General features: G+C 53.4%; 1 protein-coding gene and 1 long non-coding RNA gene across 2 annotated transcripts; one reads left to right on the forward strand and one right to left on the reverse strand.

Annotated features, from left to right (window-relative positions):
* The first annotated feature begins 4,010 nt into the window (after positions 1-4,010).
* Positions 4,011-4,923, forward strand: LOC126037237 (uncharacterized). Its single transcript, XR_007505555.1, has 4 exons — positions 4,011-4,143; positions 4,286-4,358; positions 4,444-4,564; positions 4,882-4,923. It is a non-coding gene; the product is annotated as an uncharacterized LOC126037237 (long non-coding RNA).
* Positions 4,924-22,770: 17,847 nt separating this feature from the next.
* Positions 22,771-55,828, reverse strand: LOC126037240 (U3 small nucleolar RNA-interacting protein 2-like). Its single transcript, XM_049797507.1, has 7 exons — positions 55,808-55,828; positions 23,939-24,060; positions 23,688-23,750; positions 23,462-23,607; positions 23,284-23,363; positions 23,091-23,164; positions 22,771-22,993 (listed from the first exon to the last, which is right to left on the reverse strand). The coding sequence occupies exons 1-7, from the start codon at positions 55,826-55,828 to the stop codon at positions 22,870-22,872; spliced, it is 630 nt and encodes a 209-aa protein (XP_049653464.1). The 3' UTR covers positions 22,771-22,869.
* Positions 55,829-70,034: the final 14,206 nt, after the last annotated feature.

Consider the following 70,034-nt stretch of genomic DNA (forward strand, 5'->3'; position numbering starts at 1 on the left):
CAGAACAAATGGCATCTCTTTGCAGGTGCTGACATAGACGTGGCTTGTGTTGCTCCTAGACATGTAGAAAGATCGGATTTCTTTCAGTCGTTCTTTGAAAAACTGAAACGTCAGGAGGAAATAAAAAACCTAAGAGTAAGCAAGCTCTCTCCTTGATAGATTGTGCAACTCCGACAATAAGAATATTCCTGTTAAAGACTCCTATTGGTAGTGATTGTCTTACAAACCAAAATTAAAAAGGGCCTTGTTTCTGAGCCCCTTCTAAAATACTGTCTACGCAGCATGAAAGTGTGGAAGTCAAGCTTTTGGTTCCCTTCCCCAGTGACTGTATGTCCGATCCGAATCTCTGTGGTTCACTTCTCCCCTACCCATGGTTTGGGAATGAGTGGGCTATAGTATCAAAAAGCAAGGTTGTGCCTAGGAGCCTTGCTTTCATCCTAGCTGTAGTAAGGGGCTTGTCAAGAAAGTAACTGCATGCAGGTAGAGGAAGGGGCAGCCTGAGAGCTAAGGGAGTTGAATGTGATGTGGAAAGGTTTCTGTCAGTACCTTTGCCATGGTGTTCCTTGGGTGTACTTTAGGACCTCTAATTCATTCTTCTCTGGTCCTGTTCTTCTCTGGCTACTCAGCCCGAGACTTTGTAGAAGAGATGCACAGTCAGCTTTGCATAAAGTCAGTAGGAGCTGTGCTGTGAATGTACAAAACTGCCTTGTAAAATGACCCTCCGGTGCATATGCTGTGTACTTTGCATATAGAACCGAACTCCTGAGAAGTGTTTCTCTCAGGCTGGTCTTCCTTGTGCAGACATTTTGAAAGACTTCACGTGCATAGCTAATGAGCCTTTGTTTAGGTGACCGAAGACAGGGTCAGTGGGCTGTGGCACAGTTCTGACGAGTGGTCTACAAAATTGAAAACTGTCCCATAAGGTAGCTGATAGCATCTCAGGCATGGTAGAAAATAAAAATACAGGAGGCTAGTGCGCGCTGTCAAACGCGGACAGAATGTTCTCGATTTCTCTGGATGTTAACCAGGAGTAAGATAGCTACAGAAATCTCTTGCTTTTCTTCCTCACCACCAAGGTAAGTACATTACAACCTCTGATACTGATGGCTCATTGTGCACTGTTTGTTCATTACAATACGTGATCAGCCTCCGGATCTCTTGGCTAAATAACTTGTTAAAGCTAGTATTATACCGTCTTAGTGCTATACCGCTTGCAGCTTATGAACAATTCTTCTGGTTTGGAAGCAACTCAGTCTTTATACTGAGTAGTTAGCAGTGTAAATTCTGCATTTGATCGTAGTTCAGGAGAAACATTAAAGTAGCAAACCATGTTTTCTTACACAGTTATCCTCTCCTTTCCAGGCAGTTGAAGACGCATATGTACCAGTTGTCAAGTTTGAGTTTGATGGCGTTGAGGTAAGCATTTTTTGGTTTTTTTTAAGTGAGTAAATTTTTTCTTGCTTTGGAATAGGATAACTTTTCCAGGGAGCTGTGACTGTGCTATTTTGGACCGCAAAGTATCCCAGGAGAAGACATTGCAGTAGAATGGGAGCTTATAGGAAAATAAGCCCCTAGGGAGCCTAGCAGGCATGGGAGCATCAGGGACATCTTTTTCTAGGCCTGTGCTGTAGACCAGGGTAGCCTGCTTGAATAGCATTTATCCCTAGGATCATGCAGAGTGGGAGCAGAGGCGGTGTCCTTGCTCAGTCTTCTTAGCTCTGCCAAGCTAGGTATCTACAGAGGGATGTGTACAGTGTAGTTCACTGTACGAATCGTGTGAGCAGACTAAATGTTTTGCTGCACATCCAAAATGAAGTGGTCATGGGACAAACAATCTGGAAAATGGAAAATGAAAGTACTCATTTGACTCCCGCCTGGGTCTGTCAGCTGCAGGAATCCAGCTATCTTGAATACATCCTATACAATGAATCAAGACCTGCCTGCTGTAGTCCCTAAGCAAGTTACTGCTTGGTATCACTATCACAAAGAGATTTATTCAGTGACCTTTTTGTGGCCTTCATCTGGTACAGACTTTCACAGGATAATCTTCTTGCCTCAGACTGTACTAAAAAGCAGATACTTCAGGATCAAAAGGGCTTACTGCATAAAGGAAATGCTCTCTCCTTTGCTGAAGTATAGTTGAGGTGACTGAACTGAAGTCTTAATTCTGTGAATAATTTTAAGTTCCCTTTTAATTGAAACTCTAAGTCTAGAGTAATCTTTTCCAACTTAAAATGCCCTCTTCCTTTCCCTAGCTTAAAAAGAAAGGGGTGATGCAGTGAAGGCTTTGTAAATAAAATTGGGAACTTCTAGAAATTGTATTGAATCTTCTGGCAAGTAAATCTCTTGGGAGATGTATCTGTAGTCACATAATTCTAAATACAGATGTTAACCACTCTTTTTAGACTTGAGTAACTGTCCCCCACCAGTGTGCTGTTTGCAAACTGCGGGGCATTCTAACGGTTGGCACTTTTTTCCTCTTAAGATTGATCTCGTGTTTGCAAGACTGTCTGTGCCAATTGTTGCTGATAATCTTGATCTCAGAGACAACTCGTGTCTCAGAAGCCTGGATATAAGATGTATACGGAGCTTAAATGGTAAGCATATTTGCACATCTTTAACAAGAAAATGTTACTAAAGTTGGTATGGAATGCATGTTACACACCCCAAGTTTCTGTACAGGATGCAGAAACTGATCCCCTGTATACTTGAGATCTGAGGAGGTGGCGAGTGGGCTTAAATTCAGCTGTTTCAAGTTGTGGGTTTAGATAGACCTGTGTTTCATGTTTCTTTGATTGGGGGGGGTGTGGTGTTCCAGTTTGCCACAGAAACTGCTTCAGGTGAATATGTAGAGCACTTGATAGAGAAGATTGTGTGGTAGTTCATTAAAAAAAAAGGATATTTAAAATACCTGAAGCCGAAGTTGCTCACTGTTTAACGCTGACTGGTTTAATTGTTCCTGGCTGTCGAAAGAAACCTAGCTTTCGGAATCCTGTCGAAGGGCCTTATTGACAATTGTTGGCTGTAGTCTAAAGTATGAAAAAGCTGTTGAGGGTACCAGTTACCTGAGGTGATACGGAATGTGTAACCTCTAATTTGTTATGTTATGTGCCTGTAAGGTTATGTGTAACCTCTGATTTTTAAGGTAATACAAAGCAAGTAATGCAAACTTGTTTTCATAGACTTGCAGGAGAAACTGTAAGCTATTGATCCAGTACAGCACAGAACTGACTCGTACCTGTTACCAGGAAGTGCTGTACTTCAACTGTTTTTTCTTACAGGCTGCAGAGTTACTGACGAAATCCTGCACCTAGTGCCAAATAAAGAGAACTTCCGGCTCACGCTCCGTGCAATTAAACTGTGGGCAAAACGTGAGTAATGTGATTGTTTGTGATCTTTAAACTTTCCAGAGGCACCTCGTGCTGAAAAAACAATGGCATTAGAAGTCCTTCATCTTTGGATAGCTGTTTAAATATCAGGTTTTAGTTCAAAACCTGTGTTTTAGTTTAGATTCAGGGACTGTCTGTGGGGTAGATTCTGTGGTTTTTTTTAATAGGGGTGGAGTGGGGAGATGAGGGGAGTGCCTACAAGACAAGGTGCTGCATTGCTTACCAGGAACCTGACTAGAAAGGATAAAAAATGCCCAGTGAAGTATAAAAGCTTGATAGATAAGGAATAAGAAAATACCGTTTGCGCATGTGACTAGAGCAAGTGCTAGAAGAATGGCAGAACCTTCTTCTCAAGGGAAGTTGGAGCGAAGCAGTAGCTGTAGCAGTGCAGGCAAATTTCAGAGTAGCGGTATTTTGGGAAGTGGTGTGGTAACGATTCTTTTTCGCATCGCTGTAAGGACCAACAGTTTTGGCCTCGTTGCACTGCAAAAATAACTGACTTGGAGGCTGAAGGGTGCTAGGTATTCTATAGATTGTGAAGGTGGTGCTGTAAATTTGAAGGACTGTGCTTGGGCATGGGAAGACTACAGGGCAACGACAATGTCTGCATTGTAGGACGTGGCATTTACTCCAACGTGCTGGGATTTCTTGGTGGGGTTTCCTGTGCTGTGCTAGTAGCGAGAACGTGTCAACTCTATCCAAACGCTTTGGCTTCTACTCTGGTGAACAAGTTCTTCTTGGTTTTTTCAGAATGGTAAGAGCTATTGATGACTATTTTGATTTGCGTAAAGCAGTAACACTTTCTGAGGTGGTTCTTTATATAAGATTTAGACCAACACCATTCAGTCCTACCCTGAATTACATGGCAGAGTCAGTTCCTGGCTTTTCTTGTTTAGGGAGTGGCCAAGACCTGTATTGCTGAAACAACAGGAAGAGAGCAATCTTAATTTACCAGTATGGGACCCCAGGGTATGTAGACATGGAATTTGGAAGCCTTGAACCTTTCTTCTAAGCTAAGCTGCTGGTGCTGAGCACAATTGTTTTAACATCACAGGTGAACCCATCAGACCGATACCACGTAATGCCTATCATCACCCCAGCCTATCCGCAGCAGAACTCTACATACAACGTATCTACATCAACGCGAGCGGTAATGGTGGAGGAGTTCAGACATGGTAAAGTTCTTTCCATGCTTATTAACTGCTTAAAAGGTGTCATTCTTGCAATATGAAACCACATTACCTGACTTGGTTATATTCCGTGCGGTGTTGTGCCCTTTTAGGCAGAAGAGTTCTCTGGGAAGTCTACCTGTTGCAGGCAACAAGGGAGCAGTTTTACAATGAACTGTTGTAGTAGGCGTGTATTGTGTCAAGGGAATTCCTGCTTTTTGATCTGTCAACTACTGTTCAAAACCTTTCTCTTGTAAAGTTTCTATCACGCTCTGCTAGTCTTAAAAACAAAATGGTAGTAAGGTTTTCAACCTTAATTGTAGGTCTTGCAGTTACGAATGAGATTCTCCAAGGAAAATCAGACTGGTCAAAGCTCTTTGAACCACTGGACTTTTTTCAGAAATACAAGTATGTATGAAATCTGTTACCTGAACTTGAAATGATTGCCATACTGGTTAGCATAGTGACTTTTAGCTTGCAGTCAAAATACAAGATGGCATTGATATGTTTGTTTTTCAGAAGCTGGAGGTAGTCATAGGAATTTTGGTAAGGATAAGTATAGGGAAGATAGAAAAACTGTTTGTGTTTTGCCACTGACACTGTTTTTATTAACAAAAGAATCAGCTCTAATACTTAGAATGCAGCAGAACACGATTCTGAAGGATGTAATCAGTTTTTCTTCAGTTAATACTGTGCTGCCTGCAGGATATAATGTGTCTTGTCTGGAAGTCATTTTCTATACATTTAAGGCAGTTTTGGTTTCATTTGAAGGAATATCAAGTCCTGAGCTAGAATGTTACTTTTTCTTTTCTTCTAGACATTATATTGTGCTGACTGCTAGTGCCTCTACTAAAGAGCATCACTTAGAGTGGTAAGTCTTGCTTTGAGTGTGGGTTCAATACATCATTGACGCTCAATTCAGTGTTGCGCTTCATTTGGTTAATACAGTTCACAAAACTAAAGTATTTGACTGTGCAGCTCGGCATGGAATACAGTAGGGAGGTAAGTAGACAGTTCCTCAGCAAAACTAAAAGCTTTCTTGTGAAGGGCAGTTAGCGTAAGTTATCTTGCTGTTTAAGAAGTTAAGCTAAAGACCTAAGTCATGATGAGAAGGAACAAAGAGGGTTAGCGTGCGTATGCTCTGTGCCATCTGGAGAAGCAGACTCCTTAGGAGTCTAAGGAGACTACTTACCCAAGGCTACTTCAGTTAGGAAGATGTTCCTTGTTGCAGAGACTGAAGTAAATGGGGATTACTTGATGTCATCAGATGTGTAGTGGACACTGGAGAGCTTGATCTTTTACTGACTTATAGAGCAGTGGTCTCCAAACTTTTGTGCACTCCTGTGAGCAAAACAAAAAAAAAAAAAAGTAATTTTTGAACACATAGTTGCGGTCTATGTCTACTTCTTTACAAGTTACGTACACATTACTGAAGTTCTAATCTTTTCTTCCCGGACCCAGTGGATTGTCTTGTGCACCCCCTGGGGTACATCCCCCTCCGACACTTTGAAGACGACTGTTGTAGAGCCTTAGAAGGCTTGGTTTCATAGCTTTTTTACTGGATGCAATATTTAATTTAGGACTAGATTGCACTCAATGCTAAGTTGCTCTGGTAATGTAGTCCGCCTGTTCCAGAGCCTACTTTTCTCCAGTGAAGTGAAACAAGGCTGTTTAATCGGGGTGAAACCTGACCGTCTGCACAGAGTACCTGAATGCTGATAAATAGTGTTTACTAAGTTTTAATCTAGTAGTGTGCTCAGGCATCTTGTGTTTAGTGCTGGAAATGATCATCTCGGCATGCTTGGTAGTGGATAGGTAAATTGCAGGAGTGCTGATCTACTTTGTGAAAGGTAATGTGAGAACCACTTCAACTGTGGTTAGAGAAAATGACTGCTGCTGACGTGGTATTTGTCACTGTCTCAAGGGAGACATGCCAGTAATAACTTGTTGAACCTGTGTGAATGGGGTGACTAACTGTGAGTCTTGAAATAAGGGGAAACGGTGAGGAATTAAGGTACTGTAATGTGTGTGGTGTTCTTTTTCTGAAGAAACGAGTGCTTTGCCTGCCTTGCTCAAGTAAGCAAGGAAAATAGCTGTGTGTACCAGACCCCTGTTCTGAGGGCACCTTGGTTATACTTCAGGGTTCGGCTTGCGGTCTAAGGCAAATGATTGAATTCTTGAGCTACCTCTGAAAGACACCTTATTTCCTGTTTAAAAACAGCTCTAGTAGGTAATACCTCTTACCTGAACTTGTTAATTTGTTCACTTAAAAATCGTGTCAGCTACAGCTTGATGTCAGTCGCAGTTAGGTATACAACAAGGAGTTCTGGGCAGAGGGCTTAGAGCCAAATAGTTTTTAATGTGAGATGTTTTAAGTGGAGAAGGCTTATTGTATCTCACAATAAAGATGAGGAAAGTTCTGGCTGCAGTAAAAGCTGACGTTTTTGCAGTGACAGAAATGGCAGCAAACGGGGCTTAGTTTTGCATCTGGGAAAATGAAAAGCAGAAGACAAACTTGCTTCCGTTTGCTATAAGAACAAGTTTAGTTCACCAACTCTTGAATGGATTTGGGAATAGATGGCACATCTCTGTTGTTCATCAGCATAAGATACTTGTGAAGAACGTACAGAGTTCTGACTGCTTTCAAGGGTAGCAGTGTTTTAGGTAGAAGGGTAAAATGCCAGTACTTCATTTAAAAGAATAGCCTTTGTGGTCATGATACATTTCTTGGGTAAGTCTCTGATGAGACCGTGTTGACTGGATCGTTTGTTTATTAAAGGAACGATATTTTTCAGTTTGGCTGGAAGAGGGTAAACTCTTTTCACAGATCAGTCTGCAAGAAGAATAGCATCTTTACTCAGGTGTAATGGAAGAGTTGTGCTTGAGCCTTTTCTAAACGGTTGTTCTCCTTGATCTTTGGGGTTAAAAGGAGCTTTGCTGCACTTCAAAATGCAGCCAGAGGTGCTGGGAATCTGCTTCTTGTTGACATTTTCATCATAGGTTATATGTTGAAGTGTTGTGTCTGACCTGTTAAGAGTACAAGTTAAACTTACTTACTGCCTCTGTCTTTGGAAACTTTGAAGCTCCAATGTCCCTGAAAACATCTCCAACTCCAGTGTGTGTGATATAAATATCTAGTATCTGCTGAGATGAATGAGTCTTACTACTTACTGACTGGTTAGCATTTTTGGTATTAGCATTGTATTATAAGAAGGCAGATAACTACTGTGCTGGATACAGTCAAAAACGAGTAAATGTCTCTTGTTCTTATCAGGATTGGCCTTGTGGAATCTAAAATTCGTGTGCTGGTTGGAAACTTGGAGAGGAATGAATTTATATCTATTGCACATGTAAAGCCACAGTCTTTCCCTGGCAGCCGAGAACTTTGTAAACAGTGAGTTTCATTACTTTTCTGAACTAGAGTTTGGCCGATGTATTGTACCTCGTTTATATTCCTTCACCTCAGCTTACCTGTGAGAGATGTTCAGTTACGTACCTACTGTTTTGTAGGTACGAGGTCTGGCAGGCAAGGTTCTGAGCATGTAGAATCTTTTTAAAGAAGGGAGAACTTGAGGGAGGAGTTCTCGGAGAACTTGAGTATGGGCTGACTCCAATCTTTAGCTGCTGCGTACAGCTAAACTGTTTTGCTTAATCCCTTCTTGAGAGTAGATACTAGCGCCCAAATAACTGGCATCTGTGCATAAATGATAGATTTGTGACTCTGTCTTTTTAGGAGTGGATATGTGTCAATGTGGTTTCTTGGAATCATGTTTAGGAAAGTGGAGAATGCAGAACGTGTTAACGTTGATTTAACGTGCGTTATACAGTCATTCAAGGATACAGGTAAGCCTCTATTTTGCTCTAGTCTCGTAGGGTTTCAATTTTTAATTCTAGTGCAAGTTGCTTCACAAAGTGAATTGTGCTTCCTTCTGGTATTAGCTATTAGCTATTTCTGTAGAGCGTGACACATAGAAGATTAGCCTTAGAAACATACTATTTTGACACTTTGGCAATGTAAGTCCACCTTGAAACAGAAGTGTGTACTACAGCCCTATGTACCATATCCCATATGTGAAATAACAGTTCTGCAGATCATAGTGAACGATCAGAAAGGAACTGCGATTCCTGAAGTGGACAGTCAGGTGTGAAGCCAGGAGAGAGATGCCCGTTTACTGGGTGTAGCTACACTTGTCAAAAGCAGTTGTCAGTTACTGAACTTTGGAAGTGGGAATTAACTGTATCAGGCTCTAAAAGAAGTTGTGAATGCCTGCTGACAGTATTGTTTCCAAAATAACAGTTTCTGTACGATACCATCCCAGAACTTTGAAAGGCAGTGAGTGGTCACATTGTAATGACATGCAGTCTTGCACGTCAAGCTCCTTGTTCATCTTCCTTTATTCCTTTTGACAGATGCAGAAATAAAGTCATATCGCAAGCGTTGTTAGATAATGCTAGAATAAAGGGGCTTGGGGGTGAGCAGTCATTTGAAAGTACAGGTCTTTGGTTCCAAAGTCTGTTTACTTCTTCCCAAGCTGACTGCTCTTGTGCCTTTCAGAAGTGCATGTGTGCTGTGAGGCTTATGCCTTGCTATCATAACGACAAACTAAGGAAATCGGGTTACTCTTCGGGAGTGACGAGTGTGTTTGGACAAAAAGTTCTAAGCAGTGGACTCCTTTAAACTCTTCATCAGTGCAAACAAACATTTCTCCATGGTACCAGCATGAGCTGTGTGTTGTGTTGCTCAGACAACATGAGTAAATGCAGTAAAAGCGGACCTTCTTTTTAGCTCATGCTTTGGGATATGAGACAAGCACAGAAAAAAGGCATCAAAACGCTTGTCTGAGTTTCAGGCCAGGTGGGGTGACTTCCTCAGACTTGCACTGTTACCCGAACCGATGCTTGTCTTGTACGTTACATCCAGTGGCACTGTGTTTGAATGTTGTGGCAAATGTAAATCATGTCAACAACTTTGACAAATACCCAATGCAAACATTCCCACTAAGCTACAACACTAAATTTCCTGTTAGTTTACAGCCAGGCTAACCACCTCAATGTGCTAAAGGAAGGTGTGAAGATTGAGGCAGCTCATGTGAAGAGAAAGCACCTCCACCATTTTTTGCCTGCAGAAACCTTACAGAAAAGAAAGAAGGTATAATAAAAATTGGGCTCTTCTGGCAATGTTTTTTTTTTCCTTTAATAATTACTTGAAGACTTCATTATTTTGATGTTGTTGTTTCAGCAAAGCGTGCCAGGTACTAGTCAAAATGCTGGTGGGCTTCAGCGCAAAAGGACTTCTTCAGATGGAAGCTGTTTGGACAGTTCCAGAGACACGGGCTCCAGAACACCGGATAATTCCTCTTCATCACATAAGATTGCTAAAGCGGACACCTCTCCAGCCGAGAGAGAAAGGTTAGCACCATAACCTTAAAGCTGTGAAGAAGCTGCTTTTTAACTGACTCGCGATGGGAATGAGGTCTGGGATTTCTTGTTTGAATCTGTGTTGTTCATAAGCACGTGGAGGGCTCTAATGGCTTCAGGAACAAAGCTGTCATCTCCTTTGGGCACGTGGGGGGAGGCAGGTTAAAGAAATCCTTGAAAAAATGAATTTAATATCCATGAAGACATGTCGGAAGAAAGGAGAAGTGGATACCGGAGGAATTATTTGGTCTTGAATGTAGATCTCCTTGGGTTAGTGTGTAACTTGAAGCCGGAGTGTTTTCCATGTAGGTAATTTTGTTCTTTCTAACAAAAAGTATGGTTAATGCCAAGCAGTATGATGTTCTAACGAAGTGCTGATCTTGATCACAGCAACACTAGAGCTGCTGCTGCCTTGGTGCAGCAGTATGAGAACTCGGGCAGTAAAAGTGTGTGTCACTTCCTGGGAGGTCTGCTTGTTCATAAGCTACTTCAGCCCAGGAGGAATATGTAATCTTGAGAGTAATAGCCCAAGAGTACCAAATGTGTAATGCCTGCTGTGTTCAGACCATTTGGTACTGGAGGAGTGGCATTAAAACTAAAATAAAATGGGATGCCCGTATGGGTAGAGCAGATCCATTCATGGAAAGCAGTACAGAGTGCTGGAGGTACTAAGCTGGAAGACAGTGCAAGTACATAGAGACTGACTAAAGAAAACGCTGAAGTTTAAATTTGCGGTCTGAAGTTCAGCGGTCAAAATGAAGATCTCGTGCTAGATTGCCTGGGAGTTTGTTGTTTGGTAGAGCTGTGACAATGAGCTAAGAAGACAGACATTTGTCTTGCATGGGCTTTCTGGAAAGGAAATGTATAGTATTTTACAAACGAGCTTTTTATAACTCTAGCATCTGACTCTTACAGAAATGCTGCGCACCAGAAATCTAACGGTGCTAACAAGAGAGAGAAGCTACCTCGTGTAGCTGAGCCATCAGTGTCTAAGGGACTCTCCATTCCTGTTACTGATTCAAGTATGTATTGACGTGGTGGGTGGAATGCAGTCTTTAATTTCATGGCTGAGCTCTAGAAGCACGGTGTCTCTTACAGAAGTGGAGGCTACAGTTGCAATAAGAACATTGGGACCTCCAGTTGGTAGCACCATTCCAGGACGTAACACAGTTTCTCAACCAGGAGGGCGTTTTGTCCAAGGACAGCATGAATTAAGTGGGACTGGAATTACAGATCCTAAGAACAGTGCACCTAAACGACCTTATTCAGTGACCACTGAAGGACCTCATTCACCTCCATCAGAAGAACGCCCCAAAACACTAGCAGACGGAGAAAAGGTAAGGAAGGGGGACTAGGCCAGGGAGGGTTTGAAGTAGAATTAATTCTTGATGTACAATGCACGACATAACTGAGAAGAAATGCATATATACATCCCCAATGGATTCAGGAATCTAAATTTAAGCATAACGCTAGTTTTACTAGGATGTAGGTGTGAGAAATTGTCTTGAACGTACTGTATAGCTATTAAACAATTTTTTTTTCCCCGAGATCTGGCACTAGTGACTGGTTTTGGTCTGGTGGCAGGCTCTCTAAATACTACTGTACTTGTATATTACTGCACTGACCCATTGCTCAATGAACTGGAAGCAGTTCTTCATTCAGAAAAAACCCAAATCTCAAAAGGAAGAGGACATGAATGTTATAAATGTAGACGTATGAGCTAATCTTGTTCTGGCAGATGATTTTCGAATGCCTCTTGATAGTTTTGCTGCTTTAGAAATCAGCAGCCTACTCAACAGGTTGTCCACTGCTGAAACGACCGTGTGGAGTTGCTTGTTAAATCTGGGTTTTGTGGGAGCTTTTGATTAATGCTTGATTTGTTTTCTTGCTATACATAACTCTCCTTAAACAGCTGTTTGTGTGGCTTGACCTCTGATTTGAGGCAAAGCACAACTAGAAAAAACTCCATTTTGACACTTGTAAAGAATCAGCTTGCAGAACTGTTACCTACTATTGAATACTTCAGGTACAGATTTCAAGGTTTGGGTAGTACGACTTCTTGCGAGGCTTGAGATTCCTGTGCGGTAAGGGGAGTGTTGTCTAAATGTTGTTTTAAGAATGGCCACTAACACAGTTAATGTGTTGACTGGAAGCTGTACTCAAATATGAAGGTAACTTCAGTATAGCAATTATTTTGAGTCTGTGTATTCTGTTCTTCTAGTTAACTGGCCAGGATTCAGCATTCAAAGGTGGCGGCAGTCCAGAAGATGTCAGCAGCAGATCTACAGACAATGTAATTAGGAAGGGGTTTTACTCAGTGGGCTAACTGAAAAGCTGAATGGACTCTGCTAGTGCCTAGACTACCTCACATCAGTACTCTACGCGTTTATTGATGTAAACAAAAATATGCTTTTTAGTTTAACTTCTTTCAGCCTTCATTTCCCAAATATGTTCTTGTAAGAGTTATCCCTATTAGTCTTTTTAAAAGTCTTGACTGTCACTAGCTGAAACAGCTTTGGAAAAAGCCACAAAAACCAAGCTGCCCTGTGACTTGGATTCAGAATGTAGGTAAACAGGTTAACTAGTTACTGCAACCACGTTGTGGTGTCAAGTGTGTCTGAACGTGCTTGTATTCATTTGTGCTTTCCTAGTGCATGTGCATATATTGTTCTTCTCCTAAACTATTTTCCCGGTTGGCACATACACTCCTGGGCATCTATCAGATTGGTGCTCAGCTTCCTCAGCTAGCAGCTGTCCCCTGCCTAACACGGCCACGCGCTACACAAGTATTGCCTCCCATGGAGGCCCATAAATAATTGTGGTATTGAAGACAACGCAGCAGAGGATGCTACCAAGGTATGGAGATGATAGACGTGTCCCATGCCGTTGTATCTGATTTTTGTCTTGAGACTGCTCCAGCATGAGACTTGAGGGCTTTTTTTGTTGTCGCTGGGTAGGAAAGCTAAACTCAGAACACACAGCTGAAGATGTACTTAAACATTGCAATAGCCAAGGCTGTTGTGGCACTGCTACCCACCTGCAAGGGAGAGTCTTGAAAGGAATTGGCATGCAGAGAGTGTTTTCAGATAAACCCTGAAAGCTGTTCTACGTGGTTACGTGAAAACTTGTAGTAGTCTGAAGTTCCGGTTCTGTAAACTGGTAACACTGCTTACCCAGTTAAGTGCATGAGGGTTTTTTGAGGGGTGGGGAGAAATTCTGATCCCATGAAACAAATGTTGTGCTATCTCTCTATTGTAACTTCTTTATAACTTGGTGTTTTTGTAAATGAAGTTGTATGTTTTTCCAGAGAATTTTCGTATGTACTGTAAAATACTGTCTTCCAAAAAGATTTTTTTTTAATTATTATTAATTTTTTTTAATGCACGTGGGATCTGCTTAAAAACCCCAAACAAGTAAACCAAATGTAAGGTGGGCAGGGCAGTGCCAGAAAAAGTATGTTCTACAAAATGATGATGTCATGGTAGAGTAGATTTGAGGAGACTAGGAACACTGCTTTCCTGCTTCTAGTATTTCCAGGTTTTGAATTAACACCCTCTGAATAGTGCAGCTTGCAAACTGCGCTGACAGCTGAAGTCCCATTTTGCTGTGCGGACAACAGATACCCCTGACTTCTTTTAAAATTAGTTGCTTGGCTTAAACCGCAATTCTGAGCTCTGATCATTTTAAGCATCCACCTCAAACCCTAGTGACAAGACCGAAGGGGCATGTAGCTACCTTGCACGGTCTTCATTCTCCAGCATTCCCCCTACTGCTGGTATTCCAAACTTGTGGAGAAAGCATGACCATGACCGTATACTTACCTTTTTTCCTTATTACCTCTGGTTTCCAGCTTGCTTCAAGTGCAATTCATCTCTTAGAAAATGTGCCTTAGTGGGTTTGAGAGGTCTTACTCCTCCTTCTCCCCTCGAAAAAACCCCCAAAACTTAAGAGTGCAAGGCTTACGTTTACTCACAGGTTAAAATTAAGAGAGAGAACCTATGTTACTTAAGTGGCTTTTAGCAGAGCTACACCCTGAGTTTATAAAATGGTTACCTTGGTTTTGTGACCTGGGTTAAAACCATGGTCTTTCAATACTGTCAAGTCTGTGTACTAGTTACAGTAGGTATACAACTTCAGCACTTGTGTAAATAAAACTCCATCGTTAATTTGAAGGAATTAAAGCTGAAGTAGGTGATAAGATAAACGGCAAAGCAACTATGAAAAGTGTTTTGTAATGGTCTACAAGCCTGTAATATTACCATGCTTTTAAACAAATTCTTCCACTTGACCTGTTAAAGGCTGTTGTGCCCTTAACCTCTAGTCAGCACATGCATTTCTGCAGCTGGTCTCAAACTAACCTAGCTAATTGATATCAAAGTATATGCCTGTACATGGATTTATTTTTTTTAACTCTTGCTTTGCAGAATTACCTTCTAATTGTGCTTTGTTGTTGTTGTTGTTGTTTTTCCCCCCCTCACTCTTAGGGTGTTAAGAAGAAGTTTAGGAAGAAGTCAGGTTACTAGTTTCCTGGACTTGATCCAGCATGGGTCAGATTACACGCTTTATTTTAATGTACCCTGACTCAGCGCTTGGCCGCGTGCAGAGAGATGTTGCTGTTCTGGAGTTTCCCTGGCTATTGCAGAGGTTGGATGCTGCCCCAGCACTATGCAGATTAGATTACAGCTGTTTTAAATAAAGTTCAAACTGCACCAGTTCAGCTGAAGTGTTTTCCTTTGTTTATGGAGCAAGTCTTCTGTCAAAGTGATTGAAAGGCAAGTTCCTCATGCATAAAGACTCCTCTCCCTACAATACTCAGAAGGAAACAACCCAAGCTAGAGACAGTATTGCCAAGCGTGGTTCCTGTCCTTTAGGGTGAATCCCTCCAGCAGGCTTTTCTATGCTCTGGGAAACATCTGCGGTTATAACTTTGCAGCTGCTGTTGGCTCTAGCAGTCCTGTCTGAATCTGGTCCAGCGCAGGTCACCAAGAGTCAGTGCTAGAAGCAGCGCTTCTTAGCTGTTAGCAATTGCATCATCACATCGCTTCCTGGCATAGTGTCTTATCACTGATCATCTGGGGACAGAGGTTTTTATTCATTTGCCAGATGGAGCTGGTAGTAGGGCAAGTTCTTTCTGGAATACCTGAAGGAGAGAAAAGCTGCATGTGGCCTTCTTTCTCATTTTTGTTTTTACTGAAAAGCAAAGCAATCGGTGCTAGCTTTGCAAGATCCTCAGGGTTATCGACAAACCCCAGGTAAGTAAATGCCTAAACTAAAACAAACCCCAGTAACAAATGCATTGTTTTCTCTTGCTTCTGCCACAATACATCCCCCTAAGACACTAAACCCAATACTGAATGTATTTAATTGTGATTGTGCTGAACACAAGATGACCAGAGCCAGAAAATACCTTGGACTTGAAGGTGAGGGAGGCTCCTTGATGCCAGACTTCCTGCAAACTTTGCTGTTTTCTGTCTGCTTTCTTAGCTGGTTGCTGTGTGTGTGGCTTGGAGGTCCAGCTGGAGGGGGTGAGGGATGCATGATCAGTCTCCTTAAAGAGGAGCAGCTCTGCGTTGAAATTGTGTACGGTTAGTAACTTTGAGCAAGACGTTCCATTGCAGGAATTAACGTCTCCTGTGGTTTTACTTGTTAGGTCTAAGCAAAGAAGTGGTTCATGTGAAGTCGCCTCCGCTTCTGCTACTGCAGTGGGTTGGTGTAACTTCTTGCTACTGCTTCTGCAACTGCAGAAACTAGAGAGAGCAAGTAGTAGAGGGGTTGGGGGGTCCAGCCGCAGCCCCCTGCTTCCTGGCCAGCTCTGCTGTTGCTCTGCCTTTCGTCGAGTGCTGCGGGGCCAGGTTGGACTAAGCAGAGTCCAGTGGGGTGTTTTCCGAGACGGAGGCGAGGGGTGGGCTGTTGAGCACTGCCTGCTGCCTCCTAGCATGCTGGTCGGCATGGACTGCCTCCCCTTCCCTGTGCCTGAGGGTTTCTTCAGCCACCATCTACCCCTGGGGTGCCCAGCTCCGAGCGTGGCCCGAGTATGACTACCTGTGGTTGGTAGTCGGTTTGTTTTGTGTTTTCAGGTTTTCTTCCTTGGAATCATGTTGTCCACAAAGAAATGTCATTATCCATCCCATTTCTAATTCAGTATCTACCGATCTAGTGTGACCCAGAGCCTGTGTGAAGGAGGAGCCGCCCCAAAGGATCCTGCAGCGACCTGTTTGTCCACAATCCTTTCTCCGAGTCCACTTCTGGAACTGCAGGGGCAGTGCTTGTGTGCAGAGTCCCGGAACAGCAGCACTGCCAGGGAGCCCCAGCGCCTGCTGTGTCCAGAGCTGCTCTTTCCACCGCCATACTCTCCTCCTGAGCCCTTCTGGTGTTGTAAGGCCGGAGTGCTCCAGCAGCTTGGCCACAGTTCTCCCGTGTGGCCATCCTGTGACAGCAGGCAGGGAAAGGCACTGGGCACTGCTGGGACAGAGCTCGCCATGCTCCAGAGCAGCATTTGCGTCATGGAAGGAGACCCCCTCAGGGCAGTGCCTTAAGGCTTAGGTCTTCTTCCAAAGTTTCTCTCAAGAACATGCAGGCTCTGGCCATGTCCACCAAAAATTACCCTGTCCAGTATTTTTAAGCTGCTTTTTAAGCTCCAGACTAGCTGAACGAGAAGACATCCACTGTACATTTAATTGAGAAAGATGTACGCAAGACGCACCAGCTGGGGACTGATGCTGCCAGCAGGTTCAGCACCCCAGGGGAAGAGGAGGGCAGCCACCCTCTCTGGCTGGAAGCCTGTCGGGGCTTCAGCGTTTCAGCTTTGGTGGCCCCAGGCTGCTGCGGAGCCGTAGTCCAGTCTCTGGGGCTGCAGGGACCCATGCCAGGGGCTGTGTGGAGGGAGCTGGGCAGGGGCAGGGCTGCAGGAGGTGATTGCAGGGCTCTGACCCCAAGCAGAGTGGCTGCAGCACTCGCGTTTGACCCCCAAACCTTGCCTCATCAGTGCCTTTACGGTAGCTGGGGATCCTCATACTTACACATGAGGAGTTGCAGGCGTGATCTGTACCAGCAGTGGCTTAGGAACCCGGACCGGGGCTAAGCCCCAGCAAGAGCCTTTGCACAGAGCTGTTGCTCTGCAGCTCCCCGGCTTGCCTCCCAAAACTCCTCATCCAGCAAAACCTCCCACACTTATGCGGAGCTTTGATTCTCGGGGCTCCGCTGTTCCTCTTGCTGATGCTAATGCCCTTGGTGGCATCAGTTCCCATAATCACGGATTGCTATGTAAAATATTTATTGCAGGACTGATCCTTCTGAGATTATTATCCTGGATGAAATGTCACAAACGACCGTATGGAAGGCTCTCACTTTGAAGACAGAAACCCTTTGAATCCAGGGAGGAAAAAGGTAAAGGATTGCATGTGAACGTGACCGTGCTCCTCTGCAAGCGACGGCGCACGCCTACGCTTTTCCCACGCTTTGGCCGGCAAAGCTGAGCAAACGGCCTGTCCCTGGGAACAGGCAGTGAGGACCGTGGCATGCAAACCAGCTCCTCTCTGCTGGGGTGGTCCCCCAAACAGGGCAACATCAGCAGCAGCTGGCAGGTCTTCCACTGATGATGCTCTCCCTCTTTTTCTCTTCCCTTCGCCTTTCCCCACTCCCGCTTTTCACGTTTAGGAATCTTGACTTTGAAGGAGAGGAGTGAGAGCGTGACTCGGGGATGTGCCAACGCAGACAGAGGGAGAAGGCGCTTTGTTTCAGTTGGAGGATTCCCATTAAAGCCATGCAGATGTTTTCAGTTATCCTTGGTGTGCTTCAGGCATTCAGTATCTCTAGACCAGCAAGCTGAGGGGAACGTCACAGTCAAGGGGAGTTTGGTGGTGTTCAGTCTGTGTGCGTACGTGCGTGTGGGGGTGTGGGTTTGTAGTGGTAGAGGGACTGCTACTGCTTTATCATTCAGTGCTCTTCTTTTAATACCTAATTCCTCCTCTTTTTTTTCCCCTCTTTTTTTCAAATTTAAACTGGGAATGTCCAAAATAAATTTTCTGTTATAGTTGATGCATTCTCCACTTTCTTCTTGATCACGACCGGGTTTTTGGTCTGGTTTGGGGTCCTGGCTTTAATTCGCTCCTACGTCTCTTACTGATACGAGAGGGATGCCCTCTGTGGCAGGGCAGCATAGAGAGCGTCCGAGCAGTTGGCCTAAGGTGAAAGAAAAGCATTTGCTCCCTGCGCTCCAGTTTTACCTCTCTTGGTTGGTTTGGTTTTGGGTTTGTTTTTTTTGCTTTGGCTCTGCCATCAGCCTGGGAGCTGCAAAATGCAGAACTGCCACCTTTTTGTCCCCTGGCTGTAAACTGCATCTAAGGGAGCACTTCAGGTATTTGATTTTGAATACACTATATGGTCACAGGAGCGGCCAGATGAGACCTGGGGCTCTGTGTCCCTGGGCTGCTCCCTCTGTTGTTCCTCCACTTTCCTTCTGTATTGGATCTGGCTGAGTTGGAGTTCCTTTACCCCACAGCAGCCCTCGTAGTGCTGTGCTCTGTACTGGTAGCTAGAAAGCTGTTGATAACACAGCAGTGTTTTGGCCATGGCAGACAGCCAGAGCACACCCAGACACCCAGGCGTCTTCCACATGGAGGCCACTTCCCACCCCGGCTGGCCAACGCAACGCGCTGCCTACCTTCTTCAAGGACGGCAGCAGTTTGATGCTGACGAAGCCCATCTTGTTCTTCTGGACATGTTTCAGGATGAAAGCATCCTTGGCCAGGTTCTCGTCAGAGAGGTGGAATTCCACCTGGGACACAACCCTCCTGGCCAGCTACTGGTCAGGGACGGGGTAGCTGCAGTCCAAGAGATCAGCCCCCAGAACATCGCTCGCATCGCAGAAGCTCCCGGCAAAGCAGCAGGGACACGGGTGTGACTTGGTGGCCTTTGGGATGTGCAGCACTGCCCGGTCCCAGCCACAGCGGTCGGTGCAGATGGCAGAGTCTTGAGGAGCGGGGTGGCTCAGCTGCGCTCTGAAATGAAACGGAGTTTTATGCTTTTAGAAGCGCGCTTGCCTTCACGCCCCCAGCATCGGTCCCTGCCACAAGTTACGCGGCAGATGGCCTTGCACAATCTTGCAGCCAGAGGTGCCTCACGAACAGAGCGCAATCTCTTTGATTACCAGGATACAGGCCAGGAGAGATCTTTGGCCTCCGGTTCACGGCAGTTGTCCCGACTCCCCCAGGCCACACACTGTTCACACAGCGGGAGCGAGAGGCCTGTGTCCTTGGTACCCTTGGGGTGTCCTTGCTAGCGCCGAATCCTCCAAGCACGAGGAGGGGATGTACTAACCCCATCCCTGGGATCCCGTAGAGCGCAAACAGCCCCAGCGCCCCGACACCGGACGTTGGGCAGAATCCAGTCCTTTTCTGGGAGCACGCGGCGGCGGGTACCGTCTCCTCCAGGGAAAGGGCCGCCCCCTCCCAGGGGGATCCAGAGCTGCTGCTTTTCCCAGCAGGAGACTGAAAGACCTGACAGCACTACTGGAGCGAGGGCTGGGGTAAAGCGTGCCACCGAGCGACACCGCGTGACCTTCCTTCGCGCCCTCGAGGTCCTTTTTCCTATTTCTGCCTCGCTCCGGTCAACGCAGCGAACAGAAGCGTGGGCAACGGTCACAAACGCATTTGCCATCTGGCGCAAGGAGGCTGCGGCTGCAGCTTGGTCCCCGCTTGGCTCGGCTGAATCAACTTGTTCTTCTTCCCCCACCGGAAAAATACTGTTGAAAGCAAAGAGCATTTGCACCCGCAGACCCCGAGAGCCGCCTGTAGGCCCTGGGGGCACCCCAGCCTCCCTTAACCCTTTCCCTCCCCAGGAGGAGCTGGGGAGGCTCTTGGGGGTGGGGCGGAACACAGGGAGCCCCCGCATTCCTTCCGGGGAGACGGCAAAGAGTCCTTGGCAGCCAACAGCCAGAAGGGACCATGGCGCGGCCACCAACGCAGCTCCCACTGCCTGGGCCCTGGGGCCCCCCGGCGCCCCAGCTTTTCCAGCCATTCGTGCTCTGCAAAACCTTCTACCCTCGAGGCAGGGACTGACCCCAACCCCTGCAGCCCAGGGACGCTCTTGGGGGGCAAGAGCAGAGGTGACCGCCGGCCATCGCTCCTGTCTCATTCTCTCCGGCTCGGCCAACCCGTGCCGCCTGCTCGCACGGGAGCAGCCCTTCCCTGCAGCCCGGGCCCCCCAGGCACCACCAGCAGGTATGGCACCCCAGTCTGCTCTGGCACCTTCGCCATCCCCATCACACCCGTTCCCCCGGCACTTTTCGCATGGGGGTTCAGCAAGCCCCGGTGAGCATCCTTGCCCTCGCCTGGGCGGCGCGTGCCCAGTAAAGCCCATCTGCAGAGAATTCCCCAAATATTTGGGGCCACCTCTCCCCTTTCACCTCCTAGATGCGAGTCTCCTCCCCGATTTGCAACCCCATCCCACCGGCACAGCGGCTCAGCCCGTGGGGATTGCCCCGGCCACAAGCTCCCCACGCCCCTGGCCCAGAGCTGGGGGATGTCGGCCATCGGGGCCAGCTCGGCGGGTGCCCCTGGACAGTCCCCCCAGCCCAGCACAGCTCCCCCTCACCCACACAGGTCTGCAGAGGGCTCCATGTGGCTGCCTATTCGACCCCCGGGTCTTCCGCATCCAGTGGACAACCACCGACCTGCCTCCACCGGCCACCGCCACGCTCGGCCAAGGTTCCGCTTCTCTGCCGGGTGCTGCCCTGTGGGGTCCCGGGGGCTGCGGGGCCCCCCAGGGCCAACCACGATACCTCACACCCTACAAAAATCAGAGGAGTGGGGTGGCCCCAGACCCTCTGGAGCTGCCAGTGTCCATCCCTGGCTACCAGCACAGCGAGGGGCAGCTGGCACAGATCAACATCCCCAGCACAGCCACCCCTGTGGGGGCACCCCCGGGCGGCGATGTCCACACCAGCCCCTGCGCTGCCACCAACAACCAAGCCCTTGGGGACACTGCAGGCGACCTTGCAGTGTCCGAGGAGATGCTCCTGGAAGAGGCCCTAAGGCTCTTCGGTTGCTCCCTGGATGGAGTGGGGGTCAGCCAGGATGCTCCCAGCAGGAGCTCCGTGCCCGAGGACGCTGGTGGCACCGGCGCAGACACCCCCGACCGCGACTTCAGCTCGCTCTCGCTGCCTGAGGAGATGCTCACCCCCGACTACTGCATCCCAGAGCTCAGCGACGCCATGCTGAGCCTCAAAATAGTCAACAGCGGCGGGATTGAGCCCCAGGAGCCGTGGCAGGATGCGGGGATGGACCTGCCACCATCCCCACCTGCCACGGCAGGCAAGCTGAGGAAGAGGCAGGCGCAGAGCTCCTTGCCAATGCCACCCAGCAAGCGCAGGGCTCTGGCAGCCAACGTGAGGGTGTGTGTGTGGGGGGGGGATTAGACAGGGGTGAGAGGGATGGAGATGGGGGGAGTGGGGGGGGTGGGAGAGGAGGGGTGGGGTATATGGCAGGGGGGGTAGGCGGGGGGGGCTAGGGAGGGGTCAGACCAGCTTTGATGGGACATTTTCTCTTGTCTTTTCAATTAAAAGCTGTTTCTCCAGAACCGCTCGGTGCCTATGTGGGAGGGGGAGGGAGCACAGGGGGCACCAAGAAACAGCCCCCAAGAGGTGCAAAAGCCCCACTGAGCCCCAAATCCGAGCCAGCAAGCCACGAGGGGAACCGAGCCACCCCCATGGCCCAGTCACCACCAGCGGGGCAGGCGATGGTGGGGGGGGACGGGAACGGGAACAACTCCCCTGTCCCCTTCCCCAGGGGCAGCAGCCCTTTGGTGGGGAAGCCAGGACAGACAGGTCCCTGCAGGACTCACGGACACGGCCCCACGCAGAAAGCAGCACAGAGCCCCTGCGACAACGACAGACCTTGGGGGCCGGGGGGGACACGGGCACACACGACAACAAGGGCTGCAAGGCCTTTGTCTTGAACACCACCAGCGTCCCCTCCAGCGGGGACAGGTCTCGGTGCACAGCCCTTCAAAGCCTCAAGACCATCACGGCCTTCCTCGGGTCCCACTGACCTCAGCCCCCAAGAGCCCAGCTTTGCCTCACTGACACAGCAAAATAACCCCAAATCACCCTAAGAATGGCGAGGGAGGGAGCTGCAGGCCAGGCAGGGGCCCTCCTCCCCTTCTCTGGCTGCACCTTGGGCAGCCGCAAGACCAGGAAGGGAGAAGAAAAAATCAGAAGGAAAAAAAAAAAAAAAAATCACTGCACTGGCCAGAAAGTGCCTGAAAAATTCATCCCTCTTCATTGCCCATTTCCCATGCGAGCTCCATAACCTGGGAGCAACGCAGCCAATAGAACCTTCGAGAAGCAGACTCACAGCCTGCTGCAGCTGGCCCTGCTCGAGCAGCTGAGGTGGGCTGGATGATCTCTAGAGGTCTCTTTCAGCATCCATTCTGTGCTGCTGTGACTCTGTCTCTATCATGGTTTAAGCTATAAAAATGAGAGCTATAAAAATGGAACGCTGTGTTAAGAGCACAAGGCTCTGCTAGCAACGACCTTGCCGTGGCTCCTTGCTGTGCTGAGCCCAACCGAGTTTTTAAGAGTAGATTTTTAGTGTGAGCAAAAGTGTGATTATTTTATTTTGTAATTTCTGTAAATAAAGTGGGTTTTGTTTGTTGTTTTTTTTTAAATAAGACTCTTCCAGAGCTCAGGTCAGACTGAACCTGAGGGAAAGGGGCAGACCCTCGCAGAGGGCAGAGCCACATCATGATAGGGGGGCCAGCAGGATCAGGGGGCCATGCGACACCCCCTGCTCACGTCCTGCCGGCTCCAGGAAGATGGTTGCACAAAGGACTCGGGGCGCAGCTCCAGGGACAGGGGTTTGGTGACCTGGCTCCAGCGCCTCTGGGGCCAGGGGCTAGGAGCTGTCGGGGGCTTCAGGGCTGTCGGGGGCTTCGGGACTGGGGGCTGCAGCCCTCCGCTTCAGAGGGACGATGCAGACGCTGTTCTTGGCCTCTTTGACTCTCCACCACCGGCCAAGCCTGCAGATGAGAGAGATGGGGGCTACCCTCCGCCGAGCCCTTGGAGGAGCAGGGGGGGGCTGTGCCCCTGGGCAGCACCAGGGAGGGGGGACAGTACCGGTGCTCCTGTCCAAGGCCAGCCACCAGGAAGTCACCGGCTGCAGAGAACTTGAGGCTGTTCACAAAACCCACCTGGAGGGGACAGGGCAGGGTGAGGGGCTCTGGCAGCCTCCTCCTGCCGCCCAGGGAGGGGAGCCCCTGCCCAGAGATGCCCCAAGCCCAGCTCCAATCCCCCACCTCCCCATCCATACCAACGGGATGTCCCAGAGGGGCTCCAGCTTCCGAAATCCCTCACCGCACTTCCAGAGCTTCACGCTGGCGCTCTGGGAGCCTGGGGCAGAGAGAGAAGACTGCCATGCACTCCCACCCAGGTAAGGGAGCAGGACGCCCCCCTCTCCACACCCCCACTCCAAAGCAGCTGCCACACACCTGTAGCCAGGAGGTCCCTGTTGCGCAGGGCGGCCACTGCTGAGATCCAGTATGGCTGCTGCAGGCCCTGGGCATCCTGCATGCCATGTGCCTGCCGGGCCAGTGCCAGCGGCTTCTTTTTCGTTAGCCCCCACAGGGCTAGGGACCTGCCAGGGAGGGAAGGGGCGAGGGGGCCGAGGGGGGCACCGCCTGCGCACCCCAGGCACCACCCCGGCCCTGTGCTCACCCGTCATCGGCGCCTGACACCATGTGCTCCTCACTGATGAGCTGGATACAATCGATGGAGCCCCTGTGAAGAGAAGGGGCAACTGCCATCAGTTATGAGCATGCTTTGGGATCCTATTTAGGAGACAAGGGCTCACCGGGGCATCAGCATCCCCACAGTGCCGGCAGGCTCCTAGTGATGCTTGGCACCTGCACGCCGCTGCCCCAGCCTGACCCCCCTGCCTGCAGCCCCCTCTCCCGCCCCAGACCTACTGGTGCCCGTAAAACACAAGCTGCGACTCCTCCGGGATCTTCCAGAGCCGCACGGTACCGTCCCGGCCCCCTGCCGTCACACAGCACTCCCGGCTCAGGCTGTCCAGCCCCGTGATGACATCCTGGTGCCCGAACCTGGAGAAGGAGATGGCAAAGTGCTGTGGCAAGCAGGGCCCTCTGCTACCACAACTCCCCCGGGCCTGCTGGCTCTTGTGACTTCTGACATCCCCAGGCAGGAGTGGCTGCGCAGCTTGCGGTGCGGGCAGGAGGCAGAGCTGCCCTTCCTGCTGGGGACGTGGAGGGGAGGATGCTGCTGGAGTCAGAGCATTGGTGGCTTTGTAGCTCCCGAGCTCGGCCACGTCAGCCCAAAGCAGCACAGGATCCTTGGACGGTGGGAGGCAGAAAAAGAGATTCGCCGCGGCGTGGCCCCGCAGAGGGGAGGGAAGGCTTCAGTTTCAACTTTGGCTTCAGCTTTGGCGTGGCCTTCTCCTTCCCTCTGTTTCAACAGCCCAGCAGAGCAGCTGGTGCTTTGTGGCAAAGATGAAGCGCGTGGACAGGCGTTGTCCTAGAGCACTGGAAAGAGTGGCTGTCCTGCCACTCTCCGGAGGCTGCCGGGTCCTCCTCCAGCTGAGGTGTCTCCTTTCCTGTTAGACCTCAGGAAGAGGAGATACCCCAGCCTGCAGAGCATCCTAGGGCTGGGGCTCCAGCGTTGTCTCTGCCTGAGCAGAGTCCTCGCTGGGGACTGAGCGTGACCTCATCCGTGCCCTCGTCATCTGTAAACTCAGCCGTGGTAGGTTAAACCTCGACTTCAGCCTTCCTCGTCCCAGGATGAGGAGTGTCTGAGTTGCCAGGGAGGAGACCAAGGGGCTGGTGTCTTTGCTTGGGCCTTGAAGGACTGTGGGGACAAAGCAGCAGAGGTGAGGTGACAGCCCCATGTCCCTTCCAGGCAGGGCACATTGCACCTCATGATTCCCAGGGCCAGGAGGGAACCAGGGGGCAGATGGCTCAGCTGGAAGCTGCTGGTTAGGAATACGCCCCTCCCGAAACACCCCTCTTCCCACAGATGTGCTGGGAGCAGAGCCCCCCTTGCCCAGGCTGGGGGGGGGAGCTCCATGCCAAGGTCCTTCCTCCTCCCCGCTGCCCTCACTCACTCTCTCTGATGTACTTGTGCTCGTTCTCATGCTCATCCACATCCCGTCCAAGGAGTCCTGGGGGGACACAGCATGTCAGGGACCCACTGGCCATCAGGGACCCACCAGCCAGCCTGTCTGGCCACACAGTTCCCTGGGGAGGGCTGACCCCAGGGTGCAGCATCGGGGAGGGGATGGATGAGCCTCCTGCCAGCCCTACCTGTGCAGGCAGGAGTGGGAGAGAGTGAAGGGGTGCCCCACAGGTCCTGCACTGGGACACAGGGACCCTGGGAGAGAAAGAGACCCTGGGGCTAGGGGCTCACCGATGAACCTGACAGCCTCCAGCCGCAGGGACTCCTGCGGGCTCCGCAGGTAGGTCTGGCTCTTCCACAGGTAGTACGTGGCCCTGCTCCTCTTCCTGGCCAGCTGGAGAGAAGGGTGCAGAGTTGGCACAGAGATGGCCCCCCCGTTGGGCCATCCCTCCACCAAGGACCACCCTTCTTCTCCCCAGCAGGACATTCCCAGCTCTCCGCTCTCCGCATTGGGGTTCGGAGGGAGCAGAGGGCTCCCAGGCAATGCTAGGGTGCCATCCTGGTGGCGGGGTCCCCTTTGGGACCCCGGAGGTGAGGACAGCCTGGAGCAGAGCCTGTTCCAGGAGGGTGCATGCAGCTGTGGGGACACTGCCCTTGGTCCCCTCTGCTGGGCACGGGCAGGGCTTACCCAGGGCAGATCCCAGGGGTGCTCGGGCTATGCTTACCAAGCACTCGCAGATCCTCCATGCCTGCGCCGTCTCGGCCAGTCGCACCAGCTGCCTCCACTTCAGGAACTGGCCAGCGCTGCGGAGGGCTTCCTGGGAGGCCTGGTGAGCAGCACAGATGCTACCACCACCATGGGGGGCACAGGACCCTGTGTCCTCCCTCCTGGTGGGGCTCAGAGCCTGTCCTGGCCCATGCAGGGAAGACGCACCAGCTGGGGACTGATGCTGCCAGCAGGTTCAGCACCCCAGGGGAAGAGGAGGGCAGCCACCCTCTCTGGCTGGAAGCCTGTCGGGGCTTCAGCGTTTCAGCTTTGGTGGCCCCAGGCTGCTGCGGAGCCGTAGTCCAGTCTCTGGGGCTGCAGGGACCCATGCCAGGGGCTGTGTGGAGGGAGCTGGGTGGGAAAGGGACCCACCTCCCCATCCACCAGGCAGCAGGAGGAAAAAGGCAGCAGTGGGCAGGGAGGGGGGCTCTGCCTGTTCCTAGGGACTCAACAAGCTAGACCTCACAGTGCAGTGTCAGCATTGCCCTCCCCAAAGGACCAGTCAGGTTGGGAATCCCACCTTGGCCACACTCTCGTCCTGGTCATGCAGGTGAAAGAGCAGCGGCAGCAGGCTGTCCCACACCACCTTCTTCATCTTCTTCTTTTCAGCACCCACCACGAGCCCCGTTGCAATTTGGAAGAGATGGATGGAGAGCTCCCGCACCGTGTCCAGCTCCTGGGGGAAGAGGGGAGGAGGACCTCAGCCACAAGCCCATGGCAAGCAAGGGGCTGACATGGAGACAGACATCCCCAAAATGGCTGCAGGCAGCCCTGCTGCAAAAGGCAGCGAGCTGCGGCATGCAGATGGTCTGCCCAGGGAGACTGGGGTCTCCGGGGCTGAGGGCCAGAGAGGGAGGCCCTGCAGAAGGCTGGAGGATGCTGCCAGAGCAGGGTGTGCATTGGTGGGGCTCAGCACGCCTGCTGCCATCCTGCCACCACTGTCCCCCGCTGCGGCAGGGAGGCCGAGCCGGAGTGAGTCCTTGGTGGGGGGTTTGTGACACAGCACGGAGCCACCAAGGGCAGCAATGGGGTCTGGGGACTGCAGGGCAAAGCATCCCCCTGCAGAGCACAGGGGCTGCAGTGGGAGGCGTGAATGGAGGTGCCCAGGAAGGGGGACATGGGGCTCTCCCCCAGCCTTACGCTGTTGAAAAGCAGCAGGAGCTTTTCAGCCAGTGCCAGGGCAGTGAGGCTGAGTCTCTTCCCCTCCAGCAGCCAGAGCATGTTGCCAAGCACGGGCAGGGCCGCGGCGCTGGCATCACTGTCATCATCCAGCAGCTGGTCCAGAACGTACGGCAGCAGGATAAGGGCTTTCCTTTCCTGTGTGAGACATGCCACCTCCTTTTTGTAAAGGAGCCACCGATCACAGGGGTGAAAACCCTCTCCACGAACACCGGCCTCCCCACTGGGTTCTCTGCAGGCAGTGCAGGTTACGAGGGCAAGGTCCCGGCAGACAGGGCTCACCAGCATGCCCATGGGAAGAGCAGGGCACAGAGGGGGAGGACAGACAGCACTGGCTCCTTGCCAGCCCTTCGGCTGCCCCCTTCTCCACCAGACCCCCCTGGATAGGCTGGTGGGTGACTGGCGCTGCCTGGAAAGCTGCCCAAGCTGCCAGCAGCCCCTGCCATGGCTGCTGTGTTTCACCCTGGGGCTCAACACCTCACGGCCAGGCCCTGCAGACCCCACGCTCAGGCCGGTTGCTCTGCCGCCAGCATCCCTGCTGGGACGTGCTGGCAGTGGGAGCCCGTTCCCGTCAGCACTGCTGCTTCTCTCCTTGGCATGGCACAGCCATGGGGCAGAGGGCCGGGGAGGCAGGAGAGCTGGCAGCAGCCAGCACAGCCCACAATGCCCAGGAAAGCCTGAGCTGCCACGTTACCCACTGTTCCACCCTGGGCTGCTGTCCCGGCTGCCCCCTACTCACTGTGTCAGGCCTCTCGGTGAGCCTGAGGATGGCCCTGAGCACCAGGCTGGGCATCCCCAGGCACTGGCTCTGCAGATAAATGGGGAAGATTTCCAGGGCACGGAACAGCTCTTCACTGATGTTGGTAAAGTCCAGCATCTGAAACACAGGCAGTGGGAGCTGCTGAGGTGTGGTGCTGGCTCCAACCATCAGCTCAGGACAAGGACGCAGGGCAAGACCAAGCCCAGACAGAGAGAGGCAGCAGGGATTGCAGAGAGTCCCCGTGCCCCACACCACAGCACATTGCTTGCTCATCTGCTCCTCCATGGTACCAACCAGAGCCCACCCACTGCCCCAGCTTTCCCCACAGTGGTGGGCATGGGAGAACCGAGCATCGGGGGGAGCTTGGAGTGGTGCCATCAGGCTCACCTCAATGAAGAAGACCATAGCGACCATCTGCCAGGTGGGGTCCTCTGTCCGGAGGAGCTCTACCAGATGGCAGAAGATGGCGGAGCGCAGGCGCCTTGGCATCTTCATCATCTCCCTGACGGGGAAGGAGGCACTGTCAGGCCTGAGCCAGGCAGGCACATCTTTTGGGGGTTTGCACCAGCCTGGACATCGCCAGTCTGTACCACTTTCTCCAAGTAATGGGGACCCCACTGCCATCAGCCCCAAGGGAGGGGGTGGCATGGGGTACCCTGTCCCCAAGGAGCAGGGAGAAGGGGCTCTCACCTGGCGATAATGCGCACTCCCATGAGGTGGGTCTGGGAGCTGAGCAGGGTGTCCCAGCCACCCTGCGCCTCGATGGCCAGTACCTGGCTCTCAAAGCCCATGCTGCAGAGCAGCACTTTCATGGACTGCACCGCAGACCTGCACAAGGAGAAATGCTTAGCTCCCACCCTGGCTTGGCTCCGGGTGGTTGGCAGGGATGAGAGGAAAGGGATGGAGCACCTGATGGGAGTGAGCTGATCCTGTCGGTGCTCCGTCCAGAAGATGTGCACTTCCTGCAGCGTCAGCTCCGTGGTGAATGACGCTTGGAAAAGCAGCGCCAGGAAAAGCTGGGGGAAAATTGCCTCCACCTGCCACAGGCAGACAGGCTGCAGGAGGATCTCGCTTATCGCCCTGGTTGCCTGCAGAAGACACCCGGACGCTGAGATGTCCCCTCACCCCTGGGGAGGTCAAGCCTTGGGGCGGGCAGGGAAGGGGAGCAGGGGCCCCGGACAGCTGAGATCGGCCCCGGAGGTCAGCAAGGCTTCGTCCAGCAACTCACAGCCAGGGAGAGGATGCGCGGGTTGTCCTTGGTGGAGGCGGAGGTCTTGCACAGTGACTGGTTCACCAGCAAGCTGAGCAGCTCCCTCAGCACCTTGTCCGCAGCCCGGAGGTCAGACATCATCGCCCTCCACATGGCCCTGGCGACACTGCAGGGACACGGGGCTCTGTCAGCAGGGACACCCCAGAGGATGGCCGGGCTGAAATCCCTCGGGAGGGTCTTGGGGCCCCTCTCCTAGTGTGAGAGCAGCCCCCAAAGGCTGGTGGTCCCCTTACCGGGTGCACGTCGGGGAGCACTGCAGCAGGCTGGCCACCAACTCCCTGGGGTGTTTGCGCACAAGCACCACCAGGGCCCTGTCCAGGCTTTTGCGGGCTACCACCGCCCTGACGGAGGGCCGGCTTCTGTAGATGGCCCACACGACGTTCAGCACCTGGAGGGGAGACACGGGTGGGAGTGGGGATGTCAGCATGGTGAGCGCGGCCATTTCCCCAGCTCCTACTGGGAGCTGCTGCCGTTCCTAGTGCGGTATGCCAGCTCGAGACGGCGTCAGTGCTAGCCAGGCACAGAGCCAGGGGAGGAACAGTCCCCCAGTGGGCTGGAGCATCAGCTGTGCCACCCATGGGCTATTCACCTGCCCCGGCTGGAAGGCACGGTCCGCCACAAGGACATCCACCATGTGGGCAGCCAGCCTGATGCTGTAGGCGCTTGGGTGTCTCAAGCTCTTGATAGCCATGAGGATGATGTCTGCCTGGTCGGAGGACTGGAGGTATTTTGTGAACATCTGCAGGATGAAGGAGAGGAGGGGAGATTTGTTGCCTCACCCAGAGCATCACCCAGAGCATCTTGACTGTGCAGTGAGAGCGGGGCACGGAGCCAGGCTGCGCTGGGGAGGAGACTGATGGTGGGCATCAGGGTCCCGCAGGGGACTGAAGCTCCCTGAGGGCCTTTGCCTAGCCCCTGCTCAGGAACAGCGTGAGCCCCTGTCATCCCCACGCATCGGGTGTCCCTTCACTCACACTGAGCCAAAGGCACTTCTTACCGAGAAGATTTTGCGGGTGTGGCTGATTTTCAAAAGCTGCCAGGGCTTCATTGCTTGCCAGTCCTCCTGGAGCTGCAGCTGCTCTGTGCCATGCAGCCAGGGCCACCTGCCTGGGGGGGAGCAAAAACGGGGTGCTTAGAGAGAGGGTGCAGAAGTGGAAGTGCAGTCTGAGAGCATTGGGCAGAAAAGTTGCTGGCCAAGAAAAAGGGCACCAGACAGGTCCAGGGAGCAGATACCCAGGGAGGGTCCAGGGCTATTGTGAGCGGGGGCAAGGCAAAATGACTTTTCAGACTGCAGGCAGGCAGGCAGGTTGGATAAGGCTTTCTCTCGTCAAGGAGAGTGGCCCCTGACTGCCCATGCCTGGGGGATCCAGCCCGACACAGCTTGTCTTACTTCTCTGCTGCAGGACAAACGTGTGCAGGTGATAGAGAGCTTCTGCAGCCTCAGGACGCATCCCCTTGTCCTTGCAGGTGCAACAGAGGGTGAGGTGCCCCACCAGCTTCCCCAGCATTACAAACTGATGTGTCTTGGAGCACTGATGCCTGCGGACCGTGGCTTGGGCAAAGCAGGGGCAGACCTGGGGGAAGAGAGGCAGTGTGAGCACAACGGGAGCCCCAGCTGCTCCCAGAGCAGCTAGGCAGCAGCCAAGAGCAGGGCAGGGCTGCCGGACCCAGGTTCCTGCCTGTGCCCGGGGCAGCCCTGCCCTGCCCTGCCCTGCCCTGCCCTGCCCTGGGAGAGAGCATCGACAGGACAGGGGCAGGGCAAAGACCCCTGCTCCCGACCTGCTGGCTGGGTGCCCAGCTTCCCTGGGAGGTGCCGGGGCTCAGGGGCACAGGGACAGGGCACTGGGGCTGCCCAGACCAGGAGCTCGGTACCTGCGGCAGGGAGTAGGTGGTGATGAAGTTCACCAGCCTGGCGATCCGTGCCATGGCCCTCTCCTGCACCTCTGCCAGCTGGGAATCGGTGAAGGGCAGCAGCAGCTGGGAGGAGAAAAGCTGCTGGTGTGCCAGGGAGGTGGCATGGCACAGCATGGCACAGCCAGGCTTGCTCTGGGGCAGTGCCTGGGATGGGGCATGTGTCCTTCTTGCCCCCCACAGCAACCTGCTGCGGGCAGGCAGGTCACTGCATCCCGCTTCTGCTGCTGCCTCTGCTGCCTTCCATTCACTCCCCACCAAAAAACATCCCTCTGCCTCCCACCCAAGGACTCCAAGGCTTTGGGGTGACCACCTCACTGGGGACCTGTGGTGGGGGCTCTGGGATATGGCCCATGGTGAAGTTGAGGGGGAAAGCCCCAGGGCTGGGCTCCCCTTGCCAGACAGGCAGGTCCATCTGGGAGGCAGTGTTGGGGAGGACGGGCAGCGGGCAAGGCTGCAGAGGTGGCGTGGGCTGGGGCAGGAGAAGGGGCTCTGGCGGGAGCCAGGAGGCAGGGGGGTGGGTGGGGGGCATGGCTGGTAAGGAGAGACATTCCCTGCCCCCCTCCTTGCACCAGGTGCTGGGGGTGGGCACCGCTCAAGCCAGGGGTCACTACCCATGGGGACCCTGTGCCAAGGTCAGACCTCCAAGATGTTCTGCAGCTCCACGATGCCAAGGGTGCCGGCACTGCGTACCAGCACCTGCAGCATGCTGTCCATCGTGGCCAGGGTCTGTGAGGGGGACAGAGTCTTGGGGGCAGCCCTGGAAGCCTGGCAGGGGACGGCCATGGCCCTGCGGTGCCCAGGAAGGGGCCTCGCAGCCAGGGAACTCCCCATGGTTCACCCCCTGGCACACCTTGGAGTAGAGTGAAGCATCAGGGCCCTGAGTGTCCTCCTGAGGAGGCAGGTGGAAGATGTTGCAGAAGCAGGCATACAGGAGGCTGTTCTTCTTCTCCTGCAGAAGCAGCCCCGCTCTGCTGCGGGGACAGAGGAGGAGGCAGACCCTGGGCTTAGAGACCTGAGCTGAGCCCCATGCCATGGGGGACCCCTCAACCCTCCATCACACTGGCACTTGCCTTTGCGGGGAAAACCCTGTGGCACCCCCTGCCCCGTTCTCTGCCTCCCTCTCAGACCCAGGACTGGGGATGCCCCCCACCTGGGACCGGTGCCATCGGGGCCACCAAGCTGGGGGCTGGGGCAGGTACCTCATGGAGATGATGGCCAGCATGGCTTGCTGCTGCACCATAATGCCCTGGGGGCCAGCGGGCTCCTCTTGCAGCAGCACCTGGGGAGCACAGCAGCGTGGGACAGCTCAGGATGGGGCAGTTTCCTTCGCCCAGCAAGAGCCTGTGGGGCTGGCAGAGCCCAGGTGCCCCCATCCTGGCACCTCCTCCCCACCCAGCACCCAGTGGTCCCAAGCCCCATGGCTGGAAGGGCTGTGCCCGTCACAGAGCCACAGGCTGGCCAAGGGACCTGCAAACATCCAGCCAGGCCGCCCAGGTGGCTTTGGAGCATCTCCAAGGATGGAGACCTGGAGCAGTGCTCATCCGCAACCCCCCTGCCTGGCCAAGCTCTCATCTGCCCCCGGGGCTGTGTCGCTGCCTGCTGCCCCTGCCCCTGCCCCTGCCTCAGCCTGACTGGCCGTCCCCTCACCTCGATGGTCTCCACCACCTCCGGCTGGCAGAAGTAAAGCATGTCCCACACAGCGGAGTCCACGCTGGTGGTGCTGCAGACGGTGCAGATGGAGGCCAGAAACCTCAGCTTCTGGGCCTCTTGCTGCCAGCCAGGGAGGAGACAGACAGACAGACAGACAGTGTCAGGGGGGAGAGACAGCCAGGTGGGGGGCCCAGCACAGCCCCCAGCACCTTCTGAGCACGGGACAGGGGCCGAAAGACAGGCTGGGAGACACGGGCACAGCCTCATAGAAGTGGCCACGGATACCTTTGGTCTGCTCCTGAGGAAGGCTCGAATGATGTCCAGGGTATTGTCTTCCTCCCTGGGCAAAGCCAAGGCAGAGCAGCACAGATCTGGCCAAGAGAGAGCAGGAAGGGCTGGGGGGCAAGCAGCAGGGAAAACCCGAGCCCTCTGCCCAGCTCCCAGGGATGCCACAAGCCCTTGCTCAAGGCTGGGACACCGGTGTCCCCTGTGTGCCCCAGGAGAGAGGGTGTGATGCTGGAGGGCAGCACAGGGAGGGGGCCCTGCTGTGGTCTGGTAAGGGATGCGCTGGCACCAGGGCACAGGGAGAGTCCCTGTCCCAGGAACGCCAGAACAGAGCTCCCTTCCTGGCCACTGCGCCGTGGGAGCTCTGATGCCAGCCTGGCTGGGGGATGTGAGCCTGGCCCAGGACAAGGCAGGGCAGGCTGGGGAGCCCCCTGCTCCACAGCACCCGCACACTCACCTGCCCGCAGCAGCTGGACCTCGGACATCTCATGGGGCTTTGGCCTGGATCTGGGAGCCGGGGCAGCTCCGGCCTTCTCCACCCAGGCCTGCCTAACGTGGCCAGGGGGTCTCTCCGCCATCCTGCAGGAGGGAGGGAGGAAAGGGGTGAGGAGGACCCCCTGCCACCCCAGGGGTGGTGGGGGCAGAGGTGGCTGTGCTCAGGGGCTCCTCGCTCCCATCCTGTCCCAACACTGTCCTCCCAGACACTGCGGGAGCAGGGCTGGCTGCCACAGGGTGTCGCAAAGTACCCCAATGTCACTCCCCTAAGCCCCCTGATCCCCCCTCCCCAGAAGCCCTCTGGCTGCCCCGGAGCACGTGGACCCCTCCTCGCCCTGGGGGGGACGGGACTGGCTCCCTCTTCCTCCTCCTCCCGCTATGGGGCTGGGGTTTGTCTGTATGGGGGCATCCCCCTTGTCGCAGACACCCCTCTGTCCTCTGTCCCTTCCCTCCCAGGGCCTGGTGCCACCCCCACCTATGGCCAGGCCGAGCCGGGGAGCAGCCCCCAGCCCCTCAGGCACGCCGAGGCTCTTCCCTCGTCCTCAGGAGGCGCAGGACAAGGCCCGCCGGGCTCCCCTCGCTCGAAGGCAGGTGGGCACACCGGGACACCAGAGGCCTTCCTGTGCGCTCAGCCACAGCGATCTGCGACCGTTGGGGTCTGCTGGCTTGCCCTGGTTACGGCTGCCGCGGCAGGCGGCAGGGTTCCATCGGCCGTTCGCTGGCACGAGGGAGGGGGGGAGTCCCCCCTCCCCCCCTCCCCGGGGCCTACGCCCCCGCTGGGCTCAGCCCGGGCCTGCTGGGTCGTCTGAGCGGGCGCGGGGGCCCGGGCCGGGGTGCTGGGGGACGCGCTACGCCCGGGGTGGTGGGGCCGGGAGCGAGGTGGCGTGGGCACAGAGGGGTCGGTGCGTGGGGACGGGCGGGAGGGGAGGCGAGAGGCCGGTGGGCAGCGGGAGGCTGCGGGTCGGGCCGTTGCGGCGAGCTTGGCCCAGCAGCGGGGAGCAAGGCGGACGGCAGCGGCGGCGGGGCCGGCAGGTGGGTACGGGCGGGAAGGGGACGGGAACGGGGGAGCGGGGGAAGAAGGAAGGAAGGAAGGAAGGAAGGAAGGAAGGAAGGAAGGAAGGAAGGAAGGAAGGAAGGAAGGGGGAAAGGGGAGGGGGAGAGGGGTCTGGTGATGGGTCAGGGATGGGGTCGATGAGGGGGTCAGGGATGGGCTCAGGGATGGGTCCAGGGATGGGTCCAGGGATGGAGTCAGTGCTGGGGTCAATGATGATGGGCTCAGTGCTGGGGTCAATGATAGGCTCAGGGATGGAGTCAGGGATGGGGTCACTGATGGGCTCAGTGCTGGGGTCAATGATGGGGTCAGTGACGGGTCAGGGATGGTCAGTGAGGGGCTGGGGGCCACTTGTCTGGGACGTCCAGCCGTGGGGTGGGCGCAGTGATCAGCTGGGTGGTGCCGTTCAGGTTTGTGCACCCTGTGCGGGTGTAGCGTGGTTTGGAGTGATGGGGGGGTGCAGGCAGGGTGGGCTGCGCTGTGCAGGGGTGCAGTCTGTTTTGGGTGCTGGGGGAGGTGCCCTGGACAGACGTGTCATTCATGCTGGGGAAGCAGAACCAGGCGCTGGTGAGCCGGTGCAGCGGTTCCTCCTGCGCAACATTCTTAGGAAAACTCTCCTTTTTCTTTCCTTTTCCTTGCTGCTTCGCTTCCAGATCTCCGTGGTCGCAGTTTGTGCTGCCTCACCTCCAGCACAGCGTGCAGAATGAAACGACGGTCACAGAATTCGTCCTCCTGGGGTTCTGCAGCACCCCAGCCCTGCAGCGCTCCCTCTTTGGCCTTTTCTCTGCCCTCTGCTCTGCCACTCTGATGGGAAACGCACTTGTCTTTCTGCTTATCTGCCTGGACTACTGCCTCCACAGCCCCATGTACTTCTTCCTCTGCCACCTCTCCATCGCGGACATCTGCTACGCCTCCAGCAATGTCCCCCGTACGCTAAGGAGCCTCCGTGGATAAGGCAGAACCCTCTCCTTTGCTGGGTGTGGGGCACAGAGCCATCTTTATTTAATCTTTGCACTTACAGCGTGCGTGCTGCTGGCCGTCATGTCTCATGTTCGCTACGTGGCAATCTGCCGTCCCCTGCGCTATGCCCTCATCGTGATCTGGAGGCTGCGCCTCACCCTTGCCACGGTTTTGTGGGCTTTGGCATTCGTATTTGGTACACTGCAAGCCTCTCTGGCTTTACACCTGCCTTCCTGTGGCCCCTGCGAGGTTGTCCACTTCTCCCGTGAAATTCTTGCTGTCTCAAAGCTGGCCTGCCCTGCCGCTCTGCCAATAAAGTCCTGATCTTTGCTGTTTGTGTGTGCTTCTTCCTCTTCCCTTTAGCCCTAATCCCGATTTGCTCCCTGGACAGCCTAGCCACCGATCTGTGCATCCGCTCTGTGCCAGGATGGCACGAAACCACCTCCACCTGTGGCTCCCACCCGACCGTGGTGGGTGTCTTTTATGGAAACGCCATCTTCGTGTACGCGGGGCCTGGGAGCGGTAACTCCTCTGGGAGGGAGAAAGTTCTTTCCCTTTTCTACAGTCTCGTCAGCCCCAGTTTGAACGCCGTCATTGACAGTCGGAGGAACAAGCAGGTGAAGGAAGCCTTGCTGAAGCTTCAGAGAAGGAAGAGGGTCTTTCATTCCATCTAGCTGGCGCTCTAGGCTTTCACCTGTCTCCTGTCTTTCTGCTCTTTCTTCTTGAGCTATTGCAGTATTTCTCACGGGATGTTAAGTGGTTAAAAGTGTCCTCGTTTCAGCTTGGATAGAGTTAACTGTCTTCCTAGTAGCTGGTACAGTGCTATGTTTTGAGTTCAGTATGCAAAGAACCTTGATAACACTGATGTTTGCAGTTGTTGCCGAGGAGTGTTTAGACTAAAGTCAAGGATTTTTCAGCTTCTCATGCCCAGCCAGCGAGAAAGCTGGAGGGGCACAAGAAGTTGGCACAGGGCACAGCCAGGGCACCTGACCCAAACTGGCCAACAGGGTATTCCATACCATGCGACATCCCATCTAGTATAGGAATTGGGGAGTGTGGGGGGGGGGAATCGCTGCTCGGGGACTAGCTGGGTGTGAATGGTGGGTGGTGAGCGATTGCACTGCGCATCATTTGTACATTCCGATCCTTTTATTATTGCTGTTGTCATTTTATTAGTATTATCATTATTAGTTTCTTCCTTTCTGTTGTATTAAACCGTGCTTATCTCAACCCACGAGTTTTACTTCTTTTTCGGGATTTTCTCCCCCATCCCACTGGGTGGGGGGGGAGTGAGTGAGCGGCTGGGTGGTGCTTAGTTGCTGGCTGGGGTTAAACCACGACAGAGACAGAGTCACAGCAGCACAGAATAGATGCTGAAAGACACCTCTAGAGGTCATCCAGCCCACCTCGGCTGCTCGATTAGGGCCAGCTGCAGCAGGCTGTGATTCTGCTTCTCGAAGGTTCTATTGGCTGCGTTGCTCCCAGGTTGTGGAGCTCGCATGGGAAATGGGCAATGAAGAGGGATGAAGTTTCCTGGCACTTTCTGGCCAGTGCAGTGATTTTTATTTTTATTTTCCTTCTGATTTTTTCTCCCCCCTTGCTGGTCTTGCAGCTGCCCAAGGTGCAGCCAGAGAAGGGGAGGAGGGCCCCTGCCTGGCCTGCAGCTCCCTCCCTCGCCATTCTTGGGGTGATTTGGGGTTATTTTGCTGTGTCAGTGAGGCAAAGCTGGGCTCTCGGGGGCTGAGGTCAGTGGGACCCGAGGAAGGCCGTGATGGTCTTGAGGCTTTGAAGGGCTGTGCACCAAGCCCTGTCCCCGCTGGAGGGGGCGCTGGTGGTGTTCAAGACGAATGCCTTGCAGCCCTTGTTGTCGTGTGTGCCCGTGTCCCCCCTGGCCCCCAAGGTCTGTCGTTGTCGCAGGGGCTCTGTGCTGCTTTCTGCATGGGGCTGTGTCCGTGAGTCCTGCAGGGACCTGTCTGTCCTGGCTTCCCCACCAAAGGGCTGCTCCCCCTGGGGAAGGGGAGAGGGGAGTTGTCCGCGTCCCGCCCCACCGTTGCCTGCCCCGCTGGTGGTGACTGGGCCCTGGGGGTGGCTCGGTTCCCCTCGGGGCTTGCCCCGGCTCGGATTTGGGGCTCAGTGGGGCTTTTGCACCTCTTAGGGGCTGTTTCTTGTTGCCCCCTGCTCTCCCTCCCTGTCCCACACAGGCACCGAGCAGTTCTGGAGAAGGAGCTTTTAATTGAAAAGACAAGAGAAAAGGTCCCATCAAAGCTGGTCTAACACCTCCCTAGCCCCCCCCGCTCACCCCCCCTGCCATATACCCCACCCCTCCTCTCCCACCCCCCCCACTCCCCCCATCTCCATCCCTCTCACCCCTGTCTAATCCCCCCCCCACACACACACCCTCACATTGGCTGCCAGAGCCCTGCGCTTGCTGGGTGCCATTGGCAAGGAGCTCTGCGCCTGCCTCTTCCTCAGCTTGCCTGCCGTGGCAGGTGGGGATGGTGGCAGGTCCATCCCCGCATCCTGCCACGGCTCCTGGGGTTCCATCCCGCCACCGTTGACTATTTTGAGGCTCAGCATGGCGTCGCTGAGCTCGGGGATGCAGTAGTCGGGGGTGAGCATCTCCTCAGGCAGCGAGAGCGAGCTGAAGTCGCGGTCGGGGGTGTCTGTGCTGGTGCCAGCAGCGTCCTCGGGCACGGAGGCTCTGCTGGGAGCATCCTGGCTGACCCCCACTCCATACAGGGAGCAACCGAAGAGCCTTAGGGCCTCTTCCAGGAGCATCTCCTCGGACACTGCAAGGTCGCCTGCAGTGTCCCCAAGGGCTTGGTTGTTGGTGGCAGCGCAGGGGCTGGTGTGGACATCGCCGCCTGGGGGTGCCCCCACAGGGGTGGCCGTGCTGGGGATGTTGATCTGTGCCAGCTGCCCCTCGCTGTGCTGGTAGCCAGGGATGGACACTGGCAGCTCCAGAGGGTCTGGGGCCACCCCACTCCTCTGATTTTTGTAGGGTGCGAGGTATCGTGGTTGGCCCTGGGGGGTCCCTGGGGCTGCCCAGGCCAGGGGGGCCCCGCAGCCCCTGGGACCCCACAGGGCAGCACCCGGCAGAGAAGCGGCGCCTTGGCCAAGCGTGGCGGTGGCCAGTGGAGGCAGGTCGGTGGTTGTCCACTGGATGCGGAAGACCCGGGGATCGAAGAGGCAGCCACATGGAGCCCTCTGCAGACCTGTGTGGGTGAGGGGGAGCCGTGCTGGGCCGGGGGGACTGTCCAGGGGCACCCGCTGAGCCGGCCCCGATGGCCGACATCCCCCAGCTCTGGGCCAGGGGTGTGGGGAGCTTGTGGCCGGGGTGATCCCCACGGGGTGAGCCGCTGTGCCGGTGGGACAGGGTTGCAAATCGGGGAGGAGACTCACATCTAGGAGGTGAAAGGGGAGAGGTGGCCCCAAATATTTGGGGAATTCTGTGCGGATGGGCTTTACTGGGCACGCGCCGCCGGGCGAGGGCAAGGATGCTCACCGGGGCTTGCTGAACCCCCATGCGAAAAGTGCCGGGGGAACGGGTGTGATGGGGATGGCAAAGGTGCCAGAGCAGACTGGGGTGCCATACCTGCTGGTGGTGCCTGGGGGGCCTGGGCTGCAGGGAAGGGCTGCTCCCGTGCGAGCAGGCGGCACGGGTTGGCCGAGCCGGAGAGAATGAGACAGGAGCGATGGCCAGCGGTCACCTCTGCTCTTGCCCCCCAAGAGCATCCCTGGGCTGCAGGGGTTGGGGTCAGTCCCTGCCTCGAGGGTAGAAGGTTTTGGGGAGCACGAATGGCTGGAAAAGCTGGGGCGCCCGGGGGCCCCAGGGCCCAGGCAGTGGGAGCTGCGTTGGTGGCCGCGCCATGGTCCCTTCTGGCTGTTGGCTGCCAAGGACTCTTTGGCGTCTCCCCGGAAGGAATGCGGGGGCTCCCTGTGTTCCGCCCCACCCCCAAGAGCCTCCCCAGCTCCTCCTGGGGAGGGAAAGGGTTAAGGGAGGCTGGGGTGCCCCCGGGGCCTACAGGCGGCTCTCGGGGTCTGCGGGTGCAAATGCTCTTGGCTTTCAACAGTATTTTTCCGGTGGGGGAAGAAGAACAAGTTGATTCAGCCGAGCCAAGCGGGGACCAAGCTGCAGCCGCAGCCTCCTTGCGCCAGATGGCAAGTGCGTTTGTGACTGTTACCCGCGCTTCTGTTCGCTGCGTTGACCGGAGCGAGGCAGAAATAGGAAAAAGGACGTCGAGGGCGCGAAGGAAGGTCACGCAGTGTTGCTCGGTGGCACGCTTTCCCCCAGCCCTCGCTCCAGTAGTGCTGTCAGGTCTTTCAGTCTCCTGCTGGGAAAAGCAGCAGCTCTGGATCCCCCTGGGAGGGGGCGGTCCTTTCCCTGGGTGCGTGACACACCGGAGGAGACGGTACCTGCCGCCGCGTGCTCCCAGAAAAGGACTGGATTCTGCCCAACGTCCGGTGTCGGGGCGCTGGGGCTGTTTGCGCTCTACGGGATCCCAGGGATGGGGTTAGTACATCCCCTCCTCATGCTTGGAGGATTCGGCGCTAGCAAGGACACCCCAAGGGTACCAAGGACACAGGCCTCTCGCTCCCGCTGTGTGAACAGTGTGTGGCCTGGGGGAGTCGGGACAACTGCCGTGAACCGGAGGCCAAAGATCTCTCCTGGCCTGTATCCTGGTAATCAAAGAGATTGCGCTCTGTTCGTGAGGCACCTCTGGCTGCAAGATTGTGCAAGGCCATCTGCCGCGTAACTTGTGGCAGGGACCGATGCTGGGGGCGTGAAGGCAAGCGCGCTTCTAAAAGCATAAAACTCCGTTTCATTTCAGACCGCAGCTGAGCCACCCCGCTCCTCAAGACTCTGCCATCTGCACCGACCGCTGTGGCTGGGACCGGGCAGTGCTGCACATCCCAAAGGCCACCAAGTCACACCCGTGTCCCTGCTGCTTTGCCGGGAGCTTCTGCGATGCGAGCGATGTTCTGGGGGCTGATCTCTTGGACTGCAGCTACTCCGTCCCTGACCGGCAGCTGGCCAGGAGGGTTGTGTCCCAGGTGGAATTCCACCTCTCTGACGAGAACCTGGCCAAGGATGCTTTCCTCCTGAAACATGTCCAGAAGAACAAGATGGGCTGCGTCAGCATCAAACTGCTGCCGTCCTTGAAGAAGGTAGGCAGCGCGTTGCGTTGGCCAGCCGAGGTGGGAAGTGGCCTCCACGTGGAGGATGCCTGGGTGTCTGGGTGTGCTCTGGCTGTCTGCGGTGAGGTGGACGGGGAGGTCCAGGCTCTGCTCAGGCCGCCTGTGTCCCGGCAAAGCGCTGGTGGTGCAGAGCTGGATCCTGCTCTCTGCCTTCAACGTGCTGCAGCAGTTCTCCACCCAGGGAGGGTGGCTGGGGAAGCGGTGAGCAGTCCTCAAACCCCAAGCCCAGGGCTGGGTTCGCCTCTTCTGCCCGTGGTTCCCCTAGGCTGCTCTGGGAGAGATCGTGCCTTAACTAAAAAACTGCAGGGAAGCACTGGTGGTGTGATGTCCAGGGAAGCTGTGTCTTCTTGCCATGGTCCGGGAGCACAGGCGACCTTCTCCCACAAATCCTGAATGGGGGATATTGCCTTGCCATGACCTCAGGTTGATGGAGTTGCAGCCTGCCTGGATGATGGGTTTAGGGTGGCCCCTGCCTGGGGAGACTCACAGTGACGCAGTGGCCCCCTCTGTCCCTCAGGTGAAATACCTGACGCATGACTGGTGGCTGACGCTTTACACCCTGCAGTTCTCGGAGCTGCTGGAGGTGAATGAGGAGGGCACCAAAGTGAGGCGGTGGGTGATAGCATATGTCCATACAGAATGTATGGTATGTCTAAATATTTGTTGGTTTTAATATTTTGTACCAGCCGTGGAAACTGGTTTGCTGCTAGGTGACTGTAAAAGGGAGATTTGGTAAATAATTATTAGAAATCTTATACTAACACTATGATTGAAAAAATAGACAGAAGTGTAGCCAAGTAATTAACTAGTAGAGTTAGTAACCCACTCCTAAGTTTTACAGTTCTTTGCTCTTATGACTGGATGTTCCTGTACATTAGCTAAGATTAATATTGAAACTGACCATATATGACTGAAACCATGTTAATCTCCAAGATCAAAGAACAAGGATGACGAACAAGACTTGAAGGTCAGCCAACAGAATTTGAAATGGATCGGTGGGCGCAAAAGCAGCCCTTCGACTCAAATGAAGAACCGTTGCGTGCGATCAGATGTAGGCAGTCCTATGATACTCAGTTACAGTAATTTTTATGTCTATGTATACTAATCTGATTAATATGTAATTAGTTACGCCATAGAACCTGTTTGTGCTGAAGCTGTGGCACGCATGCTAGGTGGAACTATCCCCCGTGCATCCAGCGCTGCAATAAAGAATGTCTACTTTCTAAAACTCCAAAATGAGTCTTCGAGAGTTTCTTCGACCGGCTTTTCGGTATCATGGGTCCCCATCCCCGAGTCCCTGCTGAGCGTCCCCCCCAGCAGACTGCTGCTGGCCTGAGAGCTGCTGCCCCTGGAGCAGGACGTGCTGCACAAGGACCCCTCGGCCCCCTCCTGGCCCGGCAGCAACTTCAAGCCCAGCAATTTCAGCAATGCCTTCACTGGATTGCTCCTCGCCAGCAAAGTCTTCCCTCCGCTCGGGACAGGCTTGGGCACAGGCAGCTGCTACGGCCTCTGCCCCAGCACTGAGAGCACTCGTGGCTGCGGCTGGGGGAGTGGGGTGGGTGCCTGGGCACCCTGGCCCAGCAGCCCCTCGCCAGATGCCAAACCTCTTGCCGGCAGTCCTCCGGCAGCGGCGTGGGTGCCTGAGCCCCTCGGCCTGCGGGATGCGGTGCTTTGCCTGCCCCACTGTTGTCCCAAAAGTGGGGTCGTTTACCCAGGGTGCAAAATGCCAATATAAACACAGCAGAGCAGAGGTATTTTATTCCAGTTCATGTTTACGAAAAGATGGGGGCGAGGTGGTAATCCGCAACGCTAGCACCCCTCATGCCTAAACGGGCAAGCAATCTATACAGTTCAGTTATACATATTCAATTTCCAAAGTTCTTCCCAAAACTAGTGCTGGGAGTCGCTTATCTCGCACAGTTTCTATCAGGTTGAAGTTCCCCTGCTTGGAATTAAAGGTCCAGTGTTCTTTTCTTCTACAGCGCATGCTCAAGGAGAGTGGGGGGTAAGCCTTTTTGGTGTGGAATTGAGTTGGTGGTCATGATCTCCCCCTGCCACCTTTCTTTACTTTTCCTCCAGTTTTCGAAGATGTTTCTGACTTCATGCCTATTAGCAATTATTCAACTTTTTGGCGCCTCCTGGGGTAGGATGTTCCCTTCTTCTCAGTCTTTTAGTTCTTCTTCAGGGGCACAGTTGTTAGCAAGGCATGCGTTGATCATACAAAGGGGATCTTGTTTCACAAGAGCTTTGTGGCCTTTTTCGTGTGGCTTAAGTACATAATTTCTTAAGTACATCATTTCCCCCTGTGGTGGGTTGACCCTGGCTGGATGCCAGGTGCCCACCAAAGCCGTTCTATCACTCCCCCTCCTCAGCTGGACAGGGGAGAGAAAATATAACAAAGAGCTTGTGGGTCGAGATAAGGACAGGAGAGATCACTCACCAATTACCGTCACAGGCAAAAGAGACTCCGCTTGGGGAAAATTAACTCAATTTATTACAAATCAACCAGAGCAGGGTAATGAGAAATACAACCAAATCTCAGAGCACCTTCCCTCCACCCCTCCCTTCTTCCTGGGCACAAATTCACTCCTGGATTCCCTACCACCCCCCAGTGGCACAGGGGGACGGGGAATGGGGTTTACGGTCAGTTCATCACACGTTATTGTGATACTTGCCAAACCAACCAAGAAAGGTACAACTGGAGCGCAGGGAGCAAATGCTTTTCTTTCACCTTAGGCCAACGGCTCGGACGCTCTCTATGCTGCCCTGCCACAGAGGGCATCCCTCTTGTATCAGTAAGAGACGTAGGAGCGAATTAAAGCCAGGACCCCAAACCAGACCAAAAACCCGGTCGTGATCAAGAAGAAAGTGGAGAATGCATCAACTATAACAGAAAATTATTTTGGACATTCCCAGTTTACATTTGAAAAAAAGAGAAAAAAAAAAGAGGAGGAATTAGGTATTAAAAGAAGAGCACTGAATGATAAAGCAGTAGCAGTCCCTCTACCACTACAAACCCACACCCCCACACGCACGTACGCACACAGACTGAACACCACCAAACTCCCCTTGACTGTGACGTTCCCCTCAGCTTGCTGGTCTAGAGATACTGAATGCCTGAAGCACACCAAGGATAACTGAAAACATCTGCATGGCTTTAATGGGAATCCTCCAACTGAAACAAAGCGCTTTCTCCCTCTATCTGCGTTGGCACATCCCCGAGTCACGCTCTCACTCCTCTCCTTCAAAGTCAAGATTCCTAAACGTGAAAAGCGGGAGTGGAGAAAGGCGAAGGGAAGAGAAAAAGAGGGAGAGCATCATCAGTGGAAGACCTGCCAGCTGCTGCTGATGTTGCCCTGTTTGGGGGACCACCCCAGCAGAGAGGAGCTGGTTTGCATGCCACGGTCCTCCCTGCCTGTTCCCAGGGACAGGCCGTTTGCTCAGCTTTGCCGGCCAAAGCGTGGGAAATGCGTAGGCGTGCGCCGTCGCTTGCAGAGAAGCACGGTCACGATCACGTGCAATCCTTTACCTTTTTCCTCCCTGGATTCAAAGGGTTTCTGTCTTCAAAGTGAGAGCCTTCCATACGGTCGTTTGTGACATTTCATCCAGGATAATAATCTCAGAAGGATCAGTCCTGCAATAAATATTTTACATAGCAATCCGTGATTATGGGAACTGATGCCACCAAGGGCATTAGCATCAGCAAGAGGAACAGCGGAGCCCCGAGAATCAAAGCTCCGCATAAGTGTGGGAGGTTTTGCTGGATGAGGAGTTTTGGGAGGCAAGCCGGGGAGCTGCAGAGCAACAGCTCTGTGCAAAGGCTCTTGCTGGGGCTTAGCCCCGATCCGGGTTCCTAAGCCACTGCTGGTACAGATCACGCCTGCAACTCCTCATGTGTAAGTATGAGGATCTCCAGCTACCGTAAAGGCACTGATGAGGCAAGGTTTGGGGGTCAAACGCGAGTGCTGCAGCCACTCTGCTTGCGGTCAGAGCCCTGCAATCACTTCCTGCAGCCCTGCCCCCGAATTTGATTTTCCCACCAAGCTGCCTGCTGGTTTCTGTGGGATGCCCCACAAAGAGGCAAGTGGAGAAAACTCTGACAAACACCTTCAAGCTAATCTTGCCGGGGGTCCTGGTGCTTGGTGGGGCTTTACCTGTCACTGCTTTGCTTTGGGATATCCACGTCACTGGTCTTCCCCACGTTCAGCTGAACTGAACTTGCAGCAGCAGCAGCAGCTTCCATCACCCTCCTGGACTCCTAATGTAAAAAAGGGACAAATCACGTTCTCTGTCTTTGATCCAAGTGGAGATAAGCTGAATGCCCAGCACAAACAGCAGTCTGTCCTCCGCTTCTGCCCCTTGGCAGCTATAGGTATTAGTGCAGCAGGGGAGAAACCGTTCACTCCAAAGATTTCGGGGCAGGGGGATTGTGTGTTCAAAACACGATTATGAACAAGTCTTGCCAGCAGCAGCAGCAGCAGCATCTAATAATAATCATCATAATGATAATGACCTTTGTGAAAAACGACTCGTTTTAAAAATTACACCTGTATTCAAGCGTTCAGCTCACTGCTACTTGAGGAAACAAAGGTTACAAAAGTTACAGGCTATTGGGATCTATTTCGATTGAGTGCTGATCTTCCCCCAACGTTTCCAGACAAGCTGTAAGAGAAACAGGCAATCTCACAGCCACACGGAGATGTCCAGCCCCGAGGACACAGCAAGCCTTACCTCTTCTTCTTCTCCGGCTTCATTTCTGGCATCGTCCAACTTCTTCTTCCTTTCTGGCATAAGGTCATCCAGAAAGCTGAGCTCTCGCTTTGAGAAGCAGAAATCCATTGCTTTCCGGACAAAGACGAGAGCCAAAACCTTCACGAACAAGAGGGAAGATGTGGTGAGCTCAGAGACGATGCCACCTCTCACTCCAACGCTGCAAACACCCCGCTGCCGAGCGGTGGCAGCTCTTACCATCATGGGAAAGATGATGGCGGCACGGGACACCTTGATGGTCCAGAGCAGGACGAGGCAGGTCAGCTGGATCGCCGTGAAGAAATGCACCTTTCGCAAGGGCACGTGCCGCAGGTAGATGAAATCCGGCTGGTGTTTCGCCGGCATCCAAAACAGCTTCAAGCGATCAAAGAACTGCAAAATAAAAGGGAAAGGTTGCCACCTTGGGGCTGCGGCAAGTTTCTGGCCCTCTCGAGACGTGGAGGCACTTTGCAGCAGCTCGCTTGCCGTCAGAAATCCTGGATCCCACCGCATTCCTCCTGGGAGCAGCACCCAGTTTCCCTTCGCTCCATCTAGAAACCGGCATGCCCCTGAGAGCTGCCCACCAAATGGCAGCTATTCCATGCCATTCCATTATTAGCATTTCTCGGCCCACTGAATCCCCCCAGCGAGGATTTCCACCAGTGGTAGAAACTGCCTTCCCTTTGCACTGAATTCCCCCGCTTTCACGTAACCAAACACTGACCTGCCCTAAACCCTGCAACAGAGAGCGCTGAACTTGCCTGGTCGTCCCAGCCCTATATACCTCCTGTGCCTCCACCAATCTTTTTCTTACACAAAAGAGTTTCATTGCTTGCTCTGTGAGAAGTTTTTCCCATGCCACTGCTTTTTTCCCTGCTGCTACGGAGACAAAATACCAGGGAGCCGACATGCTGCACGCTGTAAAAGAGTCCGTACCTGAATTCCTCTGAGCGACGACACACCCATGTAGAGAAAGACGCCATAAAGCACAGGCATTGGTATAAACTGGGGGGGGGGGGGAGAGAAAAAAAAGAAAGAATGCAATCGTTTCTTTTTCTGTATTGCATTTTCAGTATTACCACCCTCTTCCACAGGCACTGCCTAAAATTGCTTGAAGCTTTCCAGCTTCCATTCAGGCTTAGAGATGGGTCAGATTTTAACCATTGTTTTGCCATGTTGTGCGCACGAGTGAGCTAAGGCTCTGCTTTAGGCTGAACTTGGGAGTTACCTCTCCTCAGAATAATCCTATTTTCCAGAAAGGTTGGAGGAAAATAGGCGATTTCACCCGTGCTACCCTATGCCGCATTCTCTGGCGGTAGAAGAAACACTTCTGCCTATTCTTGGGGCAACAGGCAAAGGCCACAGGCCTCCTTTTAGCCTAGAGACGAGATTACTTTGTGGGAGGAACGTGCAAGGAAGCCCACGGGGATGACCTCAGTGTGTTTAGCTCCTGGGAACGGCTGCTCCGGGGCATTTGGGGAGCAAACTGCAGCCACTAAAGGGCTGCCTGTTTGAAAGACAGCAGATGTGCTGGTCTGAATATGCTCAACTGTAACCCATAAACATGGGCGGGCCTGAAAGACACCCAAAAATTCAAGCAGTTGCGTTGCTTGCTCGTATCAAGCACACCAAACGGGGGCCCGAAGGGCTGCAAAGCCTAACTGAGGCTGGTTCCCACCGTGGGTCAAGCCCCAAGGGTTGGGATCACCTCCTCCTCCTCCGCTCCACAACTAACTACTCAGGCCTGCAGAGAGGAGACTGTTTGTCTGTAACCTCCAACAAGCTCGCGGTTGTTGGGTGGTTTGCATTTTCCTCTCACCTTTAACACAGAAGTGAAGAAGACGGAGCAGCCCATGAGCACAAAGATCAGCAAGCCAGTGACTCTCTGCTCTCGTATCCCCAGAAACTTGGGTTGCTCTCCTGGAGCTGAGCAGTCAGACTCTACTTTGAGGCTATTCACGTGGGTGATGGACAGGACGGTCGCAGCCACAAACCAGGGCAGCCCCATCACAGAGCACACCCCGAGCATCACGGCCACCACAAAAAGGTCCAGGTGGTACCCGCATCCTTTCTGCAGGCAGGAAAACAAGAAACAGAGCATCCCATAGCACAAGAGCAAGGATAACGTCGCAAGTCAGACTCAAACCCTGCTCGAGCACAAGTCAGCTTCTTCAGAAGTCAAAACAAGAAATGGAAACAAGTAAGGGTGTATGCGGGCTTTGCACAAGCACCTGGCATGAAAATCTGGCAGGAGTTCAGACACAATGGATATGCAGAGCTTGTGCGATAAATACTTCTCCAAAAAACAACAACCCACAACCCAAAAGCACCAAACCATTTTTTTCTTTCACAAAGAAAATTCTACCACTTGCAAGGAAGGTGTGACTCTGAGTTATCCCTGGCAGCGCATCAAAACAATTCATTCCCCACACCTGCTGCTGCTGCCATTTTAAAACAAAAACGCAGTTCTCTATTGCTCCAAGATTAATTAGCTCCTCCAAAAGGTTGCTCATCTGAACTGCCCTGTCACTTGCTCCCTGCATCATCGTTAATCCAGGAGAGCATCCTGCCACGTAGCCTGACCTTGTCCCAAACCAATGCCTTCAGAAAGCATCGGGAATAAGAGCTTCTCCCCAGACCTGCAGCCCAGAAGGGGCTGGAGTCATCTCTCGCAGGCCCTTACCTTCAGCTTGTGCTCCTTCCTGTTCACAATAACGGCACTGATCTGCTGGTCCATGAATATCAAGATGGTGCAGAGCAGAGCTGGGACGAGCGCAGCCAACACCGTCCGCCAAGGGTTGGGTCCTATGGGGTTGATGAACCACCCACGGTCGTCTCTGGTAGGCTGCAACAAAGCCCACACATCAGCATCGTCTCCCAGCCCAGGCACTCCACTGGCTTTCATTTTCCCCTCCCTCCCTGTGTCAGAGCACCTCCCAGCCCTGGCTTCATGTCCCCCTCTCCCGGGGGCTTCAGCAGTGCCAGTCTCCTCTTTGCAAGCACCTCTAGATACTTCCCCTGTAGGTATCTAGTTTTGGGGCCATCTTCTTGTTTCCAGGAGGAAGCAAGGCACTTGGAGGTGGAAGAGGAGATGGTCACACCACCAGCATCTCCTCCAGACTCAGCCCTGCCCTGCCCCGGCATCACCTTGTGGCACCCCCACGTGCCAAAACACCCCGTTACCTTGAACGCATGGGGGACCTGGAGCTTCGGCGATGGGATCCCAACCACAAAGTCAAGGAGCACCATGATGACGATGGTGAGGAAAACAGCAAAGTCGCTCACTGTGGACCGCACCTGGAGCGAGAAACCAGAGGTGAGAGGGGCATGGCAAACAGGGCCGTAACGTGAGATGCAAGAGTTGCAGACATCCACAACACTAAGGCTGCTTAACCAAATCCCACCACCCCTCTGAGCACATGCAGCCTGATCCCTTGCTTAGATACTGCTGCTGTGTTTGTCCCTGTGAGATCTGGGGTCAGACAATAAAAAAAGCTTAACTAGGCCGACAAGGGTTGGTTTAAGTCAAAACCTAAAAATAATAATAATAATATTAAAAATAAGAAAACACATGTCTGCCACTACAGCTACACTCACAGCTACAATGGATGGCAACAAGGCACTGAGGCATCCTTTAGTCCTCAAAAGGAAGCTCCTCATTCAAATCTACTTTCTGCTCGAGCACATAATGCACAGAAGGTAGGGAAAAAATCCCACAACCCCAACCCCCAAAACTTTGGGAAACCTGACTTCCTACTACCTGAGGAGGAAAAAAAAAAAAAAAAAAAAAAAAAATCAACCCCCAAAAATCTTCAATCTGGGGCAGGTCACAAGGCATGTGGGAAATGCTACGATGATTTTGCACTCAGGGAAACGAGTGCAGGACATCCAAGCTCTTGGAGAGCTTGGCCTGCAAGGCCAACGTTTCCCAGCTTGACCAAGGCAGGGCAAATACTGCTTAGTGCTCCAGGAAAGCCATTTTGGGAAACGAGTGTGGAGATGGACACTGGCCACCTCCTTCTACTTACTCTGGTTGGAAAGTAGCGGCTGGTTTTAAACTTCTTCAAGAAGCTTGACAGGGCAAAGGTGGCGAAGAAGAGGATGCAGCACCAGAAGAACACGTCAGGCGTGTAGGGGCCGTCGCGTCCACAGGCAGGTCCTTGAAACTCCCCACGCAAATACCGACATTCCTGGAGAAACAGAGCGTCAGGACACAAAGGCGGTGCACGTGCGGCAGGGAAACCTCGCATAGCTAGGGGGTTTTGAGGATCTTGGTCCAAGATCCACGACCCTGTAACTGCTCCTGCCAATGGAGATTTATATTTAATGAGCAGCAGCAGCTGAACAAGTGACACATCGAACTACACAGCGGAGAAATGAGATGTGAGGGGACACCATACCCTGCACCCTCGGCACATCCTCTGCCTGCCATTCGAGCAATCGTGGCTAAAGAAGACACCAGAGGGGAAGGAAACACTGGAAACTCTTGGGGATAGAGAGAGAGGGAAGAGGGAAGGAGGGCTAAAGACAACCATGCTAGGAAAGGAGGAGAAGAGACAGATTGTCCCTCCCCAGGGGAGGGCTCGCAGAACCTGGCCAAGAGGGGATGAAGGCCACCGTAAGAGCCTGGCGCCCTAGGCCCGGGCTCTGCTTCCGGCAACAACAGCCTGAGAGGCTGCTCAGACAAGCAAATTCATGCACGTACCTACAGACAGCACTGAACGAGAAAGCAAGGCCTGGAGTTACTAGGAACCCATTGAGGAGGCCAGCTACTACCTTTCAAGCATGAACTTAAGTCCTACAACTTCTACAATAATCAAACCACCCACTACTTAACCTTCCTCCCAGTCAGAAATACTGTCCTGCAACAGGCTTGACGGGGACACTTGCTACCCACAACGTTGGGGACCAGGTAGACTGGACAAGGTGGACTCTCCTCCCCAGGACCAAGCGGCTTAAAACCACACGCTACATTTAAGCAAGGACTTTTCCGAGCAGCACTAGCACAGTTTGAAGCCCATCATTCCCTGAAGGGCTCTGACTTCTGCACCAGGCAAATACCCCTGGACCCCATGGACGCGGCGTGAGGAAGCAGTGGCTCGGGGCACTTACGGTCACCGTGAGGTTTTCCCAGGCGATGCCAGACACGTTGATCTTGTTGCTCGCCCAGAAACGCAGCGTTTCGTTGCTGGGATGGGTCGGTGCCTCACACTTACAGCTGGGAGGAGAGAAGCCAAGACAGGGGTAAGGGAAAGGTGATGGAGGTGCAGCCCGGAGCTCCTGCCAAGGGGCAGCAGCTTTCTCAGGGGGAAAAAACCCCACTAGTAGCTGGTGAGGAAGTCCAGCTTGCTGTGCATGTGCACAGGGTAGGTGTCTCGCAGGTGACTCAGCTTCTCCAGAGCCTCGTAGATGAAGATGATGCAGATGAGGGAGGCAAAGGCTTCTTCTGTGAAGCGGGTGACGTAGCACACCAAACAGCTGGCGTCGGTGGCCACCAGCACTATGCACAAGAAGGCGGTCCACAGCCCAATGCACGCCCGCAGAGACAGATAGGAGAGCGTGTACTCCCTGGGAAAGCAGAATGAAACAAAGGCTGGAAAGGCCAGCAAGAGGCCCTGAGCCATGCCTGCCTTCGGGGAAAACGGGGAGCAATTTTGGAGCGTGTCAAGGCTGCGGATGGGAAATGCAGTTTCCATGTACTACTACAGAGAGCCTCGGGGCTGTGGTGCAGGGTGTAGACCCACAGCAGGAGAGGCCAATTATTTAGTTACCACTGTTTAACACGGATCTCGTGTTAACACCTTGGAGGCTGCTTGAGGTCAGGTCCCTCTTGGGCCAGGTGGTGTTCTCCCACATCACCCTGACGCCCTAACACTGAAACCAGCTGGGTTTGCACCCAGTCACCTGCTGCCAGCAAGCTGGGGCTTAATAATAAACCTTATGGCAATAAGGGTGGTTTATCTCCCATCAAAGCCATCGCAACAAAAGGACTGTCACTAAAATCTAGCAACTACCCCTAAGAAAAAGAAAAGCAAAGCATCTTTTCTCCATCACTGCCCCCTTCTGAAGGCTCTCGCAGCACCCAGCTGCGGCAGCCTGCCTTACTTGCAGAATTTGTAGAGGATCTTCTCAAACACGAGGACGGGTCCGGTGCTGCCGAGGATGGTGAGAGGTTGGCCGGCAAAGAGGCAATACACCACGCCGGCCATGGACGCGCCCAGCAGCGACTCCATGGCACTCTGTCCGGGGAAGAGAGGCGGCCGTGAGTAAATAAATCGTTAGGGAGAAACAAAAACCAAAGCCGGTTCACTGCAGCAGGGACTTTGGCCTGAGTTTTATCCTCCCCCATGCCCCCCAACAGAGAGAGGTGCTCACTATGTGGCCATTGGTCGCCTCCCCCAGCAGTCCCCCAAAGGTGATGACAGGGGACATGCAGGCACAGTAGAGGAAGAGGAAGGACGCCAGGCACTGCAGGCTCAGACCATCCCGGAAGTCGCTCCAGAACCACGGGGCTTTCCGCTTCACGTCCAGGGTCAAACCTCCAAAGAGCCTGCAGGAAGGAAAAAGAAGAGAGTCTGTTCTCTTGGAGGAACACGTCAACTTTGCTTTGCTGCGGAAGGGCAATCACAAGCATAGAGTAACTTTCGTGGCTAAAAAGAAGCACTCTCCTTCAGCCCAAATCAAGGAAACCTGCGTGCAACAGTGATGGCTGGGGCTGAGCCCAGCTGCCCAGATCTCCCCCCTGCCCAGCCCAGGGGACCAAGCTGGCAATGTGGAGCCCCTTCACTGAATCAGCTAACCCCAAAGACCTGCTAGAAGGGAAGGTGCATGCTCAGATTTGAGAGGCAAACAGAAAAAAACCCCATACTATTAAAGCTCCCACCTTCCCGTCTGCTGCAGTTCAGGGCCACTGTGTTTCTCCAGCGTGCTGTGAGAAGCACTGTCATCAAGAGCTCCTGGCATCTTCCTTTTTTCCTGTTAAAATGGAAGTAAGATAAAGCTATGGACTTGTAACCACTGGCTTGTTTTGCTTCTGGTCTGGCTCTGTAACTGTGTCAGAGTGGGACCTTGTGAATTTGGGCCCCTGAACAGCATCCCCAGCCATCCTGCCCGTCCTCCTCCCGCCTCCCGCCGACGTGGCACCCACCTGCGAAGGGACGTTTTTCGGGGGCTCGATTCGGATCGATGGATCCCACTCTCCTGGCGGCAAGACCGTGACCTGATCCAGAAACTCGTCGATGCCAGCCACGAGGTCAGCCCCGTTCTTGGCTTTATAGGCAACGTCACGGAAAACCTGCCAATAGAAGACAACCTGGTGAGAGGACAACCCAGCTCGGATGTCCTAACCAGTGCAATAAGCTCTTGGCTAAACGCAAGGCTTTTTCACCAAAATTCCCTGCTGGAAAGGGCAGGAAATATTCCCCCAAAAGGAAAAATCTGTGCATCACGGCACTTGTAATCATCTCCCCCACGAGGCCCCCGTCCCCCATGGCACACCATACCCTTCTGCTTAAAGAGCAAGAGAAGTTTTGCTGGCCCTGGCAATGCCACCACTGGGGACAGCGTGCTGGGGACCCCGGCGAGAAGGATGAGGTGCAGGATGCACCCCGGGCGGGATTTCAGCCTCCAGGATGTGGGGTGATGCAAATCTGCGTGTTTGCTTTGGGGTGAGAAAGAGGGCTGGGCTATTTGGAGAGCTGCGGGCAGCTGGGACAGCAAATCCTCTTCCTCACTACTTCAGAGACAGGGAGAGCTGAAGAAAGGCAAAAATGACCCGGAGCTATCTCATCTTGTCGCACCTCATCCGTCATGATAGTGGCCATGGACCTGCCGATCTCATGGTACTGATGGGCTTTTCCTTCTGGTCCAAGCAAAACAAACAGGAACCTGGGCAAGAAAAACAAAATGAGAGAGAGAAGAAGGTGTCCTTGCTCCAAGAGCACACAAGGAAAGCCCTGGCAGCTCTCAGCCCAGAGCGTGGCTCAAGACGGGACACGTAGGCTCAGCGATGCCGCGATGAATTTGAAATTCTTCAAAACCGACGGCAAATGTAATTTGGGGGCCAACTTTCATTACAATTGGCCGATGGGTTTAAAAGCTACAGCAGGGAATGGAGAAATGAAGGCGAGGAGACGTGGGTGGGGGAAGCGTGCTTGCTCCCCCTCCCGCTAGCCTTGTTCCCTTGGGACACCAAACTGATGCCTGCAACTTGATGTTTGGTTGGGTGTCTTTTTTACGGAAGAAATTTGCGCTTCTCATTCGCACCTTGTTGGGATGGGAACTTCCGTCATGCCTGAGAGGAGGACAGCCGGGCTCAGGCGGGACAAATGCCACGATGGGCTGGTGAAGGAAATCCAGCTCTCCTACGAGCACGTTGGATGCTTCAGCCCCGGTGGGAATTTTCTTCATGAAGTGCAGCTCCGCCTGGGCACGACAAGCGATTTTCAGGCAATTACCCCAAAAGCAAAGCCCACAGCGCTCTGCAGCACACTCTGCAAGAGCAAATCTGGCCCTAAAGGCGTAAGAAAGCTACGAGTGTCTCACCTTGCTTAAATCCATTGCTCTGCTCTCACGGTTCACCCCATCTTTAGCTTCCGCAGCGGTGGGAGAAGGACAAGGGGTGATTGTTTGGGCTGGTAAGAAAAAGAAAAGACACTCAGAAAGATGGACAAGGAGCAACTGGGACGCTTCTCCTTTGCCCGGGCAAGTCTAATGGGGCCACAGCCCTGCAGAAACCCTCACCTGGCTTGTAGAGGAGGTGCAGGTCTGACTGCCTCTTGCTCACATCAGCAAACAAGCAGACAGCGGGGAGAAGGTTGGTTGTCTTCTCGTTCTGATGGTGGTGCTTCCTCAAAAGGACTTCTCGAACTTGCGCCCGCACGTGCTCGTCAAACTCCGTGGACTGTTCTTGCTGGGCCAGGATCATATCTGAGGATGGCAAAGGGAAACAAAGCCATCAGAGCAGAAACCCCAACAAGTCCCGACCCCCAAAGCCCCCAGGGAAGGCTGTGCCACACAGGCTGCACCCTAATGCCGGCTCAGCCTTGCATAGCAAGGCCTTTTAATAATGTTCAGCCTTTGCAGCGAAAACGAGAATTTTCTTTTGCTAAGAAACATCATCCAAGTGCTTATTCATCATTCCGCTAAGATAAATATTTCCCATTCTAAATAATGCAATTTTCTTGCCCGACCTGGCCTTTCTGACTCTACACGCTTACCCAAATTATAAGCAATCTATAGCACAGACGTTCCCAGAGTTTCCCGTGCTGATCGAGTGCAATTTGCTGAGCCCAGGGAGAAACGTGCTAAGAACGGCTCCGACTTCTCCAGCCCTTGAAAGGGCTGAATGGAGACCTGCCGCCAGTCAAAGATAACTTCTCCAAAGCGGCTTTTGCAATTAACTTCAAATATCTTCCCCACAGAAATACACTGCTTGGTCATCGCCAGAGAAACTCTGCCTTAAAACTCTTAAATGCTGGATGTGAAGGCAAAAGTAAAAAAAAGAATGCGAGGAAACAGCTTGTAAGAAATAGTTCCTTTAAGGAGGTTCAGCTCTTACGCAGACTCCGTATTTCTAAGAGCAGCCTGCTAAGCCCTGACACACGCCCCTTTTTGGCTGCAGAATATTCTCTAGTGGCTTCTCCAACCCCACAAACTGCTTTCAAAAGGACCCCCTATTGGAATAAAAAAACAGCGCGACTGTTGCACGCCCAGTCTACATCCAAAAACAGCTCACGAGAAAAACACAGTGGCACTTCTGGAAAAGGACGTGCCATTGGGGCAGGGTTTGATTTGGAAGTGAAGAGCACCGTGGCGAGCTGAGCTCGGCCATTCCCGGAGAGATGCAGTGCCCACGGTACCTGCAATCTCTTCGATGCTGTTGGCACAAATGTCCAGCAGCACCGACCCATTGCTGATGCAGCTCCTCAGCTCGGAGAGGCTGTGCAAGGACAGTGTGCCAACGTAGGGCTTGCTCCAGCGCTCGCCGCCGTCTTCCACGTCCTCCTCAAACTTCAGCCACCTGCGGACATCGGGTGCGATCAGCCCCATTGCACGAAAACAGCCCCAGCTCTGCAGCCCCTTTGACAGAGCCACGGGGTGGCAAGAGGAGAAGGCTCCTCGTGCCGCCACCTGCAGCTGCAAAAGCTTCGCGTCCTGGAGAGGAGAAAGCAGAGCCCACGGGCGCTGCTGGTGCGGGGACTCCTCTCCCACCGCAGCCAAAGCAGCAGGGATTTACCTTGCCGTTTCCTTCCACTCGGCATCTCGGCCCTCTTTTACACAGATCTCATCCAGCTCGGAGAACAAGTGGTGAGGGATGTGCTGCTCGTCCTCCTTGGTCCTGAGAATGAACTGCACCCGCTGGGACGGGGAGCCTGGGGGCAGAAGGCAAAGACCCATCCCGTAACCGCGCCTGAACACAGCTCGTCACCCTCATGTGCAAAGTGGCCATCAGCACCAGTGCAGCCATAAACCCTGGGCTGGCCCCTCTCCTCTGCGTCTGTCTGGGCTTGCACAGAGCCGTGGAGAAGGAGAAGCATCTAGTCCACCTCTGCATAAGGATGGGCTGCTTTCCTTCCCCACATTGCCATTTTTAAAGCCAGGATCCCTCTAAGGAAGACGAGCCTAAACCCATTATGCATTTAACTGCATTAAAAAAAAAAAAAAAAGAAAAAAAAAAAAAGAAAGTAAAACTTGGGAAAAAGAGGGTGTTGCTCAATAAGGCCACTTTCCCTCGGAAGAACAGCAACTCACTCAAACTAGCCACGGGGACCTGCTTGCAGAATGCCCCAGTGCCCACGTTGCCCCCAGTTTAGCGAATGCCGCGGTGGGACTTACAGTGGTAGCCCTGCTCTGTCGGGGCAGACTCCTTCTCCCGTTCCCCTTCCCGATGCTTCTGGCAGTGGCGTCGGTGATGCCGGTGGCTCTGCCTAACCAGTGGCATCTGTGCGCCCACGTACAGGGTCCGGTGGCCTGCGAAAAAGCAGCGTTTTTTGCAGCACTCTCGGCATTGCGGCAATAGTTGAGGTGGCTGGTGCCTTGCTAAGCCACGGTTCGATCCCAGGAGCAACGCCAGCTTCCCTTAATGTTATTTTCACTGGACCTCCTTTTTTCCAAGCCTATTTTACTCAAGCTTTGCAACAACACAGCAACAACAAGTGTTGGCTCCGGGTCATCTAAAAGTGCCCTGAAAGTGTCGGACCTCTTCTCAAATTCCAGCTTCGGCTGGACAACACTCAGACTTGCTCATTAAGCAGCAACACAAGCTAATTATTTTCAAAAGCTCTGTATGGCACGAGGCAACAAGAGACGATCAAATCAGTCCCATTGTAATGAACTCCAGAACAAAAAAAGAAAATCACAGCCCCGCGTCTGCAGCCCTGAAATGATTCTCCTGACCTCTCCAAGCCAGGAGCAACCTCTGCGAGAAAAAAAGCCGTGAATTATCGAGCCCCGTGGCTACAACTCACACCGTGGCCTCCCGGGAGGCTTTTTCCCTCCGTTTAAAAAGCCATAACAGTAAAAAATGTGACAATAACTGTGCTGCTTTATTGAGAAGCGCGGCACGTTTTGCTGCACGTGATGTGACACCCAACAAGGCACACTGGAGAGACTTTGTGCGATGGGAAAACGCGCTGGGCTGGTGGCTCCTCCACCAGGATCTCAGCAGAGACTCACCTTCCAACTCCTCCTTCTCATAGCAAATACTGACAGCGTTGCTCCTTCTTCCCCGGTCAATCACTGCCTCCTCGTCATGTCTCTGTTTAGCAACGACAAGAAGGGAAAAGTTGGGGCTGGGGGTGGAGAGCTCCCTTACGTCCTCCCAGACATCATCCACCCCTGCGTCCACGCGAGTCCACAAGCCATCACGCCTCTGCGTGCCTCCTCCTCCTTCAGGCACAGCCCTAAAACCACAGACTTGTAGGAGGGTTTTCTTCCCATACGCAAATAAAACAGCCCATAACATCACCTGTACTGTATACCACGAGAGTCTGGACGTATTTAATACAGCAGGAGAGGGATGAGTGTTTCAGACAAAAAAAACCCCACCTCCCGCTTTGTTCTTGAGGTTCCCGTCTAAAAAAGTGATTTCCAAAATGGAAAAAAAAAACCCAACCCACAAAACTGCACTTTTGAGCCCCGGCCACGCTACCTGTAACTCTTCCAGAAGTGTCATTTTGTAACCCCCGTTTGGGTTCATCCTCACGTCAGTCACTGGGTTTTGGGGACAACTGAACCTCCAGGTCAGTCAGGGGCCCGATTCCCCAGGGACTGATGGAGTAGCCCTCACGGGAGGAGCTAAGTGGCACCCAGTGTGCACCAACTCCAGAGACACAATAGGGACCATTATGAAATCACAAGCTATGATGCGGATCCAGGCAGCTATTTAAAGCCACGCACCCCTAGACCCTTCCCACTTGGAAAACTTAGTGCCTGGGCAGAAGCCAGCTCTGCTTTGAGCAAAAACTCTCCAGAATAGAGAAAATTCCTGCATGAAAGGTGTCAGGCTCAAAAGTGTGCAGAAAGAAAAACCTTCACAGGCTCGTTCACCCTCCTGAGAGGCAAAGCCCATTAGCAGCATCATGTTTTCTCTCTTTTTCTTTCTAACAGTAGAGCTGAAGCTCTAGCATCCTGAGGATAACAAAAGGTACAAATATGGTAGGGAAAAAGAATATCTTATTGGATCAATGGGTAGATTCAGAAAAAAACCCTGCTACACAGTAGTTTATCCCGACTGCTAGCTAGAACCGAGAAGACTGTTTTTTCCACTTGGGTCAACAGTTCCGGTGAAACATACTACCCGTCTAGGACGGCTGCATCTGAGGAACAAGAATTAGTTATTTGCAATACAAGGAATGAGTCATTTTGTGTCATGATATTCACCAGACCGCACAGAGAAACAAGAGACAAATGCATTTGAATACCCATGTCTTGTGTTACGTTTTAACCACTTAACATTCCATGAGAAATACCCCAAGAGCTCAAGAAGAAAGAGCAGAAAGACAGGAGACAGGTGAAAGCCTAGAGCGCCAGCTAGACGGAATGAAAGACCCTCTTCCTTCTCTGAAGCTTCAGCAAGGCTTCCTTCACCTGCTTGTTCCTCCGACTGTCAATGACGGCGTTCAAACTGGGGCTGACGAGACTGTAGAAAAGGGAAAGAACTTTCTCCCTCCCAGAGGAGTTACCGCTCCCGGGCCCCGCGTACACGAAGATGGCGTTTCCATAAAAGACACCCACCACGGTCGGGTGGGAGCCACACGTGGAGGTGGTTTCGTGCCATCCTGGCACAGAGCGGATGCGCAGATCGGTGGCCAGGCTGTCCAGGGAGCAAATCGGGATTAAGGCTTAAAGGGAAGAGGAAGAAGCACACACAAACAGCAAAGATCAGGACTTTATTGGCAGGAGCGGCAGGGCAGGCCAGCTTTGAGACAGCAAGAATTTCACAGGAGAAGTGGACAACCTCGCAGGGGCCACAGGAAGGCAGGTGTAAAGCCAGAGAGGCTTGCAGTGTACCAAATACGAATGCCAAAGCCCACAAAACCGTGGCAAGGGTGAGGCGCAGCCTCCAGATCACGATGAGGGCATAGCGCAGGGGACGGCAGATTGCCACGTAGCGAACATGAGACATGACGGCCAGCAGCACGCACGCTGTAAGTGCAAAGATTAGATAAAGATGGCTCTGTGCCCCACACCCAGCAAAGGAGAGGGTTCTGCCTTATCCACGGAGGCTCCTTAGCGTACGGGGGACATTGCTGGAGGTGTAGCAGATGTCCGCGATGGAGAGGTGGCAGAGGAAGAAGTACATGGGGCTGTGGAGGCAGTAGTCCAGGCAGATAAGCAGAAAGACAAGTGCGTTTCCCATCAGAGTGGCAGAGCAGAGGGCAGAGAAAAGGCCAAAGAGGCAGCGCTGCAGGGCTGGGGTGCTGCAGAACCCCAGGAGGACGAATTCTGTGACCGTCGTTTCATTCTGCACGCTGTGCTGGAGGTGAGGCAGCACAAACTGCGACCACGGAGATCTGGAAGCGAAGGAGCAAGGAAAAGGAAAGAAAAAGGAGAGTTTTCCTAAGAATGTCAGGTCCTTTACTCTTTACGCTGCAGCTCCCTTCTCCCTGTTTTTCCCTCTGACTCCAGTGAAAGGTGCGTACTACCCTCCCCACGCTGAGCGACGTACATCTGAATTGCAAGCTCCAATCTCTCGGCAAACTTTGAGCAGTTTGACCAATCTCGCACAACTTTGCTGCCTAGCTTGCCCTTGAAGTCTTTCTTTTCCTGGGTTGGTTTTGGGGTTTTTTTTGCAGGGGGTGGGGAGGGGCAGGGTGTGGTTTCACTGTTGGAGAAGATAAGATGATGAAGATTGCAGGTGTCGATTAAAGTGAAGTCAGAACAACTTCAAAGCAGCTATTTCAAATTAAGTCCATATTAAAAGGAATGCACAGTTCACAGAATAATTCCAGTTTTACCATTAAACCAACCAGCATTTCCAAGCCACTGCTGTGTCCTCTTTACCTTCGTGAAATGCATTCCTATTGAATCCTGCAGTTGCTTGATCCAACTCCCCTTCCCAGCAGGGAGGCTACTGCAGGTCCGGGAAGGTCAAGCAGAATGTCACCTTGGTTCCTGCTGTGCAGCTGCTCGCCCTTACCAGTTTCGCAGGGTGCTGGTCAAGGTCCCTGGGCATCCCCTGGCACTTGTCTCCACGCAGCTCTCTGGTCTCCAAGATCTTCCGCCACTTCCAGGATATTTCCTCCAGCCAGGATCTTCACCTTTTCCTTCCTGGGTCCCTTGCTTCTCTTCAAGATCCCTTCTTCTTTCTGGGAACCCTTCTTTTTGACACCACCTCTTCTTTCTGGAACCTTACACCCCCAGTTTTCCCAATCTAAGTTGTCTATGTGAGCAGTACAATGCCTGATCAGCCTCCGAATTAAGGCTTCTGACTCCTAGCTCTTTATTAACTATAGGATTCGGGACACGCCACTTTTGCTTACTCCAGGTGTTACCCTAATTTACAACCAGCCCACGCCGGCTGCGTGTAGCAAGAAGCAGGCTTCTGCTTGACAGCTCAGAACTCAGTTTCAGACATTCACACGCACAGACCTTGCCGCACACGTGCACCCGGTCACGTGTTGCCTGGTAACCTTCACAGTTTGAGCCAGTTTTTTGTCTACGGCCGGGCTTCAGAGGCAGGGCATGGCCACAGAAGCGCATTCCCCCCGTCAGTCTGTGAGGTGAGCAAGGGAGAGTCAATACTTGTCTGGTGAGCCTCATACCCAGGCAATGTGGTCAAGCCCTCTCCTGCGACACCTGGCAAAAGCCACAGCAGGGTGCTCCCTTGCCTCTGCCTAGGTCACTGGGGTTCCCCTGCCTGCCATTGCTCCTTTGTCCTCCTCTGCGTTTGTGGAGATGAACCTTTAACCACACAACCTAACACCTACAACACCGGGAAAAAGAGAGGCTGCAGAGGGTCCAACGGGGAAGGTCGCCGATGTCGAATGCTCTTTGTGAGAGGCAGCACACCCAGCTCACCTCCTTGCTCCTGAGCTGCTCTATCGGAAGCACTGCGTGCAGGACGCTCTGTTCAACAGGCTGTGTCTGTATCTGACTGCCTTGTCCTTGCTACAGCACCGTGTGCTGGGGGAACGCCACGGAGAGCAAGGAGGACGCTCTTTCCCCAGGAGCAACGGAGGGTGCTCAGCTGAGTGCTGCTGCAGGGGCCAAAGTGGGGCAGGCAGGCAGGGAGGGGAACGCAGGAACGAGGGAGCTGGCAGTAACCGGCCAGTCTGGGAGATGCCCGAGAGGCTCGAGAACCCTGTAAGCACAGGACGAGCTTAGAGGAGGTTCAACGTGAGGCCCTGTGGTTAACCATCCCCTCCAGATCTGGACCTTCTCTGGTTCCCGAGTTACCGTGCAGTTCCACAGCCTGGTGCAGAGATCCTGACTGGGAGATCACTGTACCTCCAGGAGTTAGGGATCCACCTAACAGTTAACCTGAGCAGGTGCAGGTCTGTGCTGCACTGTACGTGCAGCGTGGCCTTCAGGCTGCGTCCCTACACATGTCCCTTGGCCGCAGGATAAACGGAGCTGGTTGACTGTAACAGAGGAGCCTCCAGGCAGCTCCTGCTTGGTACCACCGATTACGCCACCTGCGCGGTCCTGCCGTTATCTAAAGTGCAGCAAGAAGTCCGCGCGTGAACATCCTTTATGCATAGAGATGTTTTCTTCTAAGCAAAGTTGTATAACACTGTGAATGACCAAAAGGAGGAACTTCTCCACTGTAAAGTGTGCCAAGGGAAAATCCATCTGGGGTCTGCCCAATGCTGCATGAACGCAGGGTCCCCAGCATCTGAAGGGACCTAAGATTTACTTGCTACCTAGATGCCTCTTCTTCCTGGCTACGTCGCCTCCCAAGATCTTGCCCACCCCCAGCCTACTGGAGACGGGGGAATGTTAGAGAGACAGCCTTGATGCTGTGCCAGCACTGCTCAGCCATGGCCAAAACAATGCTGTGTTATCAACAGCTTTCTAGCTACCAGTACAGAGCACAGCACTACAAGGGCTGCTATGGGGTAAAGGAACTCCAACTCAGCCAGACCAAATACAGAAGGAAAGTGGAGGAACAACAGAGGGGGCAGCCCAGGGACACAGAGCCCCAGGTCTCATCTGGCCGCTCCTGTGACCATATGGTGTATCCAAAATCAAATACCTGAAGTGCTCCCTTAGATGCAGTTTACAGCCAGGGGACAAGAAGGTGGCAGTTCTGCATTTTGCAGCTCCCAGGCTGATGGCAGAGCCAAAGCAAAAAAAAAAACAAACCCAAAACCAAACCAACCAAGAGAGGTAAAACTGGTGCGCAGGGAGCAAATGCTTTTCTTTCACCTTAGGCCAACTGCTCGGATGCTTTCTATGCTGCCCTGCCACAGAGGGCATCCCTCTCGTACCAGTAAGAGACATAAGAGTGAATTAAAGCCAGGACCCCAAACCAGACCAAAAACCCAGTCATGATCAAGAAGAAAGTGGAGAATGCATCAACTATAGCAGAAAATTATTTTGGACATTCCCAGTTTACATTTGGAAAAAAGAGGAAAAAAAAAGAGGAGGAATTAGGTATTAAATGAAGAGCACTGAATGATAAAGCAGTAGCAGTCCCTCTACCACTACAAAGCCACACCCCCACACACACGTACGCACACAGACTGAACACCACCAAACTCCCCTTGACTGTGACGTTCCCCTCAGCTTGCTGGTCTAGAGATACTGAATGCCTGAAGCACACCAAGGATAACTGAAAACATCTGCATGGCTTTAATGGGAATCCTCCAACTGAAACAAAAATGCCTTCACTTTGCACTGAATTCCCCCGCTTTCACGTAACCAAACACTGACCTGCCCTAAACCCTGCAACAGAGAGCGCTGAACTTGCCTGGTCCTCCCAGCCCTATATACCTCCTGTGCTTCCACCAATCTCTTTTTTACACAAAAGAGTTTCATTGCTTGCTCTGCGAGAAGTTTTTCCCATGCCACTGCTTTTTTCCCTGCTGCTACGGAGACAAAATACCAGGGAGCCGACATGCTGCACGCTGTAAAAGAGTCCGTACCTGAATTCCTCTGAGCGACGACACACCCATGTAGAGAAAGACGCCAGAAAGCACAGGCATTGGTATAAACTGGGGGGGGGGGGAGAGAAAAAAAAGAAAGAATGCAATCCTTTCTTTTTCTGTATTGCATTTTCAGTATTACCACCCTCTTCCACAGGCACTGCCTAAAATTGCTTGAAGCTTTCCAGCTTCCATTCAGGCTTAGAGATGGGTCAGATTTTAACCATTGTTTTGCCATTTTGTGCACACGAGTGAGCTAAGGCTCTGCTTTAGGCTGAACTTGGGAGTTACCTCTCCTCAGAATAATCCTATTTTCCAGAAAGGTTGGAGGAAAATAGGCGATTTCACCCGTGCTACCCTATGCCACATTCTCTGGCGGTAGAAGAAATACTTCTGCCTATTCTTGGGGCAACAGGCAAAGGCCACAGGCCTCCTTTTAGCCTAGAGACGAGATTACTTTGTGGGAGGAACGTGCAAGGAAGCCCACGGGGATGACCTCAGTGTGTTTAGCTCCTGGGAACGGCTGCTCCGGGGCATTTGGGGAGCAAACTGCAGCCACTAAAGGGCTGCCTGTTTGAAAGACAGCAGATGTGCTGGTCTGAATATGCTCAACTGTAACCCATAAACATGGGCAGGCCTGAAAGACACCCAAAAATTCAAGCAGTTGCGTTGCTTGCTCGCCTCGAGCACACCAAACGGGGGCCTGAAGGGCTGCAAAACCTAACCGAGGCTGGTTCCCATCGTGGGTCAAGCCCCAAGGGTTGGGATCACCTCCTCCTCCTCCGCTCCACAACTAACTACTCAGGCCTGCAGAGAGGGGAGTTTTTTCTGTAACTTCCAACAAGCTCGCGGTTGTTGGGTGGTTTGCATTTTCCTCTCACCTTTAACACAGAAGTGAAGAAGACGGAGCAGCCCATGAGCACAAAGATCAGCAAGCCAGTGACTCTCTGCTCTCGTATCCCCAGAAACTTGGGTTGTTCTCCTGGAGCTGAGCAGTCAGACTCTACTTTGAGGCTATTCACGTGGGTGATGGACAGGACGGTCGCAGCCACAAACCAGGGCAGCCCCATCACAGAGCACACCCTGAGCATCTCTGCCACCACGAAAAGGTCCAGGTGGTACCCGCATCCTTTCTGCAGGCAGGAAAACAAGAAACAGAGCATCCCATAGCACAAGAGCAAGGATAACGTCGCAAGTCAGACTCAAACCCTGCTCGAGCACAAGTCAGCTTCTTCAGAAGTCAAAACAAGAAATGGAAACAAGTAACGGTGTATGCAGGCTTTGCACAAGCACCTGGCATGAAAATCTGGCAGGATTTCAGACACAATGGATATGCAGAGCTTGTGCGATACATACTTCTCCAACAAAAAAAACCAACCGACAACCCAAAAGCACCAAACCATTTTTTCCACTCACAAAGAAAATTCTACCACTTGCAAGGAAGGTGTGACTCTGAGTTATCCCTGGCAGCGCATCAAAACAATTCATTCCCCACACCTGCTGCTGCTGCCATTTTAAAACAAAAACGCAGTTCTCTACTGCTCCAAGATTAATTTGCTCCTCCAAAAGGTTGCTCATCTGAACTGCCCTGTCACTTGCTCCCTGCATCATCGTTAATCCAGGAGAGCATCCTGCCACGTAGCCTGACCTTGTCCCAAACCAATGCCTTCAGAAAGCATCGGGAATAAGAGTTTCTCCCCAGACCTGCAGCCCAGAAGGGGCTGGAGTCATCTCTCACAGGCCCTTACCTTCAGCTTGTGCTCCTTCCTGTTCACAATAACGGCACTGATCTGCTGGTCCATGAATATCAAGATGGTGCAGAGCAGAGCTGGGACGAGCGCCGCCAACACCGTCCACCAAGGGTTGGGTCCTATGGGGTTGATGAACCACCCGTGATCGCCTCTGGTAGGCTGCAACAAAGCCCACACATCAGCATCGTCTCCCAGCCCAGGCACTCCACTGGCTTTCATTTTCCCCTCCCTCCCTGTGTCAGAGCACCTCCCAGCCCTGGCTTCATGTCCCCCTCTCCCGGGGGCTTCAGCAGTGCCAGTCTCCTCTTTGCAAGCACCTCTAGATACTTCCCCTGTAGGTATCTAGTTTTGGGGCCATCTTCTTGTTTCCAGGAGGAAGCAAGGCACTTGGAGGTGGAAGAGGAGATGGTCACACCACCAGCATCTCCTCCAGACTCAGCCCTGCCCTGCCCCGGCATCACCTTGTGGCACCCCCACGTGCCAAAACACCCCGTTACCTTGAACGCATGGGGGACCTGGAGCTTCGGCGATGGGATCCCAACCACAAAGTCAAGGAGCACCATGATGACGATGGTGAGGAAAACAGCAAAGTCGCTCACTGTGGACCGCACCTGGAGCGAGAAACCAGAGGTGAGAGGGGCATGGCAAACAGGGCCGTAACGTGAGATGCAAGAGTTGCAGACATCCACAACACTAAGGCTGCTTAACCAAATCCCACCACCCCTCTGAGCACATGCAGCCTGATCCCTTGCTTAGATACTGCTGCTGTGTTTGTCCCTGTGAGATCTGGGGTCAGACAATAAAAAAAGCTTAACTAGGCCGACAAGGGTTGGTTTAAGTCAAAACCTAAAAATAATAATAATAATATTAAAAATAAGAAAACACGTCTGCCACTACAGCTACACTCACAGCTACAATGGCAACAAGGCACTGAGGCATCTTTTAGTCCTCAAAAGGAAGCTCCTCATTCAAATCTACTTTCCGCTCGAGCACATAATGCACAGAAGGTAGGGAAAAAATCCCACAACCCCAACCCCCAAAACTTTGGGAAACCTGACTTCCTACTACCTGAGGAGGAAAAAAAAAATTAAAAAAAATCAACCCCCAAAAATCTTCAATCTGGGGCAGGTCACGAGGCATGTGGGAAACGCTACGATGATTTTGCACTCATGGAAATGAGTGTGGGACATCCAAGCTCTTGCAGAGCTTGGCCTGCAAGGCCAATGATTCCTAGCTTAATCAAGTCCTAGTTTCTGCACGGGTGCCACCACCTGAAAAGAGAATTAACCTCAACAGTTCAGAACACTTTCCAAAAGCCTCTGAGGGCATCAACCTTGAACTGCTGTCTGATGATGATCACACCCTTGCAACAACGTACACAGGGAGCCAGATTATGCTGAGCCACTGCTTTTTTAGTAATACTTATGAATACTATCATTATTCTTTTTTTATAAGGGGCTGAGACACCAACAACTCATATAGTTTCAGACCAAGTTTGAGCCCTGCAGAACACTCCTTCAGCAGGACCCAATCTAGAGGCACCTGCTTAAAAATACAACCCTTAAACCTAAGCAGCTCCAGCTCCTTTTTCAGAGCCGCTCAAACTTCTGGAATTATTACAGATCGCAGCCTCCAGCAATTCCCAGTCCCCTCTCAAACTAAAAGCTCCAGAGCTCCTCGACTGAGCTGGTCAAGGTTTTGCCCACTCACAGAAGCACTTGCCCATCATCTCTGCCTGCCTGACTAGCAGACACAAGCAGATTCCTCCAGGGCAATACCCTCAGGGAAAGTCTCTTTTTCACTTCTAAAGGACCATCCTCCTCACTTGTTTTACATCCTCCCCAGCGGACCAGGCTGCTCAGCACCCTGTGCTTTAGTTACTTTGCTGGCTGCTAACTCAAACTTCCCATTGCAGCCTTACCACACAACTGTTACCTCCCACAACCCTCCTATTCATTGTCCCCTGCACACCCAAAGGCCGCTTTCCTTTCTCTGCCTTGCATGCCAGCAGTACCACAGACTAAAACACTCTCCCTTCACTCTCCTTTCTCAGGCTTGCCACTACAGTGCCTTCTAGAAACTGAGAGCAGCAGTTATCCTAAAAGGCCTGCTCAGCCCCTCTGCCTGCAGCAGAGGCACGCTCTTCTTTCCAAACAACACGACAGGTTTGTCACAAACACGTCGCAAAGAGGAGTGGCAGCGCAAGGGGAACCTTGTGAAAGAAAAAATCCCAAGAGCACAACAAACAACTGCTGCCACTGAGAGTTTCCAAAGACTCTTTCCACATCCACACTTGAGCGCCAGATTGCCAGGCCAGCAAAAGGCATATTGCTACCAGCAGACAGCCCAAGAAAGAAGGACATACTTTGAGTACGGAGCTCCACGGCTGTGCTGGTTTTGACTGGCAGAGAGTTAATTTTCCCCACAGTAGCTTGCACGGGGCTACGTTTTGGATTTGTGCTGAAAGCAGTGCTTACACAGCATCAAGGCCTTTTCTGCTCCTCACCCCACCCCACCAGGGAGTCAGCTAGGGGTGCACAAGAAGCTGGGGGGGCACAAGGCTGGGACAGATGACCCCAACTGACCCAAGGGATATTCCAGACCACAGGATGTCACACTCAGCAATATAACTGGGGGAAGAAGAAGGAAGGGGGGACATGCCCAAGTAACTGTTAGGCGTGATGGAACCCTGCTTTCCTGCAAACTAAACACCTGCCAGACAATGGGAAGCAGTGACTGAACTCCTGACTTTGCTTTGCTCGCGTGCACAGCTTTTACTTGTTAAACCATCTTTATCCCAACCCGCGAGTTGATTCACCCTTCCGATCCTCTCCCTCCTCCCACTGCGGGGCTGCGAGCGAGCGGCCGTGCGGGGCTTAGCTGCCGGCTGGGGTTAAACCACTACAGAGGCTCGAGAGCTTCTCAGCTGAACGCTTTAAACAACATTTCAAAACACCGTCAGTAAAACCAGCCTCTTTTCCCACTGAAGCACGAAACCCACGCACGGCACTGGAACAGGAGCGCTTTTTACAGCTCCCATTACTCCCATTACACTCCCGTGCAAGCCCAGTAGCCCCTCGGAAGCGACCGCTTTCACGGTCAGTGAAAGAGGGCAGGAAAAAAGCAGCCCCCCCAGTCCCGTCTGAATTGAGGGTCTCCTAGGAACCTCCTGGTTTCAGGCAACCGACAGGTAGGTACCTGCTGTCGAGGACGTCCTCCGTTCTCCCAGCCGAGGGAAGGAAGCAGGAGAGCCAACGGGACGCGACTGCTCTGGAAATGCCACTGCCGACCTCCCTGAAGCTCCCTCCAGGGCCTCTTGCCCCGGGGGCTGCCAAGAACGCCCGGGCAGGACTGTGTCGCAGCCCGCCACCCACGCCAGGCTGGGAGGGAGGGAGACCCCCGGCGGCTGCGGGTCCCTTCCCTGCGGGGACAGCCGGCAGAAACTCCTTTCTCTCCACACACAGCCGCACGTCTCCGCGGTGCCCGCCGGCCTCCGCCGGACAGCCACCAGCGGCAGGCAGTCCCCTGCTGCCCCCGCAGCCCCGGGGGCGGCAGGGAGGGGCCGGGGCTGGCCGGGCCTGCGGGGGGAAGGCCGGGACCCGGCGCCCCGGCCTGCCGCGAGGGGAGATGCCGCCACCGTCGCCGCCGCCTCAGCCCCGCTGCCGGCCTGCGAGGCCCCCGGGCAGCCCACCGCGCCAAGCAGGAGCTCTCCTTCGGCGGGTCCCGGGACATCCCCGCTGAGCTCAGCCAAACCCTCCTCGCTGGGCAGCAGCTGGCAGGACAAAGAAACCCGGGTGGGCGCAGGACAGAGACACGGCGAGAGCGACCTGCCCTTCCCGGGAAAGAGGAGTCAGCCACGGCTCTCCCGGGACTGATGCCCCACGCCCACCCGTGCCTTTGCACCAAACAGGCTGGAAAAGGTCCCTGGCTGCCGACCCCAAACGCGCTCCCCCGCAGGAGCTCCCCGGACCCTGCTCGGGGCACCAGGGCTGGGCTCAGGAAGGAGTTTTTTCCCCCGGGCAGATTGGCACAGCTCCCGGGGGGAGTTTCCCCTTCCTCTGCAGCACTGAGCACAGCCCCTTGCCGGGGTCCTCGGGGCCATTTCTGGCCAGCGAGTCCCTGCTGTTGCAGGAGCAGGAGTCCAGCTGTGCCCTCCAGCCCTCTGCCTCTCTTGGCAGGGGAACCTCACGCACCTCCACGTCTCCAGGTCACCTGCAAAACAAGGAGCCTCAAGGAAGCCGACTTTGCCCTGGTGCTTTTAAGCTGGCACACTGCCGTGGGGAGAAGAGAAAGCCGGGGGGTGTCTTATCTATCTATCAATCTATCAATCTATCGATCTATCGATCTATTGATCTATTTATCCCTGCTGGGAGGGAATGAAGATGAGGGAGCCAGGCTCTTCTCAAGAGTGCCCAGTGAGAGCACCAGCGGCCACAGGCACAAATTAAAACACATGATATGCTCCAGCTGCACATGAGAAATCAACTTTTTCCTGTCAACGTAGTCAAACACTGGCACAGGTTGCCCAGGGAGTTTGCGGAGTCTCCGTCCTTGGCGATGTTCAAAACCCAAGGGCACGTTGTCCCGGGCAACCTGCTCTAGGTGAGCCTGCTTGAGCAGGCGGGTTGGACCAGAGGAACTCTACAGGTCCCTTCCAACCTCCACCCTCCTGTGTGAGTCCGTGCTTTGGTTTCACTCCTAAAGCACCTGAACTCAGCCCTGATGCCTGCGGGAAAGGATGCTGGGACAAGGCAAGATCCCAGACTCCTCCCCGAGGACTCATCACAAAACCCCATCTACCTACTCCAGAATATCGTATGGCAGACACACTCAGAAGAGAGAAAAGATCCTTTTGTTGCAAACATCAACTGCGACGGGGGGCGGGCCTGGGAGTCACAGGGCTTCAACCAGTAACAGGGAAACGAAACAGAGTCAGAGAGCACTGATAAACCCATGAAGGCAGGAATAGGCATGACTCGCTTCCCCTTTCTTTGGGGAACACCGTTGACAAGGAATTGTTCATAGCCCAGAAGAGAGAGCTATGGCTGGCATCAACCAGGGGACGGCTCTGGCGCCTTATCCCCACGGGAAATGCCCTTAGAGACCTGCATGCGTGCACAGATGCACAGGGCCCCTGTGCCACGCAGCAGGGCTCGATGGGGAGCCCCTGGGGAGCGGCCATGGAGTTATTTCCAAGCCCCGCGCAGCACCGTCCCTTGCCAGCGGGTCGGACTGACTTGCAGCAGCGCTGAGAGTTGGGAAAGATGGGCAGCAGAGCCTGGTACACACCTGGGCTTCCTGAACTGCTGGACCT

The sequence above is a fragment of the Accipiter gentilis genome, unplaced genomic scaffold (genome assembly GCF_929443795.1).
Source record: "Accipiter gentilis unplaced genomic scaffold, bAccGen1.1, whole genome shotgun sequence".
NCBI classification, from domain to species: domain Eukaryota; kingdom Metazoa; phylum Chordata; class Aves; order Accipitriformes; family Accipitridae; genus Astur; species Astur gentilis.

Bases quoted from the DNA above. Each gene is read 5' to 3' on its own strand.
- LOC126037240 (XM_049797507.1), bottom strand. From the start codon at position 55,828: ATGGCCACTTTGCACATGAGG. The intron at 23,608-23,687 runs GTGAGCACAGGG...CCTCCCTGGCAG, and splicing joins GTGTCAGGCGCCGATGACGG to GTCCCTAGCCCTGTGGGGGC. The intron at 23,364-23,461 runs GTGTGTGGCAGC...TCTCTGCCCCAG, and splicing joins CAGGGACCTCCTGGCTACAG to GCTCCCAGAGCGCCAGCGTG.